Source organism: Halichoerus grypus, chromosome 2 (assembly GCF_964656455.1).
Source record: "Halichoerus grypus chromosome 2, mHalGry1.hap1.1, whole genome shotgun sequence".
NCBI classification, from domain to species: Eukaryota; Metazoa; Chordata; class Mammalia; order Carnivora; family Phocidae; genus Halichoerus; species Halichoerus grypus.
This window is the reverse complement of record NC_135713.1, coordinates 180,771,052-180,843,140: the sequence shown is the minus strand read 5'-3', so window position 1 is coordinate 180,843,140 and position 72,089 is coordinate 180,771,052. Positions and strand designations below refer to the sequence as shown.

Here is a 72,089-nt window from a genome sequence, read left to right as displayed (position 1 = left end):
CAGGGTCCTGGGATCGAGCCCCGTGTCGGGCTCCCTGCTCTGCTGGAAGCCTGCTTCTCCCTCTCCCACTCCCCCTGCTTGTGTTCCCTCTCTTGCTGTGTCTCTCTCTGTCAAAAAAATAAGTAAAATCTTAAAAAAATAAAAGAAGACAGCAACCCTTAGACTGTATGCCAAAAAAAACATAATCACCTTCCATTTAAACCTCTCTTCTGTCCCTATTCCAAAGAAAGTTACTGCATACTGCGAGTTACCAACTCTCCCCTTTTTTCATGTTCCCCTTTCTTCATGCCATGCTTAGCTCTAAGTCTTTGATGGTCCTCCAAGGCCTAATGATTAAGTCCAGGCTGAGTAACTCAGCATTTAGCCTGATCTCAGTCTATTTTTCCAACATTGCTCTCCCACTGACATACTCACCACCTCCCAGGCACCATAAACTCTGGGAACAATGGACTACTCCACGGTTTTCAGGAAGGTCATGCATTTTGATGCTTCTGTGCCACCATCTACAATATTCTCAGCACTTGAAATAACATTCTGAATTATTTTTTTCTTTTGGGAAAATTATATTAATTCTTCTAAGTTAGCAAATTAGTTTTTTTTTTTCTCCCAGTGACATATTGACTTACCCAGTCAAATGTGTTTGATTTATCCAATAAATCTCGGAGACTTAACATGGAAGAAAACCAATCTTCTGACCTTGACATAATTATGACACTTATCAAAAAGGCCAATTACAATGCAGGAGACTAAGTGCTATGATCAGGACAAGCCCTTGGGGTACTAACCCATCTCTGGTGACTTGGGATTGCCTTCCTGAAGGGTAGAATAGCAGAGACATGAAGGATAAGCAGAGTTAACTAGGTACAGAGTTGAGATTCTTATTTCCACGAAAAGATCAAGATTTCCCAGAATAGAGTACTTTGATGATAAAGCTTTTATATATATCTAATTCTTATACCTCTGAATTAAATATTATTATTCCTATTTTGTTGATGAGAAAATTAAGGCAGCCTCAAAAAGGGAAGTTCAAATAGGTTTATATTCCCATTTTGTCCCATGGTGATGTTGGGTCATGGTGTGGAGTCACCATTTTCCTGGTGAATTAGTGAAAGTCCAATCAGGAGAAAGAAATTACACAGTAATTTGAACAGGAAAAGTTTAATATCAAGAATTAGTAACTTGGGGTGCCTGGGTGGCTCAGTTGTTAAGTGTCTAACTTTAGCTCAGGTCATGATGCCAGGGCCCTGGGATGAAGCCCCACACCCTGTGGGGAGTCTGCTTGAAGATTCTCTCCCTCTGCCCCTCTCCCCACTCATGTGCTCTCTTTCTCTCTCATAAATAAAAATTTAAAAATCTTTTAAAAAAAGAATTAGTAACTATAACAAAGGAGTAACTATAAAGATATAGAAATACTCTTAAGAATAGCCTATGGCTATCGAAGAGTACCCCAGAAAAGGACAACTTGGAAGGGGAACCTCCATTCTAAGCCTGGAATTCAAATTTTGTCAAAGATGTGGTTGTAGCCCACTGGGTAGTATGGAAGTTCACCGGCTTCCACGAGTTGTACTTGGTCCACAGTCACCGTACAAGCAGGGAACACCTCTTCCCGGTAAAGACAAGCTGCCATGCCAGGTGGGCATGCAGAGAAAGTCAGGGTGTATGGAGCCTGCTCACAGGAGGGCAACATATGGCCTGGGGTGCATGCCGGCAGGCCACAGGAGCAATCCTCCAAGAGTCAGATGGGCTGAGGGAGAACAGCAGAAAGGGGATCAGGGGGTTAGGAACTCATTTAATGGCAGGGCAGCATATGTTCTGGAGCCTATATTTGGAGTAACCATGTCTTGGAGGCTCCATGGTAAATAGAAATAAGGGAGAATATGTCTGCCTGGTTCCTTCTGACTGTTTCCCATTGATCAAAGTTCTCCCCACACAGAATCTCCTACACTACTGGGTTCTATCATCTGGCCATTTTGGAAGTCGTTTGGGATGTCAGATCCCACATCCTGCAGTGTGTAGCACAAGGTGCCAGAAACTGGACTGAAGGAGACTGCACAGCTATGCATACTCCCTGGACAAGAGGTTGGTCAGTCCCTGATGGTGTCCATGTGGTCCAGGCAGTAGGTAGAGTTAAAGGAACCTGAGTAGGTGTCTACGTATCTAATATATATCTCTCACTCTCCTTTTTCAACATCCATGGCTGATGAATCCCCAACAAACAGGCTGCCACCAAATCTCAATCACAGGAGCCACTTTCTGTCTTTAAATTTACATATTTTTACTTTCATAGATTCTATGTTTGTTTTGCAGCTGAATTTTCAGTACAATCATATTTTCCATATATATGTATGTTCTGGGAACCCAGATCTTCAGGTTCTATTATCTCTGGTGACAAACCTACACAATTTTCTTAAAGGCAGACAGGTTCTTTCCTGTCCCCTTGTTGGGCAGTTTTTAAATCAACCTCTTCATTCTCAATAGATTTACATCTACCTATGCCCTGATTACAGAAGTTATGAGGACTCTGTGAATGGAGGTAGTCACTGCCTTCCAAAAATATCATTATCAGAGCAAGAAGATAATGAATGACCCCCAAGCTTATTTTGAATCTTAAGGATGTAGATGGGTGGTTATTTAAAACTCTGGGAGCAGATGAGTGCTGTATTAAAAGCAATGGGCACCAAGTCAGAGGACATGAATTCAGGTATGTGTTCTTCTGCAGGGTTACTATGTGGCTGAATCATTTAACCTCCCTAAATTTTATCCCCTTATCTGGAAAAGCAGAAAATAATACTTATTTCTGAGGGTTTTCAGGAGAATTAAATCACCCACCTTTGAAACTGCCAGGACCATATCAGACACAAAATATTTTTTCAACTGCTCGATGTTATGCAACATGCAGTCCCCTTTGTCTTTTTTTTTCTGCCCAGGTCTCACTCAACACCAGAAAGTGATATCTTGGATACCAAGACATACTGTAACAGTTTTCATCTAGCCTTTATTTGATTGCATTTGTACTTCCCTGAACATGTGTGCATGACTGTATTTCTCTGGGTCTCTGTATGTCTGTATGAAGTATCATCTCTCGTTGGCTGAAAAGGCATTAATATAATCTAACTGATGTAGGTGAAATATTTAAAGTTAAAAGAAAAACAACTGGAAGGTAACTTCACATCACATCAAGGCAATTCACATCAATGACAAGTTTTTATGAATATTTCGTTTGGCCATATGGCTCCAGATATGGTAAGTTACATCCTGTTAACTTTTTTCTAGAGAGAGGCTGGTTGGATCCTCCTGTCATTTAAACCTAGCAGAGCCCATTAAAGCTCAGATGACAGGCTATTTATTAATGCACGAAATAAACATTCACTCAACCTGAAATGTGTGTGTGACACCACAGATGTGGAAGCTAGTGAATAAGTGAGTCATGGACACATTCTCGGTTCTCATTTTAAGCTCTGAAAACTGCTTTTTCAGAAGATTGTTGACTTATTGGAAATAATGCACTACTTCCTGACAATGGAAAAATTAGACCAGGGGGAGGAGAGGAAAGGGAGCAACATGTATTAAGCACTGTATCGGGGAGGCCAGCCGATGCACACTTGGACATCAGCCTCTAGTGCACAGACAGGGCAGAGGAGGGCAGATCTGGGGCAAAAAGAGGATAATCAACAGAGATTTTAAAAATCAGCTTTTTCATCTTTAATCTACCATCACCTTTAATTCCATGCTTCCTCCCACGCCCAATCATGACAGCATTCTACATTCTCTGTGCAACTAGAGACTTCAGTCAAAGAGAAAGGAGTGTTTGTCACATTTGCTTTCCAAGACTGGTGGTTGGCTTCCTCCATCCCTCCTTCCTTTTTGTTTTTTTTTTCCTTTTACATTCCATTCCATGATTGAAAATATCTTCACCTAAGTTATAATCTTAAACTCATCCAGATTCCTCACTTCCCATCATCATGTTTTCAGTCCTCAAGTTCTCCCACCATCTAGCACATATACATCAAAAATGTGAAGTTATGCAGATTTATATATGATGCAAAAGAAATAGGTACTCTTCATCCTTCCATGTTCTATCAGACCCCTTCTTTGAGATAAACAAAAATATAATATGTGGAGGTAGATATTCTGCATCATAAAGGATATTTAATAGATGCCAGAAGGGGATCATGGTTATTAAGTCTTGAGTTAAATGAACTCTTTATATAAATTCCAATTTAGGATTTAGAAAGAAAGAGACAGGATTGAGATTTTAGAATCTTCTGCATCAATGCTTTTCAACTTAATTCTGTTTGACTCTTAGGCCTCTTTTGAACTATAACCAGTCATCTACATTATTCATATTTATGCCTTAATCAATCCTCACTCATAATATATGAGACCGATCTTATCTTCACGTACATTTGAGGAAACTGAGGTCTGAAGAGATTGGAGCCAGTAAAGCATGTGGCAAACCAATATTCAATTCCTGGTCTGTGTTCCTGCACAGTCCCTGTCCTTTCTTCCTCACATTACCTATGCTGGTAGATGCAGACTTACACAGAGAAAAAGGATTCGTTCTGCTCTTCTTGTATTTACTAAATGAAAATGATGCATAAACATTTCTTGCACCTGATCCAAGAAGAATTGTTTTGTGTTTCTTAAAAATTGAAGGAATAGCACAGAGAACTGGAACCATGAAACCTGAGGGTCTAAACTTTGAGATGCTTGTTAGGATGAGGCAGCTGATTATCTGACACTGAATAGGATATGGAAAAATTTGCCAGTAGCAGTACACTGTGGAATGAAAGACGGGAGTGCTTCAGACAAATATAATTTCCCTGTCATCACTGAGAAAGAGATTCAATGAAGCAGTCTGGAAAACCCACAGTGGCAGATAATTTTTTTTTTTAAAGATTTTTATTTATTTATTTGACAGAGAGAGACACAGCGAGAGAGGGAACACAAGCAGGGGGAGTGGGAGAGGGAAAAGCGGGCTTCCCGCTGAGCAGGGAGCCCAATTCGGGACTCGATTCCAGGACACTGGGATCATGACCTGAGTCGAAGGCAGGCACTTAACGACTGAGCCACCCAGGTGCCCCCACAGTGGCAAATAATTATCCCAGAGCACAGACATCACCTTAGAAGGGATAGAATAAAATGATCAGGGTTAGTGTGATACCAGAAAATAATTAAAGTTTTGACCAATAGGGCATGGTATCTCTGGGTGATTGTAACTCACATCAGATTTGTAACACCTTGACAACAGGTTCAGAAGCAAATAACCCTTAGCCGCCTATCTTTACTCAGATGACTCGAACATGTTGAGAGGTTTAATACTTGCCTAGAAAAAGCATTTCATGGAAGCTTTTATTCATGTTCAAAAATAGAATTGGGATATCCAATCAATAAGTATTCTCTACGTGGCCTTGGATAAAATTGTGAAGCTAAAAATGATCGCCACCAGAAACCTTCAGTCAATATCATCTTTCCACACATATATATTATCCTCGCTTGGGGGATGCTCTGTTCACAATCTAGATACCCAGGGGACTCCTTTCCCCTTTTTTCTCCTTTAAAATTACTAAGTCCAATTTGCAGATTTCAAACTCATTCATGGTAATTTATGCCTGATTGATTGTATTAGTTATCTATTGCTCTGTAACAAATTACCACAAACTCAGTGGCTTAAAACAATACACATTTATTATCTCACAGTTTCTGGGCATCAGACTTAAATGGGTCCTCTAATTAGGGTCTCACAAGGCTGCAAAACAGTATGCTGGGCACAATGCATTTTTATTTGGGGAAAAATCTTCCAAGCTCACTCAGGTTGTTGGTAGATTCATTTCCTTGTAGCTATAAGATTAGGAACTTCCTTTTTTTCTTTTCTTGGCTGGCTGTTAATTAGAGGCTGCCCCAAGCTCCTAAAAGGCACCCACAGTTTCTTGTCATGTAGACTTCTCCAATATGGCTTCAATAAACCAGAAGGGAAAGTCTCTAGATAGCAATTCAGCTAGCAAGACAGAGTCTTATATAAGGTAACATGACATCCCTTCACCCTTGCCATATTCTATTGGTCAGAAGAAAGTCACAGGTCCCACCCATACTCAAGGGAAGGGAATGATACAAAGGTATGAACACCTAGCAGGCAAAGGTCACTGGGGAACACCTCGGAGTCTGTTCACCACATAGAAATAATGTCTTTAAGAGATACCTCTTCTGGGGCGCCTGGATGGCTCAGTTGGTTAAGCAACTGCCTTCGGCTCAGGTCATGATCCCAGGGTCCTGGGATTGAGTCCCACATCTGGCTCCCTGCTTAGCAGGGAGCCTGCTTCTCCCTCTCCCTCCACCTGCCACTCCCCCTGCTTGTGTTCTCTCTCATTGTCAAATAAATAAATAAAATCTTAAAAAAAAAAAAAAAGATACCTCTTCCAAATATATGTGCTTTTAAAATATGAACCAAAGAATTAAAGTAAAAGAGCTATCACTTAGGACAATGGACAAAGGGCAGGAAAAAACATCTCAGGAAGAGAGACTAGCAAATCTGCCTGATTTCCCTGAAATCTAGGGCTTTCTGCTGATGACATAAGCCTGTGCAGAATGCTAGAAGCTTTATGCCATACGCATGTTTTACTGTTATGTAACCACACTAACAAGCAATGGGATTTGGGGCAAATTGTAGAACTTTCTAATCCTTAGTTAACTGATCTGTAAAATTGGTAATAATCACACCTTCCTGGCAGGTTTGCCATCCAGATTCAATAATGTTAGAAATGAAAAGGACCTGGTATATGGAGTTACTCCTTGCTTTTTGTAGTATGCCACTTTTCCTGCAAGTGAAATCAGATAGTACACTAAACTTCATCTTTTTTAAGATGATTTTATTTAAGAGAGAGAGAGCGCGTGCACCTGTGCAGGGGGAGGGGCAGAGGAAGAGGGAGAGATTCTCAAGCAGACTCCCTGCTGAGCATGGAGTCTGACATGGGGCTCAGTTTCATGACCCTGAGATCATGACCTGAGCCAAAACTGAGAGCTGGGAATTATGTGTTTTAAATAATAGGATTTTTTTAATGTGAAAAGCAACTCTTAAAAGATATCTTTTTTAAAAATTTGAAATACATAAATGTTATTTTTGCAAAATTTTCCAACATCACAGATAGAAATTCCCTTTGACCACCACTCTCAGTTCTAGTTTTGATCTGAGTGGTAACTACATTGAACGATTTTTTTTTTTAGTATAATATTCCAGAACTTTTACTACAAAATTTTTTTTTTACCAATTTTATAGTTTCATCTTACATGCTTTTTTAAATACATAGGTAGCATTTTACTCTACATAATTTCCTTTAACTTGCTTTTTCATTCAGCATATTTCCTAGAGTTATATCTAGATAAGTACACATACGGTAATATTATTCTTTTAACTATTCCATAATATTTCTATATCCACCAATGCTCTATTGTGAACATTTAGATTCTTTCTATTTTTAGGTGTGCTTGGATGGACTTCCTTGAACACGTCTCAGTATGCAGGTGTAAAAGTGTTTTTCTAAAGTAAAAACAAAGAAAGGAAGTTGATATAACAAACTAAAGACATTTTTATTTTTAATATATACAGCCAAAATGACCATACCAATTTATACTCCCCTTAGCAGTGAAATATTTCCTGTAGTTAAATAACGTAATGTGGGCAATGTGCCTAATGTAGCCTTTGGCATATATTAAAGTGTTCAATAAATGTTAGATGTTACAATTACAGTGAGCTATTTTTCCAGCAGTTTGACTTGATGGGAGGATAGAATTAGAAAGAACATCTAGGACAGCTAGAGAAGTTTCACTAAATGTATGAGTGCAAATGTGAAATACAAATGAGCAATGTGATGAGTACAAACTCTGTACTTCAGGATTTTGCTTAGGGCCAATTCAGAGTGTCCTTAGAACTCATATATATTGAAATTATTAACATATCTAGCACAGGGATATAACCCCATTTGTACTCAAATTGATGAAGTCAAGTATTCAAGCCCAAAGTACCCATTAGAAACTTTGATGTGAATTAAAATATTTTCATAAATTTTATACATGTTGAATTCTAACAGACCTAAACTTTCATTTAAGTTAATAAATGTGACCGCATAAATTGAACCTGACTTAAAATATAATGACATACCAACCTTAGCACATTGCCCAAGCATAATGAATTACTAAGATAAGATAAACCCTAAGTGATAAAACTAAATGACAAATGACAGGATTTCTCTTTTAAAGAATCAAAGGTATTTGACCCCCTGAGCTAGATTAACAAGTCCTTAACTACTGTTTTTAGGAAATATGGAATGGATAGTGTTAAACACTGAACAAGACTTTGATGTAAAATATGTTCTGGGGTAGGGGTACCTGACTGGCTCACTCGATACAGCATGCAACTCTCAGTCTCAGGGTTGTGAGTTCAAGCCCCATATTGGGCATAGAGCTTACTTAAAAATAAATAAATAAAAATTTAAGGGGTGCCTGGCTGGCTCAGGCAGTAGAGCATGCCAATTATTTAATTCATAGGGAAACTGACTTTATTTTTACCAGCCATTTATTTTTTGTGTACTACCAGTTTGTGTCCTTTGTCCATTTTTCTATTTAGTGATAATATTCTTTTTCTCACTGTTTATAACATTTTTTCATATATTAAAGGAAGTAGAATTTCCTTCGGTTGCAAGTATTTTTTTGTCCTAGTGAAGTAGTTTTGTATGTTTGTTTTATTGGTTGTATTCTCTTTCCAGTTGGTCACTAGTCTTTTGAATTTCTTTATCCTATTTTTCTACTGGTCATAAACAAATAAGGAGACAAATATATCAATACTTTTCCTTTTAGCTTTTTGTTTTAGCTTTTCCTTTTAGCTCTAAGAGGTTTGTTTCTTAAACTAAGAAAGATCCTCCTCACTCCAAAAGTAGGAAATAATTTTTTTTTCTAGAAAATCATCTATTTCATGCAGGTTTTCAATTTATTTGCATATATTTGAGCAGAAAAGCATCTTATAATCTGTAATTAAATTTTCATTCCTATTTCTCATTTTGTGTTTCTGTGTTTTCTCCTTTTCTTGATTAAATGATTATTTATCAACTGTATTTTTCCCAAAAGAATCAGCTTATGAGTTTATTTACTAATTCATTCTTTATCTTTTTTCCTCTTTCACTAGTTTCAGGTGTTATCTCTACTTACTTCTATTTCCTTGGGTACCTTGGTTCTTTTTCCTTTTATTTTTTATTTTATAACTTTCAGTTTTTCTCTTTATTTTTTCTCTTTTCTTAAGTCTTTTGCTGTACTTTTTCCTTCCTGAGTTCCTGGTATAAATGTTTAATTAATTTATTTTCATTCTTAATTCTTCTACTTTTCAAATAATTTTCATTCTTCTACTTTTCAAACAAATTATTTTTTGTTTTAATTTTTAGGTACTTGTTTCTTCTCCGTTTATTTTATTTTTTTAAGATTTTATTTATTTATTTGACAAAGACATAGCGAGAGAGGGAATACAAGCAGGGGGAGTGGGAGAGGGAGAAGCAGGCTTTCCGCCGAGCAGGGAGCCCGACGGGGCTTGATCCCTGGACGCTGGGATCACGACCTGAGCCAAAGGCAGACGCTTAACGACTGAGCCACCCAGGCGCCCCAACAAGGCCCATTTCTTTAGATGTCTGGCCCTTCTCCCTTGGACAGTGAATAAACTCTGTCCTGCTTGTTGCAAAAATAAATAAATAAAGTAAAGCTCTAAGAAAAGGGAGATTCAGGGCCTAGAGTCAGTAAGAAGCCTATGCAAAGCTCAGTGAAGCTGAGGGGAATGTTAACATCATCTTGGTCATCTGGAAATCCAGAAAGTGTTTCATGAAAAGACCAAGATTTACAGAAACTCTGGATAACAAAAGGGGATATGTTGACATTCACCAGAAAACCCAACAAATAGAGCAGTCTGAGAATCTCTATTGGAAAAAGAGAGAGAACCTCCAAAAGGAAGTTTTCCCTGGAAAAGCCATGCCGTAACCTCAAATCAAAGCCAGCAAAGGTTGAAAAATGAAGTGGCGGGGGAGGGGGGTGGGCACGCCTGGGTGACTCAGTCAGTTAATCATCTGACTCTTGGTTTCAGGTCAGGTCATGATCTCAGGGTCCTGGGATCAAGCCCCATGTGCGGCTCTGTGCTCAGCACAGAGTCTGCTTGTCCCTCCCTCTCTGCTCCTCTCCACTCCCCCACTCTCTCATGCTCTATCTCTAAAATAAATAATAAATAAATAAAATCTTAAAAAAAAAGGTGGGGGGGAGAAAAATGCAGTGAGCCATGGGGCAGGTTCTGGTGTAATTACTTAAAGACCATGGAAATAGCTACCTGAGGTTCCTCTCAGAGTACCTGCCCTCAGGTTAAATCCCAAATAGTCTTCTCTGTTTAAAGCAGAAAGACCCAGCATGGGCTTTGGTTCCAGAGAGAAAAAGAGGAGTTTCTCAAATAACTTTTTGACTATGCTCCCAAGACAAATGCTATGTGGACCTACCATACTCAAGTCTTCACTCAGCCTCTCTCTGCATGACCACACAAGCCAGAGTCTTAAAATCAGAATCTGTATTCACTACCAGTAGAATACAGACTTTTTTTCTCATGCCGAGGACATGCAATACTGATCAAACTAATCTTTTAATCATAAATGTGAAAAGCTATGCAATAATCACTAAACAGACTAAACAATCAGAACTAACCACTGAACAAAACAGTTGTTGCAGGAATCAAAAGAGAGGCTCAAATTAATTATAATTAGCATCCTCTAAGAGATTCAGAAGGATTTCACATTTATTAAAAATTAACTGATCACTACTGAAAGAGCAATAACAATATTTAGCTATTAAAATCAGTGTAATGGGTAAGGGGTGTGTGGTGGCAAACTTAAAGGGGGCTCTCAGTGATCCCTACCTTCTGATATTCATGCCCTGGAGTAATTCCTTACCTTTGTATATGGGCTGGACCTAGTGATTCTCTTCTAACAAATAGAATGTGACATAATTTGATGGATAGCACTTCAAAGAACAAGTTGTAAAGAGATCAAGTTATAAAGAGCAAGCTTCCATCTTGCTCTTCTTTTGTTCTCTTGCTTGCTCACTTAGATGGAAGTCAGCTGTCATGTGGTGTGCTGCCCTAAGAAGAAACCCCCAGAGCAAGGAACTGAAGAAGTCCTCCAGATAACAGTTAGTATGGAACTGAGTCAGTTCCTTTGTCCAACAGTCTTGAAAAACTGAATTTTTCCAACAACCACGTGAGTGAGCTTGAAAGTAGACATTCCTTCAATTGGGCCTTAAAATACGACTTCAGCTCTGGATAACATCTTAACTGCAGTTTTATGAGAGACCTTGAAGCAGAACAACCCAGTTAAGCCATGCTTAGATTCCAGACATGCAGAAACTACAAGATAATAAGTGTTTGCTTCTTTAAGTTCCTAGATTTTACAGCAATTACTTATGAAACAAATGATAAGTCACATAGGTGGATGGGGAATGAAGACAGGCAGTTGGGAACTTGATTGAAGGAAAAATAATAGAATGACTTCTGCTGACAATCAGATTAGTGAAACAAAAGTCAAGATAAGCAATTTGCTCAAAATACTAAAGAAAAATAAGAAAATTATATATATATGTATATATATAAAGATATAATAATATATTAAATTAAATATAAGTATATAAAATTATATATATAATTTTAGAAGAGATGTGGTGAATTAGTGTAAGAGGTAAATGGATAGGAAACAGTCAAAGAAATAAGAACACACAATTTTTAAAATCTTCAATCTGAAGAAAGATTTGATTCCTCATACAGGAAGAGTGAAAGGTGCTTAAATTATTATTGAAAAAGACACCCAGTAACATTGTGGTAAAATTCATTAATGCTCAAGAACAAATAGAGAATTTCTAAGCTAGCAGAGGGAAAGACAGTGAGAGAAAAATAAACATTTGCAGTATTTTAGAAAACACTCAAAGATACCTACAAAGTGTTCAAGGAAAATATTTTAAACTCATCCAAATTATACTCAAATATAAAAGCAAAAGAAATACATTTTCAGAAATTCAAGAAATCAGGAAGCTTAAAACTAATTCCTTCTCCTTGATTAATTATTAAAGTATGCTCTCCAGCAAAACAAATACTAAATCCAAAAAAGAAGACAGAAGAACATATTAATAGTAAAACAAATAATTAACTTTAAATGATATGGGTAATTCATTTATGAAATTCATAAAATGAAAGCAACTTCAGTTTAAAATGGCAGATACCTCTCATTTCTCTAGAGAACTCACATTTTTCTAGTTTAAATAAAATAAAAAGAAATACTGATAAACATGTTTACATTTAATACAAAATAAAATGGTCTTATTTGTTCTGCAACATATGCAATGTGACTATTAAAAAAAAACAATATATGTTAAGAAAGAAAAAAAGAAGAAGAAGAATGTAGCGGGAGGGGAAGAATGAAGGGGGGGAAATCGGAGGGGGAGAAGAACCATGAGAGACGATGGACTCTGAAAAACAAACTGAGGGTTCTAGAGGGGAGGGGGGTGGGAGGATGGGTTAGCCTGGTGATGGGTATTGCGGAGGGCATGTTCTGCATGGAGCACTGGGTGTTATGCACAAACAATGAATCATGGAACACTATATCTAAAACAAATGATGTAATGTATGGGGATTAACATAACAATAAAAAAATTAAAAAAATATATATATATATAGGAAAAAAAAAAAAGACAAAACTCAACCATTGTGCTGAAGAAGTTAATAAGCATTCATCAAGGTCCCAGAAATGAAAGAAACTGCCTTGCTCTAGCAGACAGTGGTGTTTAGAACTACAGTGGTGCCCAGTGATGCAGCCTTCTCAGCATTGTAGATTAGCTCTGCTTATGAGGTTTCCTTGGTCAATCTCTTCTATCAATTGTGGTTCAGAAGATGGCAAGGAAACCTTTAGGATCAATTTTTGTTGCTATTGGCTTATCATGTGGTCCAAGTTAAATATGAATTTGACCTGGTTTTCATGCACAAGAATAAAACTAGTTTGTCCTTGTCTTTGAAATCAGAGTTGGAGATATAAATATAGGATGTGTTAGACAGCCTTATCATTCAAATTATTTTCTTATCTTCCACAGTGAGGAACCTATTTCTTGGGGTTAATTATAAATCTCTGTCCTACTGACCTCAGGCTTGGTTATGTCACTTTTTACGGCCAATGAAAAAGGGGTGGAAGTGAAGTAGTGTGTATCATTTCTGAGCAGATGCTCTAAGAGCTAGTGCATAGTCCACCACGTACCCTTATCTCTCTTCTCAAAGACCAGTGATATCCCAGATAGGGCTGCATCTTCATCCTGGATCCCAGTGAGTGGCTGAAACTCAGTCTACCCAAGCTGGTCATGTTGCATGAGTGAGTGATAAACTTTTGTTATTATAAGTCACTGAAATTTTAGGGTTATTTGTTACAATACCATAACACAGGCAAAGTAGTCTGATGCAAGAGTAATCAGCAAGAATGTGCTCATAAATCCACAGGGATGTACAAAGACCCCAGAGAGAGTATAAAGGCACAAGAGAGAGGACCAGCACAGGACCCTGAAAAGCTCCAGTATCTAAGAGGTGGAAAGAACAAAGAGAATTAGGGAAAGTGGCTGAGAAGAAGCAGCCAGAAGTTAAAGAAAGACAAAGAGGGTGTGATATCTCAAAAGCCAAAGTAGCAGAGTTATAAGATGGAATTGGTGAGAAATAGGTTAAACGTTGCTGAGAGGTGTTCTGGGGTGAGAACTAGAGAAGCAATTGCATCAGTGAGCTACAAAGAGATTGTTGATATTGAATGGAGCTCTGGGGGCAGAAGTCAACTGTAGTGACTATGGAGACTGGAGTAGGTGAGGAAGTGGAGACAATGAGAAGAAAGATGGAGAAATGGAGAGAAAGGTATGGATTAAGAATGGGATTTTATAAAAGGGGAAACTGCTGCTGGGAAGGAACTTGGAGAAGGGAAGTTTTGAAAAACAGAGGGAAAGGGAGAGGTAATTTATGGAGGAATGAAATGGGAGTGGGGGTATAGGAATGGGCAGTGGCCAAATTAAGAAAAAGGGAAACTCATCCATCCTGACAGGAGAGCAAGGAGAGAGCTGGGGCAGGAAGGATGGTGCAGATGTTGAAGAATTTCTACCTGATAGTTTCTGTGAAATAGAGAGCAAAGTAATCTTTTTGGAGAGAGAGAGGCTGTGATGGCGTAGTAGAAACGAGACGGAGATTTGAAAGAGTGGTAGTAAAACTTTTAAGAAACAGAGGTTTGAAGAAATGGTGATGTCACAGAGACTGGGGTAGGAAAACAGGCTGGTTCCCCAGATTGCATCCCCAGATTATTCATCTTCCCTCTCTCACCCATAAATACCAACTACAGAGACACTTTACAGCTTCATACCAATGACTGTCTTCGGTAATGGTGGAGGCAAAACAATCCCATATAGCCAGAATTCTTCAACTTTGAGGAAAACTCACTTTTTCATTTCCATATGTATCATTAAGGATGCTTTTGACTGCAAGTAACAGAAAGCCCAAACTCAACTGGCTTAAAAAGTGTGGCAAATTCATTATCTCACACAAAGATAAGTAACAGATGTAAATTTTAAAAATCCTTAATAAATTTTAACACATAGAAGTCAGCAATACATGAAAGAATTAGACTCTATGACCCAATGGGGTTCATTACAAAGATGCACGGCTGATTGAACATTGAAAATTAATCAGTATAACTTACCAAAACAGACTAAAGAAAAAAAAAATCACATGGTCATATCAAGCGATGCGAAAAAAGCATTTGCCAAACTTCAACACCCATTCATGATTTAAAAAAAAAAAACTCTCAGAAAAATATAAATAAAGAACTTTCTCAACTTGATAAAGAGCAGCTACAAAAACACCTACAGCTAACATTACACTTAATGATGAAAGACCAAATGCTTTCTCCTTAAAATTAGAAAGAAGGCAAAGATGCCCTCTCTCATCATTCTTATTCAACATAGAACTCTAGTTCTATCCAGTGCAATAAAGACAGAAAAAGAAATAAAAGGCATATAGATTGGAAAAGAAGAAATAAAATTGATTACAGATGACACAATTGTCTACATAGAACAGTGCTCACAATGGAAATTAAATAACTCTTTGGTGACAACCCTCTCTATGACATTCCTCTCAACATATTTCTACCCTGACAAAAGGATGACAAAAGTCACCCCAGGTTTAGAACCACAGAAGGTTTAGGTGAGTGAACAAATTCAAGTTTGGTACCTATCCTTAGAAATACAGCTACAGACTGTAGGTCCATGATAAAGCCATCGTCCCACTGATCTGATCCAACAACTTTCTCCCTCTGGACATCTTATTACTTGGTCTAGCAACTGCTTGTGATGCGTAAGTCATTTGCAATGAAATCTTCATTATACCTGTAGCTAAAAGCATCCTTAGTGATCCTTTCACTCATCATTCCTGCCTTCTTTCATACTGTCTCCCCACCTCCTCCTGCCGTATACACATACTTGGAGTGCTCCAGTCACATGTGCAGTCATGCAGTCATTTCTACAGTTACATATGACAAGGTCAATGTCACAAAGTGTGTATTTTAAAAAAGGCATCAACACACAAGGAAAAGGGAATGGAAGCAAGGGCATCTATATATTGGAGATTTTAACAAACTTTTTAAAGACTAAAAGCAAATGGAGGAGTAAAAACTGAAGTACAATTGCAGAGAAAGCCATAGACCAGAGTGCTTGCTGTGGAGGACATGCAAAGAGAAGAACTTACTACAGTAGCCTTGCAAAATCTTGTCTTTTAGAATTTAGAAGTTCTATGTAAAAGAAGGCTGAAATCATGAGAACTTATTTAAAAGTCAGTATATAACACAGTCTAACCCTCTCATTCCATCCAGTATTACTCTAGTTCCTTTTAGGTATAAAATCAGAGGTTTCTTTTCAGGAGAAATTGACTAGCAAAGACGCAGGACTCTAAGAAAACCTGAAAATTGGAGATTAAGTAAAAGTCTATTTCATATGCAGTTTGATTTCAACTTCCCTATTATGTACAAACTGGGCATTTATACCCAAGATGTAGATCAATTATTGAGTGTTTTCCCTCCCCATATGAATAACTCCAGGAAAAACAAAAAAACTAATAAGGTAGCAAAATGGCATTTGGAAATTCTCCAGCAAAAGGGACTACTTCCAGTTTCACATCCTAAAGTTGAGCCCACCAATAGAAAAATCCCAGCCATGTGCACAGACCTTCCAATTAATTTCTAAAATGTGTGCTCTTAGATATGAGTTTTTCTGTTAAAAACAAAGTTATCAATCTAGGGAAAGATGGAAAATTTCTTAACTTCATATTCACCAGAATTCTACAAAAAAACATCAAACACTTTGGGGCACATCCCAGCCAAACCACTAAAAAAGAAATAAGGATTTGTAATGTTGAGATGGAAAGGATTTAACTCATATTTGCAAATGATATGATTATTTTTCCTGTAAACTTCCAAATGGTCAGATAAACTGCTATTAAAAATATAGAGGATGTAGGCGCACCTGGGTGGCTCAGTCAGTTAAGCGTTTAACTCTTGGTTTCAGTTCAGGTCATGATATCAGGATCCTGCTGGCTCCGTGCTAGGCATAGGGTCTGCTTTTCCCTCTCCCTCTGCTCCTCCTCCTGCTCACTCTCTCTCTCTTTCTCTCTTGAAAAAAATGAATAAAATCTTAAAAATATATAGAGAAGATGTAGTAAAGTAGTTGGGTTAAAAAATAATAAGCAAAGTAAACTGATTTGTACCTATATACCAGAGGTAATCAAATAGATAATAATTTTTTAAAAAATTACCACCACCTATTGCCACATCAACTATTAAAAATAACATCAATCTAAGAATAAACAAAGAAAAGTGCTATAGAGTATGGCTGATGGAGTTGATATTCGTTTGAGAAGGATGAACAAGGTATGAGTGAAATTCTAAAGGACTGGGAAGTGAATTGACCAGGGATATATTTTATGATTGTGTAGCAGCATCCAGAGCCCACTTGGCATTTGTGGTCATAAATCTAAAATGAGATCCATCAACATGATTTAGTATTTTTAAACAGCCATGTATATTTGCATTGGTACAGGTGCAGAGTTGGCAGAGAGTTGGATTTACTACAGTTGTGATTTTGTCAAGTGAGTTTTAAAATTGAAAGAAAGGGCAATGGAGTAAAGAACATATTCAAGCAAATGAATAAGATGATTGGCCACAGAATTAAAGATGGATGTAGAGAAGAAAGGACATTAAAAAATACATTAGAGGACAGAGAAGAGGTGGCAAGATAGATTTGAGGTTTCCTTTGAGTGCAGGGATTGTTGAAATTGGGGTAACAGAGGGGTGAGTGGAGAGGTGAGGTTGTGCACAAAACTGAAATTATGAGTCAGTTGAAATTTTGAGAAATGACAAGATCTGAGTGTGACTTAAGGTGGAGTAGTAGACAAGATAATCAGAACATAGAAAAATCAATTAACTGAGAAGTATTGGTATTGCAAAGGTCATCCACATATATCCTGAAATTAGTAAAAATTCAGATACGCAAGCTACTGTGTAGAAGTTCTGGGGGACACAGGGTAGGTAAATTATATCAATAATCAGGCATAATGGGTAACATAATCTAAAAGATTTGAGATTTTAAGCAGGAGGTTTTTAAGGAAGAAAGAGGGGAAAGGCTCTGGAAATCCTAAGAATAACTCTGAAGATATCTAGGCTTACTGATAAAAGGGATAGAAATAAAATAGGTGGAAATAGACAACTGTTGGTTAAGAGGGCTGCAGGGAAAGCAATACCCCAGAGGAGATCCGGGATTCAGTTGGAGCAAAAAGGGAAAGGGAACACTCAAGGAAGAGATGGAAGACATAGAGGATTTCACTGGTGATGAACAAGTGAGTTCCATTAGTCTCAATGGGAGATTTGAGGAGCTTGGTGCCCCCACTTAAGCACGATGATGGAACAGATTTCTCCTGGGGGAAACCAGGTGTTACTCCTGATCCTAGTCAATGGAGGACTGAAGTGATGGTGTGCTGAGGTATCAGATTTGGGAGCACACTCTTGAGCAAGCATGGTACAGGGCTCATTAAATGCCCAGGACCCCTGCTTGAGCTCTGTATATGGAATTGAGGATTTCTGGTAGCTGGGAATGCCCTGACTCCAAGAAATCTGATGAGGAGATTTTGGTACCTAGATTTTGGTCAAGTGATCTAAGCACAGCCTTTCAGACATTCTCACCAGGGACTCTGAATAGTGGAGTAGTAACACAAAGGCTCAGGGTCACATGGAATTCATCCACAAAATCTCAAGTATGGCAATCAGTGTTCAGGGCAATCAATTTTGACAGGGCAATATGTGACCATTGGTGACAGTTCCTGTCATAGTTTTACAACAGACTTTGGAATTTCACTGTGTTTGGCCTCCCTTGATTCCCACTTAAGCTGCATTCACCAAACTTCCAATATGAACATTTCCTACCAACTCTTCTTAAAAATTCCTTTTCTGCTTAAATAAATCAAGCCAAGCTTCTGATATTTTGCAGCCAAGAATGCAACTAGTACCCTTGGACATGAATGAGATCTAGCTGGCTTCCAAGCTTGTGTGTTTTCATTAAAGAGCCACACTCTGATCCTTTCCACAAAGAAAGTGTACATTCTTATTTCTTGAACTCTTGAAGCTTTCCCATGGTAGTGCTCCTGACAGAGTTTACTGATTATCTGACATTGTCTTCCACCTCAAGCACCAATTACACCATTCGTGTTCAGCAGCTATTTCTTAAAAGCAGTAATTCCTGGATGGAATTGTGTCTATAAGAAAATAGCATTCAGTGAAAGCTTCACATAATATAAGCGTTTATTCAATGCTTCACATAATGTAAGTGTTTATTCAATGCTGCTAACAGGCAAGCCTACTGGTCCTTACACCTGAAGTCAGCCTCAGAATTTTTCAAAATAAGAACATTACATGGCCCAATATTTTGATGTACACGTGACATTTCTGACTTCAAATTAAATCATCAAACGATTCACCAAACTTGAATCTTGTGGTTTTTCAATTGGTTAGCACAATCTATTATCCCAAATTAAATTTCTAAAGGAGTATGTCTTTGAATATTATATACTTCGTAGCTGACAGGGACACTATCTAATTAGCTATTTATATGCAAAGCAGAAGAAAGGATAATTAGAGATATGGATTATACAAAAGCAATCACACCGACAGAGGGCAAAAGAAACTGTGAACATATTCAATCAAATTTGTGTATGTATTTCTACAGTTTATTATGTTTCATTTGTATTGTATTAGATTTATGCATCATTTAAGTTATAAATGAAGTAATATCCTAATTCACCGATTGATAAACTAAATATAAATCTTATAACATAAACTATCTGTTGGACTACAAATATAATAAGCTTTAGTGGACGTAAAGGAATAAAGTCCTACATTTGGAAAATGCCTTCCTTAGCTCCAACCTCTAGTGCTCTTTTCTCTAGAGAAACGGCAGGGGGTGGGGGGGGCAGATCAACATATTTAGCTTTATATCACTAATAGCCTAGTCAAAGTACCTGTCAAAAAAATTCTGGCTCATAGAATCTGTTCTAGTTTTCTATCATTGCATAGAAAACCACCCAAAATCTTTTTGGAGTAAAAAGACAAATATTTTATTATGCTCACTATTTTGCAGGTCAGGAATTTGAGGACATAGAGAAGATAGCTTGTTTCTCCTCCAAGATAACTGGGACCTCGGCTGGGATGACTTAGGTGGTTGGAGTCTCCTGGGAGAGTTTGACTAGAGCCATATGTCTGAGGCTTCAGTTTTGGCTATCAACTGGTTTCTTCAGCTCTTCATGTTGCATCTGCTGGAGAGAGAATGTCTAAAATGGCTTTTTCACTCACGCATCTTGTACATAGGCTAGGATGGTTTGAAGAGCTGGAATTGGACGGGGATCTCTTTTTTCATGCATCCTCTCCCAGGGCTAGTTTGGCCTTTCTCACAGCATGATAATCTTAGGTTCAGTCTTACAACACTGTGGCTCTCCTCTTTAGGAGCAAACATTACCAAGAGACAGGATGAGGAAGCGGTCAGTCTTTTACTGCCTGACTAGGAAACCAGCGTGGCAACAATTCCACCATATTTTATTGGTCAAAGTATGCCAAGATTCAAGGAAAAGGGACATAGATTCCTCTCAATAAGAAGAGTGACAAAGAATTTATGGCCATCTTTAATCTGCTGAAGAAACTTGAATGCACTGTGATGATTTTCCAGAACCTAGAAACTCTTAGCATGATTTTGTGACATGACTTCACACAGGCTTTCACTTACATGGCAGCTCCCTCTTCCACAACGTGTCAGAAATGCAGTTCCAGGCAATAAAGCGTTTGGACACAGGTTATTTTTAAAAATCTCTTCTACAGTTAGTCTCCAGAATTTCATGTTTGAGTTCCCAGTTTGGCAGTTGAGTTCAACTTGGAGTATATTTATCTCAAATTCTTCGAAAAACCCTACTGAAATGATGGTAAAGAAGTTCAAAGGGGAATACGTTCATAAAAATAGAGATAAGGCAAGAAAAATCATTAGAGGAGCAGATAAATTGAGGCACTTCTGAACTATGGAAAGCGTATGGCATCTTACTGATAGACAAACTGAACAGAAATAGAATTTGCAGGCAGTATACTAAAGGAACAGTGCAGGTGGGGCCTACAGTAGGCCTCAAGGCTCATGGAAAGAAGTTAAGGAAAGTAGGATCAAGAATGGAACCTGAATGGTGATACCCCTTTATTCCTACATGTGTAGGTGTACTGTATGTTCCCAGGATGAACTAAGAACTGCTCTTTAAAGATGAATGATTTGTCTAGCAACATTAAGGCTTTGTGCAGTAAAAGATTAACCTTGTCCAAAGGAAAGTTTGGACCTTTGTCCCCTGCTCCTGGAGGTAACCTCTAAGCCCTTGTTATCCTGCCTGATAAAAAGTACCTTTGTGTATCTGAGGACTTTGGGCCACACCAGATAGTCTTTAGTAATAATATGATTTATGATGGGGGCCTTGGGCCACATAATATCAACTTGAACTCTGGAGGTGCCGGAGGCTAAGGTCTGCTACATCATTGGTATGTGACCGACTCCCTGTAAGAAACCCCAAGGCTCAGATGAGCTTCCTGGCTTCACTCCATGCATATTGTCACACATAGTTACTGGGAGAAATAACTGCTGTCTACATGACTCCCCTGGGAGAGAACAAGTGTAAACTCCATCCTTGGTCTCTCATGGACTCTGCCCTGGATACCCTTTCCCATTGCTGATTTCATTCTGTATTCTTTCACTATAATAAACTGTAACTATGAGTTTAACCACTTTCTGAATTCTGTGGAGTGCTAGCAAATCAATGAATCTAAGGGTGGACTTGGGGAATGTAGAAAATTTTTTATCCTACTATATATATATTTAAAGATTTTATTTATTTATTTGACAGAGAGAGACACAGCGAGAGAGGGAACACAAGCAGGGGGAGTAGGAGAGGGAGAAGCAGGCCTCCCACTGAGCAGGAAGCCCACCGATGTGGGATTCGATCCCAGTACCCTGGGATCATGACCTGAGCCGAAGGCAGATGCTTAATTACTGAGCCATACAGGCGCCCTATCCTACTATATTTTTAAAATATTATTTCCATAGACATAGATTTTCTAATATTTAGTAGAACACATGGCCATCCGAAATAGACAACTTTTCAGTTTCCCTTGGATTGAAATATGGTCAAGTTGCTAGGTTCTGGTCAAGGAGATATGTTCAGAAATGTGTGACAATCTATAGAAACCATTATTAAGAAGCATCTGGTGAGGAGTTGCCTGGGTATCTCAGTGGGTTGAGCATTAGACTCTTGATTTCGTCTCAGGTCATGATCTTGGGGTCTGGGATGGAGCCCCATATAGGGCTCCGTGCTGATCATGGAGCCTGCTTAAGATTCTCTCTCTCTCCCTCTGCCCCTCCCCCCCAATGTACATGCTCTCTAAAATAATTTTTTTAATCGAAAAAAAAGAAGCATCTGGTGAGTATTTTATATCCCTTTTTACTGCATGTTTCCTGCTGCCAGAAACACGGATGCTGCCTTGGAACATAAGAATGAAAGCCACACACTAGAGAAAACAGATGCAGGAAGTGGCCAGGGTCTTTGAGAACTCAATGGAGCAGCGCCTGCTGATGAGATACACTGCATAGCTCCAAACTTTTACATGACAGAGAAATAAACTCTCATCTTTGGCCTAAGTCAAAGTTATTTTGAGGGGCTCCTGGGTGGCTCAATCAGTTAAGCATCTGCCTTCGGCTTAAGCCATGGTCCCGGGGTCCTGGGATCAAGCCCCACGATGGGCTCCCTGCTTAGCAGGGAGTCTGCTTCTCCCACTCCCTCTGCCCCCATCCCTGTTCGTGCTCTCTCTCTCAAATAAATAAAATCTTTTAAAAAAAGTTATTTTGAGTTTTCTGCATATTCATTTAAAATCAATTTTAATACACATTCATTACTTTTATTAAAAACAAATTCATGCACTGCCATTCACTTTACATCCTTTCAATCTTAACTCCATGCTTCCTCTCTTCTTTTTCTTTTAAATAACTCTATATTTTTTACCATCACTATTTTCATAATGAGGTCTTTGATGAAGGACAATGGTTGTTTTGATTAAATAGTTTCATCGTCTGGAAAGAGCTCCTAGGTTATCTTCTTGTGCCTCCTTGGAGTAAAGCAAGGTGAATATACCGCCTCTAGCACATCATCAGTGTACTTAAGCACCAATATTTTGGCTCCTTTGAGAGGAAAAGGGCTGCAAGATGTTACTACTGTCGGTAAATCCCTTAAGTTATTAGTGCAATGAAAATGGAATCTCAGACAACCAGCCAACATCAATAAAGCATTCCTTTTAGTCTTGCAGATGTGCATAAGAACTTCCATTCCTTCCCAGGTTTACATAATTATTATTATTTTTACTTCCTTGATATCATTAGGTAAAGGTATAATGTAAATGCAAAGTGGTTTCACAGACAGAGTCAAATGGGATGCTCAGAGAACCTGACAACACCCTGCAGGAACATGACCAGATGTTTATCATGCACATTTCTAATGCTATGGCCTGGCTTGAGACAAATGTTACAGGGGGGACGAAGGGGGGACCACCAAAAAAACCTACATATTTTTCACATTAACCAAGACACAAAGTGCCTTAATCTCTAGCTACCTTTGCTCCCATGGTGAAATTATTTCATCCAATTTCATTTCTGCAATTCCCAGCACAAATAAAATGCCTGTGCCCCTAAGCCAAGTGGGTAACCACTGACATGCTGATTAAGCATTACTGATTAACTGTACAATAAGTCATTTAAATTGGGCAACATTTATTTAATTGTTTCCTCACCTGCACTCTAAAGGGAACTTGCTAATGCACCTACAATTGAGAAACAATACTGCTGTTTCAGGGAATCATGAACTGTCTTACCTTTTACATACTCGGTCATCATTTGGGTAAACTTGTAAAACCCCATTTTCCCTCTCAGCAGCTGTCACTTAGGCAGTAGAACCCTCTGTCATGCCGAGGCTCAGAAAAAGAACTAACCTGGGCATTACAGGTTTCAAAATGTCCTTCCTGTTATTTTGTTTTGACCCTTTCAAATTTTTGCTTTATATTTGTATTTGTTTGTCCGGGAGCTATTATGTATTATGCATTGGCCAAAAGTACTTTAGGAAATATAAGACACTCTTCACAACCAATTGAAGATGTAGTTATGATAACATGTGTCATCTTTCAGCTCTCAGGCTTCCCTTCAGATTCAACCAGAGTTAACAACTTGAATAAGGACCCTTCACTCTTCCTTTTCCATCTGACAAAAAACAACGATTTAGAACCCAGCTCAACAATCACTGAAATTGAAATTCAACAAATATTTCTTGAGCACCTAACGGCTAGTGCGTTGGCTGCCAAATAGCTGCTCCTTAAAGAAGACAAAAATACAAGTAAATATTACTTGGTGAAGTAAGGAAGTGGCTTTCAGCCAGATTCTGCAGTCAGATTGCTTGGATTCAAATCTTCCCTCTGACGCTGTCTCTGCAATGTTGGCAAGTGCTTTACTCTCCATTTAAATGGGAATAATAATAATAGTAATACCCATGAAGGGGAGCAGAATATACTGCCCCAAAATATGCCTCTTTGGCATGTTAAAGAACAAATATTCAACGGAGTAAATTTGAAGATCTAATTGGCTTTATTCAATGATTCAGGCATCATCCCTTCTAGTAAATAGACAGGTGCTCTGAGTAGTTGAACAAAACGGAAGGTTTTTATAGGCAGAAGGAAGGTGAGGCAAGGGAGTTATTAGCAAAAGAAAAGAAAAGGATCATTTCAAGCCAGGTCATCTCCTTTTGGTGCAAGGTTACAGCAGGGGTCTTATGCAGATTATCTCGCTCGTGTGCATCACAAAATTTCAGATTGACTGTTTAAAGGTCACATTTCTGGGAGAGGCTGAAATTGCAATTAAGTCTTGGTTTGCTGTCATGGGGGCAAGTGACTGCATTTTGGGCCCGTTGTTTCTTTTCTAAAAGGCATAAGGATTATTTTATGTTGATTATTCTTAAGAAACGGCAAACAAGGGAGAAGCTCTGAAAACCAAGAAGTTAACTTTTTGTAACATAGAGAGATATTTACATTTATAAGGGAAATCTCCATTTGTAAGCATGTAGTGTCTCCCCATCTGCACTAGGAAGAGAATAACTAAATCTCTAGAAACTCATATATGGAGAAAGCAACAACTTTAATCTGCATAACAACCTTACCCTTGTTTGGTGTGCTTTTCCTGGTAACCTTTCATAACTAACGTTCTACCACATCCCCAACATCTTCTTTTGTCTTTAGCTAGAGATGTTTTTTGAGGTGATAGCTTGGGCTACTTCAGAGTTACTCAGTTTTCCTGGATCTCTCCCATGTTTAATAACATGTATATTTCTCCTGTTAATCTGTCTTTTACTATAAGGGATGTCTCAGTCAAGAACCTAGAAGGGTAGAGAAAAAAAATATTTTTCCTCCTCAACACCTGTTATGGACTGAATTGTGTTCTTCAAAAAAGATCTGTAGAAGCCCTAGGCCCCAGTACCTCCAAATATGACCTTATTTGGAAATAGGGCCTTTACAAAGATAATCAAGTTAAAATGAGGTTGTTCGTATGGGCTAATCCATGTTACTGTTCTGCAACTTGTAATTTTAATTTATCACCAGCTAGACCCCAAAACCTGACCTTTATTTCTCACCCACTAACCTTTGTCTTACATTTTTTCCTTAAGCTCTTCTTTCTGCTTACCTCTTAAGTCAGGCAAATTAAATCCAAAACCACCCCAGCTGCCCTGACAAGACCTCCAGCCTGCCCAGACCATCCAGACTGAGCTAAATGTGACTCGTGTCTGTGCAGATGGACCATGGAGTGGCCTCTGGAATGACCTACATTATCTTCACCTCATTATAATACTAAAACCACCCAAGGAGGAGCCTCAGCCTCATTTGCATAACATACAATGTATGGATAGGCATGTTTCCTTAAGATGAATGCCCTATTTCATACCCACCTCTACATGCGTACGATGGAAAGGCTTCCTTATCTAAATGTTCATCCTAACCCTAAACAAAGGTACCCATTCACCCTCTCCCGGGGAGTCAAGGCATTGGAAGCTAATTCCTATGATCGCCTTATTTGCTGCAAATAAAGTTTTCTTTGTGTGACAACTCCATCTGGTGTATCTGGGACTCACAAAGGAATGAACTCATGTTGGTTCAGTAAAAATTCACTATGTGTTGGATATCTTTTGGGGATTGAATGAATTTATTTTAATATCTACTTTATAAGGTTACATTTAGGATTATGTGGTAATGCATATAAAAGGTTTAGGATACAGTCTAAGCATTTAGTAAACATTCAAAAAATACATATTAGTTATTTTTATTGTTATAAAATAGAGGGCAAAATTTTAAAGGGATAGTACCAGAAAGTTACTTTGAGATCATGGAATATTTTTATATTTTGACTGTAGTGATTGTGATGGTTAATCATATGTGCTGACTTGGTTAGACCCAGATATTTGATCAAACATTATTCTGTATGTTTATGTGGGGTTGTTTTTGGTTGAGATTAACATTTAACATAGACTTTGAGTAAAGCAGATTCCCCTCCACAATGTGAGTGGGCCTCATGCCTGAATAGAACAAAGAACTGACCTCCCAAAGCAAGAGAGAATTCTCCCATCAGAGAGATGTCTTTGGACTTGAACTGTAACATGAACTTGAACATGTAACTCTTCCCTGGGTCTCCATAATCACATGAGCCAACTCCTTAAAATAAATCTTTCTACACACACACACACATACACACACACACACGCACATACACACTATTGGTTCTGTTTCTCTGGAGAACCCTGACTACTAATCTGTGTATGTGATAATGTTTCAGAGAATTATATACCAAAAAAAGAAAAAATATATATTTGAGTGAATGTAAGAACTGGTGAAATCTGAATAAGGTTCTTAGTTAACAGTTTTGTAGCCACGTGTATTTCTTGGTTTTGATAATGCACTATGGTCATATAAGATGTTATCCTTGGGGAAAGCTGTGGGAAGGATACATGGGAACTTTTTGTACGATTTCTACTATATCTTACAAGTCTATAACTATTTCAAAATAAAAAATTTTAAAAATACATAAATGTGGTCATGCCATGGTCATAGACCTGTTTCAACATCACCTGTCAGTATAGAGACCAGGGGCACACACAACAGAAAACATGAGTAAGTTTGAGGGATCAAGAACAGAGAAAACCTTGCTTCACCTCTCAGGACGAACCTAAAAATATGGAAAGTTGGCCTAATACCCCTACCACTGGTAATTTATGAAATAACATCTATTGTTCACCTGACACTTGCTTTTGGTTGGACCCTACCCTGGATTCCTGAAGGAACATGTACCCTAGACCCTTTTCTAATATAAAGGCCTAGCCCCAAGCAAGGAGACTCATTCTCCTTTCCTTTCTGAGACTCCTAAACATTCAGTCTGCTGTTCTCTACCTGTCACCTACACTATTCAGTAAACTGTCTCTACTTTTTCTGGCTCATGTTTGATTTCTATCCTGCATGAAGCCACGGACCCTCTTGGCTGGTCATGCGGGACCCTCCCCTGGGTTCTCAGACACAGACTGCCTGCCTCAATCAGAAAGTCACATCATCGTATGAATGAACCATAATGCTCCTAGTATTTCTCTGTTTCCTTTGTCTCTAAAAAGCCCAAAGTAATAAATGGGTGTAAGAAGAAATTTGGGAGTTAGGATATTTCAGGTTGAGATTCAAGTATGGGAAATAAGTCTATTTTATTCTATTACCTTTACTTTAAATCCTGGGCAAAACTATAGCTAAAAGCAAGAAATCTACTTCAGTTAGGAACTTAAAAAGAATCTGCTTTCTCCAAACTTTCCAGCCTGAAATTGAGGCTCCAAATATATGTAACAGATACCTGGTAAGTTGGTCTATTTTCAAGGCCTTAGTCTCCTTTTCTAGGTTAAAAAACACAACAAAACAAAACAAAAAACACACCAAAAACAAACAAAACTTTATTACCAGGTAGTTTTTAAAGAAAAAGAGAATGTACATTTCAGAGGAAGAGGGAGAGCTTCATATAGTTGTATGAGGCAGAGTATGACCTGAGAGGAAAGTCTTTTCCTGAGATTTCTTTTTCTTCTTGATTCTGTATAAGGAAAAGTGCCATTATAGTCCCTTTCACATTTTTTCCCCTGAAACATAATGCATATATATTGGGGGAAAATGTTTGCCTAGCTCTGTGATGTCACAACCCAAATGGTCTAATTCTACTGGCATTATTGAGGCTCAAGCTCAGGCAAAATATCCTCTATAATTAAGGGGAAATATTTATTATGAGACACAATGCATATTCCTCACTGAGACTCTGCTTTAGTTGCAAAAAGGCAGCCCCAGTAGGTGTAGTGAAGGAGTCTGTATTAACTGGCTTGCTTGATCCCTTCCAATAAAGAAGTTAGTCTCTAGGGAAGGTGTAGAGGGTTAGAAGCTTTGCTTTCAATCACCATGGCCTAATCCCAGATGGCCTCTATTCAAATCTGCCTTTGTAATTGAAATTGTGGCTTTGAAATAGTAGTGGGGATTTATTCAAAAGTGTTTTCAAAAAGCCAAAATGCCCAGGTGACCTAGTCAGCGTAATATGGTCTAGAACTGTAAGTCTGAGAGTGTAGAAAAGAAAGACTGAAATCAGAGGTGAGTCCTAGATAAGAAGAGTATGGAAGATTTTTTGTTGTTGTTCAGGTGCTAAGAGCAACTAGATTCTTCAATAGCTTCAGTTGAATATACAAAAAATATGAGAATTGAGCTGTGTAGTGATATTATCCAATCATGCACTTGTTATAATCTTTGATTCTTTGCTACAGTTTAATGTTAATGCATGTTATAAGAGTGAAATCATAGCCTCAATGAAAGAAAGCATATCCCGGATGACTGCTGCATTCTAATCATATTTCACATAGAAATCCATGCTGCCAAGTCTTCTCTTCAGCTGCACTACTTTTGTATTTGCTTTATCTGATTCTTTGTTCACTGAAGATAGCTTATGACAACTACCAAAATTAGCTGAATAAGTAAGACTTATTTAATCCGTCCCTGAGTTTCATCCTGGACAGTCAAATAAGTGCTCACTGTGCGGTCTCACTGTAATTGACTCAGAGTGTAACCTAACTAATGTTTGCTCCTTGGTGAGTTTCAGGGAAAGACCATACCCGCTGGAGTTGCCACACAAAGGAAACTTTATTTGCAGCAAATAAGGAGATCCTGGGGAATAACTTCCAAAGCTGTGACTCTCCAAGTGGGAGCGAGTGGGTTTCTTTTATTTAGGGCTGAGATGAATATTCAGAAAGGAGAGTTTTGTCATCATTTGGAGAGGTGGATATAAGGTTGCCCATGCATCTTAAGGAAACATGCCTATATGTACATTGTATGTTATGTTAATGAGATTTGTGTTCCTCCTCGGGTGGAGATTTTAACATTATAATGAAGCAGAGGTAACTGTCAGGCAAGCAGAAGGGGCTGTGGGCCTGCTCAGAGAGCACTGGATGGGGGCTTGGGCTCATTACCTCAGGTAAGGAATGTAGGACCTTGCTTACTTGTGAAGTAGCACTGGGAGTTTTACCACTGATTTACTGTTTCTGATATGGTTGGGCAATTTCCAGGCCTGGTAGAGACTGTTAATTTTTGCAGTCCCCTGTTCCCTTAAAATCCTTTTCCCTTCCTTTGTAATTCTGACACCTCCTAGGAAGTTCTGCAGGAAACGTTCTAGGGCAAGTAGAGCCCATAAGGCATAGATCATGGAAAATAGCAGGGTCCTAAAATGACTTGTCTTTCTTTTCCTGGGGACACCTAACTCTTTCTACTTACAAAAGTAATATATACAGGAGCTATTTTCTTTCGGCCTGCCCTAGCACTGAAGTCAACTTACAGCTATTAAACATTTTATCTTAGAAATGGGAACATGCCAGTGCTATTAAAATAAATTCCTGCTATTAATTAATTGGAGACTCATTTTATCAATACCATGTCTATTGCTTTTCACTCAGCTGGGGACAGGTTTGCATGTAAAATTTCAGCTTCTTTTCTTCATTGCAGTCACCTTTGCCAACAATCAAACTAGGAGGAAAACCAAACTTTTTGACTATTTACATTGTGGCAGCCTCTGATCTTTATATACATTAGCATATTTAACATCCCATCAAATCTGCACTCCATATATAGAGCCTTCTATGTCTGATGCATATTACTCGCCCAACCCCCATGGTCACACCCTGAAAGATACTAATGCCAAAAATTACACTCTCTTGGAAATAATTAACTCAAGCACCCTCTTCCTCAATCACACACACACCTATCCCGACTGCTTATTTATGCAAGGCAGCCCACTAAAATGTTTTTTTGATATCCTTTAGGCAACCAATAAATCATTCCCCCCATTTTCTCTGTAGCCCAGTGGTTCTCAACTGGGGGAAGCTCCCCCCTCCCTCCCCCGCAAAAGCTTTGCTCTCCATGTTGGCAGATGTTTTTGGTTGTAATCCCTGGGGATGTCACATTGTTATCTAGTAGGTAGAGACCAGAGATTCTACTAAATATCCTACACAGGACAGCTCTCACCAAAAATAATTATCTGGTCTCAAATGTCAACAGTGCCAAGGTTGAGAAACCCTGCATTTTATTTATTTTTTTAAGACTTTTAAAAATTAATTTATTTTTAGAGAGAGAGAAAGAGACAGCCTGAGGAGCAGGGAGGAGCAGAGGGATAGGGACAAGCCGACTCTGCACTGAGTGTGGAGCCCGACACGGGGCTCAGTCACGACCAGAGTGGAAACCAAGAGTCAGACACTCAACCAACTGAGCCGCCCAGGTGCCCCAAGAAACCCTGCACTGTAGTCCCCACTGTCTTCAGTTTCTTCTTCGATTTTAGACTCAACTATCTATCACAACAACATCACTGTTTCACAAATATCCTTAATTCTTCTGCACCCATCACTTTCTATCATGACTCTTTGGAAAACTCCCAATCTTGTGTTGACTGGTGACCTTTTAAAAAGACCACTAGAAACACCTGGTGGTTGAGCAAAACTATGTCTATTTAGATTACTAAATCAAGGAAGAATACCACCTTAAGAAGGTATTAGTAGTGTCTCAGAAAAGAGAAGTTAGGAAAAGATATTTATGGGGTTTTATGCTTACACTGGGTGATCTTAAGGCAAGTGTTAAAAGGGAAATGATTGGGAATGGCAGAATTTATGACATACTAGGTTTGGATTGGTGGGCACAATAATATGAAGATCCTGAAGTGAGTATTGATAAGCAAGTGGCTAGTCTTGATAAGTAAGCTATTTTAGTTGTATCATCAAAACTAGTTTTCCAAAAGCAAGTATTTATTGAAACAAAGAGTTAAGTTAGTCGTTTGTTTTTTGGTTTTTGATTTTTGATTTTGATTTTTTGCCCTGGTCCCAGTGTTCCTTAGCACAGAGAGAGGAAAATATTCTTTATACCAGAATTGGTTAACATAGAAAAAGAAAAGTATGTTGGCTTACTGACTTAACCAAATTTAACGCCTGGACTTTTCCTTGCTTCAACTATGAGGAAGAAAGACAACTGGGCAGCTTGGTATCACAATAAATTTATTACTGTCAATCCCAATGGCCACAAAACACCTCCCAGCAATCTTAGTATGTTTGGCTAGTAAGCTATTCTCCCATTGTTACTAATATCATTTCTTTTCCAGGTTTCCTTTCATGTCATTACCAAAAACCTCTCTCAGCTGATGAATTTGCCTTGAATGTCACAGAGCAGGTCATGTGACTCTACAGCTAGTCATGCTTGTCTACCTTTAATTCCTGAAACGTGGCTTCCTCTTTCCTGCCTCAAGATCTGCACACATGTTGTTGCTTCTGTATGGAAAAGTTTTCTCCCCATTTTTTAATCTAATTTAAACATTTTTATCCTTCGAGTCTCCATTTAATCACCCCATTTTCACACAAAAAAATCTTTTCTCATCTCCCAGTCCATCTCAATTCTATTCTTCCATTAATAATTCTGTGTATTATTTTTCTGGCTCTATAATGATCAACATTTATAATCAGAATTTTGTGATTGTTTCATATGAGGAACCATACCTGCTTTGTTTACCACAGTAGACTATCATTTATAGCATCAAATACAGTAGACATTCAGTAAGTGTTTTGAAGAATGACTGGTTGAATAGATTGAATAACGAAACTTGCTCAGAGAGACTGAATAACTTGCCCATGGTAGAACATCCAGCAATGACCAGACCTGGGAATGAACTCACAATTTATTTGACCCCAAACCACGCCATTTCCTTTATATGACATTACCATTACGAAAACAGAATTGAGGTGGGTTTTTTTCCTCTTAATCTCCCATGTTCTCATTTTCTTCTTAATCTATTTCCATCTCTATATCAATATTCATCTAAGTTTCTTTCTTTTTTTTCTTACTGGCTTTTCTGATCCATTTGAGTCTTGAAATATGGGCATTTTTGCTTCTTCAGTCCCATACAGTTCTGAATACAGTTTGAACACATACATCAAAGTTTTCATTTCATTTTTAAAGTTTTATCTCTTAGTTACCAAGTCTTTCTTAGCTTTGAATTCCATGAACTTCTAAAGGTCATAACTGGTCTTTGATCTAATAGAATACTCTGTTACTAGTTGTGGCAGCCTTGAGATGTGCCACTCAGATCTCTCTTCAAGAAAGAACTTATCATTCACCTGCAGGGAATGGAGTTAGCTGGCAGCCTTCAGCTATTAGCACCTTCAAGAACTGCCTCAGCTTTTAAGTCAAGCCTACACTCTTCCCAGGCAGCCTTCAGCCAATAACCAAGCACCATTCCTCCAGAGCCAGAATCCTCTAACAGGCCATCTTTGTTCTAGAACTGTCCAGTGGGTTGGCCGACACTGTCAGATCTGCATTTGAAGCTGAGGCTCTCCCTCAATCTCACTTCTTGTCTGCCTTCTTTTCCCAGGTTTCAGATCTGCTTTATGATTGTAAGTCATTTGCCATTGTGCAAATCATTTTGATTCGACTCACTAAGTGTTTGTGGAGCACCTATATAAAGGGAGTAGTCCCAATTTGCTTTAAGGGTTTACTGTATGCAGAGCATATTATATATGACAGCTTGATGAATCTTAAAATAAGAAATGGGTATTAGTCTCATTTTAGAGATAGGAAACCTGAAACTTAAAGAGGCTAAGTACTGTGCCCAATTTCACCCAGGAACTCAGTAGCAGAGTTACGGATGAAACACAAATCTGTCTGACTCAAAATCCTGGACGCTGGCTATTATACATACAATCCCTCACAGTAAGGTTAGGATCTTAGTTGCTATAAATGATACAAGATCTGCAAGATACTCTTTGCCCTCAAGCATTTGTAAGACTTCTAGTTCTAAAAGTGTATGATTCTGTGAAATACGAATTAAATGCTCTATTATTGTGGATAAGACCCAGAAAGCTGTAAAAACCCCCATGTTAAACAGAATGCCCATTGCTATATCACTCTTACAGTTAGAGTTAGCTATACTATAGCCCAGATTTTAAATTGAATGTCAAATTTAATTTGCCTGAGGAAGACTGAAGCTCAAAGTCTATCACAGATGACAGAGCTAGACCCAACAGCTGTCTGATGAATCAACCGATAAGGAGGATAGGGGAACAGATGATAAATCACCATTTAGGGCATCCTTTCCTCACACTTCCCTCATCCCCTAAACAGCTCACTACCCCTTTTGAAAGGATTTTGTCTTTGCAAAAACATCAAAGAAAATGTACCATTTCAGATAATGGAAAAGGCACAGCCTACAGACTTCTGCTACCATAAATTCCCATTACCATTTCCTCATCTTCCCAAATATTAATTTCCAAGGTTTAACTATAGTCTTACCTTTAAGAGGAAAGCCAACTTCATGACCTAGTCACTGATCTCTTTTTCCTTTTTTTTTTTATTTTTATTTTTTTATTAACATACAGTGTAATATTAGTTTCAGGGATAGAGTTTAGTGATTGATCGGTTGCATAGAACACCCAGTGCTCATTATGTCAAGAGCCCTCCTTAATGCCTATCACCCAGTTCCTCTCCAGCAACCCTCAGTTTGTTTCCTATAGTTAACAATCTCATATGGCTTGTCTCCCTCTCTGATTTTGTCTTATTTTATTTTTCCTTCCCTTCCCCTACACTCATCTGTTTTGTTTCTTAAATTCTATATACGAGTGAAATATATGATATTTGTCTTTCTCTGATGATCTCTTTTTCTGAATCCAGAACTACTCATACTTTGGTAAGAAATTTTGACATTTTATTTTTCCTTCTTTTATTCAACACACATTTATTGACTAACTACCATTGCAAATCTTTAGTAGTCACTGTGGGAGACAAATAGACAATGGTCTCCTCCATCTTTGGAACTTGAATTTGGATTGAGATTGGATTTAGATTCAACCTTGCCAGTTACTAGATGAATAAATTTAGACTGTCTTTCTATCTAATATTTCTTGACCTATAAAAGATAGTGTACAATAAAACAGATAACTACCAGGGTCAAATGAAATAACATATAATAATTTTTCTAAAATGTAAACTTTCATGCAGTTCTTAGTTGTTGATAGTATTATCAATAAATTATTACAAGGCAAAGGAAAATAAGTGACATGGTAGAGATAGAAATAGAGTGTTCTTTGAGTATAGCTGATGGTTTGTGGAAACAGTACTTAAGCTGGTAAGGATAAGTAAAGTGTGGGTTTCAGAGAAGGCAAAGATGGGCAACAAAGATTGAGAGAACATTATGAACAAATGCAAGGCTACATAAATGTGTGGCATATTTAAAGGGAGTAAGTAGTCTTATGGATCCGAATTATTTTATGCAGGGATGGCTATACTAAGAAATAGGTTTTGAAAGGTAGGACAGAGCCCTCTCATGGACAGCCTTGACTGCCATGGTAAAGAATGTCAACTTTCTTTCGTAAGGATGTTCTGATAGTGGACATTTGTTTGTTTAGTCCTGTTTTCATTATCTTCTATTCATATTTTGTCTGTTCAGCATCCTTTCCCCGTGCCCTTCTCTGCTGGTGAGATTTTTATCATGCAACCTGACCTGCTAATGCCAGGAGTGGTCACACAACTCAAGCTAAATCAAAGTGGTGGGCAGGGGTGGGGGCTGGGGGTGGGGGGGTGCTATAAATTTGCATTCTGAGCAAACCTTTACAGGCACTATGATTGGAGCTGAGTAATTCAAAGGCAGCATTCTAGAGAAGTCCTGATTCTTGGGTCTCCACAGCTACCCTTACTCTTGCTCTGAGGTCTGATTTATCAGCTTCTTTTTTGATACAACGTTACTGCTAACATTACCCAGAATCACTTTCTATTGCTGGCCACCACACACTTCTGATACAGCAATGAAGATTTTTGAGGAGATTCATATGATCTAGCTTATAGTTATGTATAGGATAAATGATGACTTCAGATAAAAGTTCAAATTAGGAAATTATTATAATATTAATAGGATCCACAATTACTCCAACACATTCATTCTAGATTAATCTTTCTGAAGCACATGTCTGTCCCTGACTCTTCCTGGCTTAAATCCTTCAGAAAACACACTACCTACAGGAAAATAAAAAATCTTTTGACTTGGTATGCAAGTTCCTCCGATCTGGGCATAAACTTCATTTCCACCAGTACTTCATTACTCCTTTTCGGGTATCCTAATTTCAGGTCTCTGAAAGTACCACTTCTTAAACTTTGATTTTTTTTGTCTCCATACCTTATTGAATTTCCAGAGACCTGGCCCTTAGCAATGAGAATAAAGCCCTGGAAAAAGAGTGAAGGGAGAAAGTCTATTTTGTTCTCCAGCAATAGGATATAAACATTCTACCCTTAGTCTGCCCATTTGTGTCTTTCCGAATGGCATCTGCGTATTTATTAGCAAGCTGGGCACCTTGGAGGAACAGTGACATTATCATGTTAATGTCTTAGAAGGTAAAACAGTTGACTGTTCTGTTCTGAAGGTGTTGCCCTTTTTATTTAATGGCAGGGTTTCTCTACGTGCCAGGCAGATTACCTCTGTAAATCTTATTAACAGTGATGGGAGCTGTGCTGCTAATCTGCTGTGAGGCTCTAGAATGGCTCCCTTAGTACCCTCCTAGGCTTGGAGTGTAAACCAGAGGGATGCCACCTGGTTTGTTGTGTAGCAAGGCTCTGGGAAAACATGGGCAAGCAGCAATTACAGGCCAGTGTTAGCTGATGGAATTTATTGAGTACCCAGTGTATGCAGAGCCTTTAGAGCTTCCAGAAACTGAAGAGAGAATGTGTCCTGTGACTTTGGGGAGTCTGCAAACTAATTGAAGATTTAGAACATGTACATATGAAGAGAAAGTGAATTAGGAACTAAGAGAAAGCAGCTTAGCAGCCAAGACAAGTGACAGGTAAGGCAAACAAAGACCACTGCGGAAATGTCATTCTCTTCACCCATCTTTTTCCCTCCCTGGCCCCATCACTAGGGGAAGTATTTTTCTAGTACACACTGGTATCACCCCATACTTTATCTCTTAGTGCTTGTCACCCTGAAGTCTAATTAATGTTTACTTGCCTGTCTTCTCCACTGGGCTCCGGACTCCAACCTGATTTGTAGCTATAACCCACCCCTTCGTGCATTACTTGGCACCAAGTAAAAATGTGATTGTGAAACATTGAATACGGAAATTGATGTCGTTTGTTGTTAGAATCGTATTTATTGTAAAGGCAGGTCAAGAGGTAAAATTGTGGCATACGGTTTAAGGGTGGATCCTCACAGATCAACATTTTATGTTAAAAAGTTTTTCAGTAGCATTTAGCCCCTGAAATTCCATTTCAAAAGGTAAAGGAAGTTATCTACCCTTCCTTCCCAGCCCATTAGTACGTGTTCATGTAAATCAGTGCAATTATTAAAATTAAACCTCCTACACATTATGCTTTTAACATTTAAAAATCTCCCAAGTGCTAAAACATTGGAGAGATTGTGTATTACTAAAAAGAACATAGGGAGTTACAATACAGCATCTCCACGCCCAGATTTTTTCTAAAGATTTATTTGAGAGAGTGAGGGTGGGGGCGGGGGAAGGGGAGGGGCAGAGAGCGAGAGAGAGCCTCAACCAGATTCCAGATTCCACGCAGAGCCAGATGAGGGGCTCTATCTCATGACCCTGAGATCACCACCTGAGCCAAAACCAAGAATCAGACACTCAACCTGCACCACTGAGGCACCCCTCCATGCCCAGATTTTTTAACAAAATAAATAATATGAAAAATATGCAATAAATATGAAAGTAAATAATATTAAAGCGAATAGCATCTCTAAATGGTCTTGCTAATGATCTTGATTCTCAAATGGATAGTGGTGTGTGTTGCATGTGTGTGTGCACATGTATGCACCCATGCATGGGTGTGTTCTTGATCTCATCACCAGTAGTCTTGGAACAATAAAAGAACTGCAAGATCTGTGAAATTTTCAGCTACTTAAAGCACACGGACCACCCTACATTTCAGTGCAAAAATTTAAGATATATTTATTGGGCACCACCAGCCTACAAAGCACCAAAAATGCAATATGGTTCCTGCATTCTGGAAACTTATAGTATAGTGAGGAAGAGATACACACGCACAAGAAATTTCAGGATCACTTAAAAGACAGCAAATGCAATGTTGGAACTGTGCCTTGGGTGCTGTAGAGACACACTTACTTTGTGCTAGACACAAGTTTAAACACTTTATATGCATTTATTTATTTTTAAAGATTTATTTATTTGAGAGAGAGCACATGCAAGTGGGGGGAGGGGCAGAGGGAGAGAGAGAGAGAATCCTTAAGCAAACTCCCCACTGAGTGCAAAGCTTGATGCAGGGCTTGGTCCCAGGACCCTGAGATCATGATCTGAGCCAAAATTAAGAGTTGGCCGCTTAACTGACTGAGCCACCCGATGCCTTTTAAATGATTTATATGCATTTAATTAAGAAATTGTATTTATGTTTGAGCTGCCAAAACAAAATACCATAGACTGTGTGGCTTTAAACAGAAATTTATTTCTCACAGAAATAAAGGAGATTGGAAAGTCTAAGACCAAGATGCCAACAAGGCAGGTTTGATTCTGAGGCTTCTTGTCTTAGCATATAGGTGGCTGCCATTTTGCTGTGTGCTTACATAATTTCTTCTTTGTGTGTGTGTGTGTGTGTGCACGTGTGTGTGTGTAGACAAAGAAAGCAATTTCTCTCTCTTACTGTCTTATAAGGCCACCAATCCTATCAGATTAGGGCCCTACCCTTATGACCTCATTTAACTGTGATTACCTTCTAATTGCTCTATCTGCAAACAGTCCCATTGGGAATTGGGTCTTCAACAATTGGGTTATATTTTTTGGTGATGTAAATTAGGCAGGAGAGTAAGTAATTAGAGAAGTAAGTTTGGAGGACTGTATCCAATCTATAAGAATATTAGAGAACAGTTCTGTCCATAGCAGAAATTCTCTCTCTCTCTCTCTCTTTCACACACACACACACACATACACACACACACACACACACAAATCAGTGAGGTCAGGACAGATACTACTACTATCCTTATCTATCGGTAAGAGAACTGAGCACAGAAATTAGTGTCACAGCTTGGTTTCCCAAAGAGCAGATGTTGAGACAGAGTTTGGAGTATAAAATATGAAAGGGAGAGGAAAGGAGAAGCAGGTGCAATAACAAAATGCAACGGACAATTAAGGAGATGATTTTGTTCAGGCTCTTTTACCAGGGAGAAGATTCATTAATGAGGAGTGTCTCAAAAAAGAGGGAGAAAACTTGGTTTTACAAAACATCACTGAGGAAGTGAGGAGGTGAGTTTCATCTCAGAATATAGGAGATCAGGGCGCTCCTTTTTGGTTAGCCATTGCTCAGAATACAAAAGAGTGGGAGTATTTTGGAAAACAAAAAAATGGGGGAGATATCTTAACCACTTATGTTTTCTATGAGCATGGGACTCAGATAAAGTTCAACATTGCTGGTCTCCCCTTTTCTTCAAGATGAATGAATATCATTTATCACTGAACAATTCAGAAGTAATTGCAAACTTCTAGATGAGGTGAGACAGCATCTAAGAAATAGTAGCTCTACACTGTTGGTGGGAATGCAAGCTGGTGCAACCACTCTGGAAAACAGTATGGAGGTTCCTCAAGTTGAAAATAGAGCTACCATACGATCCAGCAATTGCACTACTGGGTATTTACCCCAAAGATACAATGTAGGGATCTGAAGGGGTATGTGCACCCCGATGTTTATAGCAGCAATGTCCACAATAGCCAAACTGTGGAAAGAGCCAAGATGTCCATCGACAGATGAATGGATAAAGAAGAGGTGGTATATATAGACAATGGAATATTATGCAGCCATCAAAAGGAATGAGATCTTGCCATTTGCAATGACGTGGATGGAACTGGAGGGTGTTAATGCTGAGCGAAATAAGTCAATCAGAGAAAGACATGTATCATATGACCTCACTGATATGAGGAATTCTTAATCTCAGGAAACAAACTGAGGGTTGCTGGAGTGGGGGGTGGGGTGGGAGGGATGGGGTGGCTGGGAGATGGACACTGGGGAGGGTATGTGCTATGGTGAGTGCTGTGAATTGTGCAAGACTGTTGAATCTCAGATCTGTACCTCTGAAACAAATAATGCAATATATGTTAAGAAAAAAAAAAGAAGAAGATAGTAGGAGGGGAAGAATGAAGGGGGGGAATCGGAGGGGGAGACGAACCATGAGAGACGATGGACTCTGAAAAACAAACTGAGGGTTCTAGAGGGGAGGGGGGTGGGAGGATGGGTTAGCCTGGTGATGGGTATTAAAGAGGGCATGTTCTGCATGGAGCACTGGGTGTTATGCACAAACAATGAATCATGGAACACTACATCAAAAACTAATGATGTAATGTATGGGGATTAACATAACAATAAAAAATTAAGAAAAAAAAGAAATAGTAGCTCTAAGACACTTGGTGGTAGTGTTCATGCAAAACCAGCTGAACCAGCTATGGAGAAGTGGTAACAAAGGTTAAATTGTTTTGGAGTCCTGGAGATTAAGTATTTTTAAAAAGAGATGCTTAAAATAATGAATAAAAATATTAGTATAAAGGTTGTATTAAAATAAAGTTAGCTTAGCTGAAACTCTTGGTTTCAGCTCCGGTCATATTTCATGGGTCCTGAGGTCAAGCCCCAAGTCGGGCTCCCCGCTTGGTGGGGTATCTGCTTGAGGATCTCTCCCCCTGCCACTCCCCCACTCTCTCTCTCATGCACACTCTCTCTCTCTCAAATAAATAAATAAATCTTTAAAAAAAACTACTTTAAAAATAAAAATTAAAAATTAAAGTACCAGGAAGTGAACCCTGAGAATCACCAGATGGTGAATTCCATGAAGTCTGTCCATGAAAACTGGTTATGCAGTACAATTCATGAGTTTCTTAGAGCTCTCAAGCTAGGATGTTGATGTTTTAGGTAATGTCCAGTCTTGGTTACCTCTCCTATAAAGGCAGGCATGACCCAAGCATTTTGCCTGACTTTCGTAGTGGTCCAGTTGACTGTTCAGGGAGAAATCATCCCATTCGTAGTCAGCTGTAAGGGTGACCTTTAGAGTGAGGGAGGTCCTTTAGAGTTTAAATCAAGTCATGGGGCTTTAGGTCACAGGGCTTCTTTGGATTCTGGAGAAAGGGACCACCAGCAAGGCAACCTAGTGTTCTGGTAGGGTTCTAAAAAATTGGGTTATATTTTTTGGTGATGTAAATTAGGCAGGAGAGTAAGTATTAGAGAAGTAAGTTTGGAGGACTGTATCCTGATATTGAAGAAAATTTAAAGAACTGGAAATCTGGAAGGAATTGACAAACTGACCAACATAACAGGATTTACCAGATAGGTACCAAAATATGGGGTTTGGGTTTTGTTGTTGATGTTGTAGTTGTTTAGTGGGGAGAGGAAGTCAATTAAATATTTATCAGACAGTGTTTGCATATCATCAGTTATCCACAATTTATAGAGAATCAAAGTAGCTCAAAGACAATGGACAGGGCTAGAATCTGATAATCTGGAAGACCTGGGGACAGGTGCTGAGGGGGCCACATGTTGCCTGGGGAAGAGGATTCAGCAGCTATATTCCTATGGAACCATAAAGACGGAAGGAAAGGGGTGGGCCACCACTGCAGGCTCAGAAGATTCAGAGGAGTCTAGAGGGTCAGTCTTCTAATACACCCATCAGATATCCCCATTCATTCCCAATGCAAGGATTTCAGGTTTTCCAAACAAGGGATCTGACCTTGGCATTAAGACCTACCTTGGTTAAGTGTTTAACCATCTTTAAACTTCAACTACTCTGACAGTTAAGTTCCAGCTTTACCCTCTGGCTGGTGGAAATGACAAGCTCTTCATAATGAAAAAGACCCTCTGGCTTTCTCTTGTCCCCAGCTATTTATTATCTTTCTATGAACAGAGATTCTTAAGGAGTGTTTGTGAGCCAGGAGGATTAGCATCATTCGGGAACTTTTTGGAAATGTAATTTCTGAGCTCCACTCCTGATCTACTGAATCAGAAATTCTAATGTTGGCATGACACAGTCTGTGTTTTAACAGGCTCTCTCAGTGATTCTGATGCACCCTAAGTTCGAAAACTACTGTAGTAGTGCATCAACAGTGCTTAGCGATAACTCTGACCCTAGTATCCTTATAGCCACTATTTTCTCTATGTATCTCAACTGCCTAATATGTTAGAGCTGTCAGTGTATTTCCATCCACCACATTCCCTCCCTATTCACCACTGCTGAAACTTTTAACAGACCACAGCCTTAAGCCAGAGCCCTTCTGTGCTCCATCTACTACCAGTGGTGGGGTCCTTAGTGTCAGCCAAGTGCTGGGCAGTTCAGCTCCAAAAGCTCATTATCATCTCACTTGCTTTCTCAGACCACTCTCAGTATTGTCACAGCCCAGGTTCTCTAGAAGCAGAGCTTGAGATAGAGCTTAGGGTGCCAGACACTTAGTAAAAGTCAACATCAATGAAGGTAATAGGGAGGAAAAAGGATTGGATGGAGAGAGAAGTTGGCTTAGGATGCAAAACTTGGCAAAACTTTGACCAATTCGACAAGAAGTTCTAAAGCTAATGCTGCCCATCCCAAATTGGTCAAAAAGTGCCAGCCCTTTATTACCCCGCCATGCTTGGTCACCAGGTGTAGGCTGACCCAGGAAAGGCATGACCTCAGGCAAAATGTTCTCTAAAGCCTGAAGTTGATCAGGAAGATGAGAGCTAGAGGTTATCTTTAGACCACACTGTCTGTGGCTGAGCATCAAGTTCTTCCTCTAAAGGGGACGTGGGTGGAAGATCCCCCAGTGTACTAAAGTTAGTAACTTGCCTAAATTCACATTATAAGTAGGTAGTAGAGCCAAGCTTTGAAGCCAGTTAACCTGGCCTTCAAGGTCCATGGCTGTCACCATCTTGCTTCAGCACCTAATGGCTAATGCTATATCACTGAACAACTTTAAACAAGGTGACAGGAATAGACTTGATTTTTAGGTAGATTCTCTATGAAGTATTAGTAGGTATCAATAGTTTGAGATTCCTCTTATTTGCTAGATTTTTATTAGACTCATTTTCCCCATCTGTAAAAAGTCCTTTGCCATCTATGAGGTTAATTCTTACTTTTCTGAGATAAATCCAGAATGTTCACAGGTTTCCCTGTGGGAGGACTACCTCTTTGAGGGGAAATTTCCCCACCCTGTTGCCCTGCATTTCACATCTCCTTGTGATTCTCTCACTTTGATTACTGGTGTTACCAGAACATTTTTCTTTTCAAGTTGTATCTTAGAGATTCTGGGTTTCATTTTAAGATAGAAGTACATATTTTCTTAAGACATCCTCATGAATATGACTATTTGAGGAGAGAGATGAGAAGAAAGACAATCATTGATTTCTTCATAAGAACAGAGCCTCAACTATTTCTCTTTTAAGGATTCCTTTTAAGGGCATTTTTATACTATAGGTAGGAAATAATAAAAATGTTTTCATAAAAAACAGTAATTCAATCACCAAATTTACTGTTAGTCTAAATTCTAATTCTTGCCTAAAGTAAATGCACAAGAAATATTTCTTGAATGAATGAATCAATCATTATCATCCCAGTGCATCTTGTACTTTGAGTTATCTTTCCAGTCATGGAAATGATTGTCCCAGAGAATGTGAATATTCTTACCAGTAAATCATAGAGGCAAGAAATGGAAGCCAAGAAATTCTTACTTCCTTAGGTCTCAAGTCGCCATAAACTTTCTTCCATGCTTCCATATTCATTTAATCTGTGTCTCATTTTCTCAAGTTATACCATGTTTAAGGGGGAAACAGAACAAGCATACAAGCAAACTGTGCAAATGTCTCCCTTCAGTTCTGCCTTGGGTTACGGCTATCAGCAGTTTGTGAGCAGAATCCCAGCAGAAAGCAGATGGCACATCGAAATCAGAATAATTCAAGAAGAATTTAATAAAAAGACTATTTAAAAGGAGTAGAGGAACCACAAAAGATAGTGAAGTGCCTGGTTTAGTAAGAGTTTAGGAACAGTTTAGCTGCCATATAATCTTAGGTCTGAGAAGGTGGTTTCCAGAACAGCATGCAGAGATCTAGCTGCCTTTCAGCACCTAAGAATCTTTGGTTAAGAGACACAGGAACTCATGGCTGCCCTGCTGGGAGGGAGCGGGTGTGATAAAATCTCCAGCCTCACTCTCCTACCTCCCTCCAATCTGCTGCCAGGATTTCCCTGGGCCACAAGCCTTCCCTCCCGGGAAGCCAGAGAGCAAGGGAAGTTGTTGGTGGCTTGCATACAGACCGGCCTGGGAGGGGCAAGGGCAGGAAGAAGTAGGATAGAGAGTGCATCTGCAGGGGCAAATGGAAGTTTTTCAGCATGCTTTTATTTTTTTACAATCAGCAAAATGAATACACGCTGAATTGGGACTACTTATATGACCTGATGTTCATATGAGAGTGATGATAAATAAACCCAAAGTTTTTAATGTGTGAGAGAACACTAACCCATCAGAATCTAAGAAAATAATCTAATTAACAAAATTTCTGGAACTCTAATGCAACCAAAGAATTCTTTGCTGTGTGTGTGTCTGTTGTATGTTTTTTGTTTGTTTGTTTTTTAACTATCTTAATGTCATAAATGAGTCATGAAATTCCTAGCTCTAACAGCTTGGGAATGATACAAAAATCCAGATTTCTGCAAGTAGAAAATTCTCATTGATTATTTGAATCAATTCTCATTGATTTAAGTTTGCTTTCTCTATTCAGAGACTGACGAATTTTAATGTAAAGGGCTGAATGGTAAATATTTTTGGGTTAGCAAGCCATAGAAGTCTCTATCACAGTTAGTTACTTTGCCATTGTAGGCTGAAAATAGCCATAAATAAATGGGAATGACTGTGTGTCAGTAAAACTGCATTTACAAAAACAGGTGAACTGGCTAGCCCATGCATTCATTGATCAAAGGAGAGAAAATGGTTTTAAACAGAGAGATGTGGGTCCCAGGCCTAACTCCTATACTTTTAGCAGACTGGCCCTGGACAAATGGCTTATCCTCTGACCAAACTCTCTACCTCAGAGAGTCCATAAAAAACATAAGTAAAGTGACCTGGTACAGATCAGCTACTCAATAACGGGTAGACACCTTCCTTTCTACATGTTACCAAAGAAAATATGGAAATTGAAAAAATGAATTTGGCTCAAATGTGTTGAGCTACTCTCAAAGTGGGTCAAAAGGTCTCTAGGGAAAATCTGGAGCATCCATCGTCTAAATAAATTCCATGGAGAAAGATACCACATAAAAGTGCCAGAGTTTTAACTTTTAAAATGAGCAACTTAATATCTTGAGCAGAATTTAGTGGATTTAAAAGAATGGGCTGCATTATTATTGGCAGCAGGGGACTATTTAATTGGGAGTCCTTCATCTGCAATAGAAAAAAGCAGCAGGAACACAATCAGCTAGTAGAGAACAAAAAAGGGTATCAAAGAGGGTGGGGAAGAATAAGCCAATGTATGTCTAGAGAGACAGAGATGCAGAAAATAAAAAGGCATGGCCCCAAAGGAACTCTCAGCATTACTCAGAAACATAATCTATAAGTCAGTTTCCCCAAAGCATGTTGTGATTTACTCAAAACCTTCCACCTCTATCTCCTCTCTGCCATTATTCATAAGATTTCAGCAAACTCAAATTCTCATCAGAAAAAAAAAAAAAATGGCAGACACCTTTGATCCCATGTTGGCCAGTCTCTTTCTTCCTAAATGAGGCATTATATCTTCCAGAAACTTCCCCACTGCCCAAGCCTGGATAAATGCTCTCTTCTAGATATTCTCCAGCACACTAGCTATCCTTATGGCAGGACAGCATGGCCTTTCTATTGCTCTGTGTCTCCCACTCATCCCTAAGCTCCTGAAAGGAGTCTCTGTGCTGTCATCAGAGTTATGGTCACAGCTCATAGCTCAGTGGATGGTTCGCCCAAAGTTTGATAAATATTTGTTAAATATAGAATAAAGAGGTGAATGTGAACTAGATGGGATTCCTTTTGTCTTTTGAGATATTTCTGTCTTCATTCATTCCTAATAAACAAATTACCATACTTAATCTCTCGAATTCCTATTTTCTAGATTTGTGACTACTTCACCTTGTTGGAGTCTAAGTTGTATGATATGTGTGAAGCGCCTCTCTCTCTCAGAGTCTGGTGGCTCACTCAGTGCATTTTAGCTCTTCTCCCCCTTTCAGGTCAGTATGCTGCTAACCTCAATAATGTCTTTTTTTTTTTTTTTAAGATTTATATATTTATTTATTTATTTATTTGAGAGAGAGAGAATGAGAGACAGAGCATGAGAGGGAGAAGCAGACTCCCCACTGAGCAGGGAGCCCTGACGCAGGGCTCGATCCCAAGACTCCAGGATCATGACCCGAGCCAAAGGCAGACGCTTAACCGACTGAGCCACCCAGGCGCCCCTAATCTCAATAATTTCTTAATGAAACATTTGCCTACAGTTATATTTGCTTTTGCCATTTTCTTTTTAGTAAACTTGTTGTTGTTGTTTTTTGTTTGCACTGAAGTTGCATGCATTCTAGACCAGGTCACAATTAACTTTGCTTCACCCGAGATTACACTTGAAAGCCATTTATGACTTTGAAATGCATTGCTTTTTAAATCAGCAAATCCAAAACCTTATTGCTCTTAACTGATCTCCAAGTGGTATGTACACCAAGTAGGGAGTCCATATATTATCAATGGGAATCCTTACACTCACTCACATGTAGATTTATGATAGGCAATAGGGCCAAGAGTGCAACTTTCAGCAATAGATTTTTGGTGTCCCTATTCTGATCTATCATGATTAGCCTATAAAGTGGAGAAAATAATAGTATGCAGATCATGGGGTTGTTATAATAATTAAATTAGCTAATATATAGGAATCATTTTCAATAATACCAAACACAAAGTAGACAGCATGTTTGTGTTAATTATTGTTACTATTATTATCATGTGGATCATTATAAAGAAATATTGGAGGTCTCTGAAATGTGGATCTATAATGACAATAGCACATCGGTACAGCACTTTTCAATTCCAGAGTACTATAAACTTTCTCCATGAAGATTTTATTTAATCTGTACCACTCTCCATTTTACATATAGAGAAAGTAGGCTAAGAGCAGTTAAATTGTTTTCCAAAGTCACACAATAAGTAAATGACAAAAACTCCAAATCTGACTCCATGTTCAGCATTTATCTACCATATTCCAGCTAAAGCAGAAAGAGGTATTATAAACTTGTAGACAACAGGTAGAATACAAATTTAAATTACAATCTGATTGTAGTGAGATCATTCACAACATTTTTGGTGTTGGCTCAATATTCTCTTACACTTCTTGTCTACTGTAAGTTAGACCCTGTCTGCACAAGCATTGCACAAACCACTCAACTAACTACTTCATTTAAAAGATCACAATGTCAGCATGTGTACACCATTGGGAAAAATTAATTTTAATATGGATCAAAATGTGGTAGCACACCTGTGAGAGATTTGAGAGATTTGCAGTGCTCTGGGTAGGAAGCAGATATCAAATTGTCTAAGTTTCATTTGATCCCAGATCTTCTGAGCTAAACAGTAGAGTTTACTTCTTCATTTGCTATTTTTTAGTATACTATGTGACTTCTCTAGAAATATTTAAATACTAAATAAAGAAAATTGTTTTTAAGAGTACTACTGTCATTCATAAAGATGTCCTGGTATACAGATTTCCTGTGGACTTTGGAATTCTCTGTCCATTCATGACAATCAATGCATAAATTCATTTCCTATAGCTCTGTTTCCATTTTGTATTAACTGAATAGCACGTGTGATCTTCTCTGATAGGAATTGGTAATTTGCCATGAAATAAGGATGTGTTAATTGTCACAGACTTCAATAACACACTTTCATTCACTGTATATTAACAGATCCCACTGCATCTTTCCATGTACTTTTGAAGTTCTTTTTTCTTTCTATAATACGTATTAAGTGCAGGTGTGACACTCAGGTCAGTTGTTAACTGGCAATCATTTGTATATTAAAATTACCTCTTAAAAATAAGACAGCATCTCAAGGCAGATGGATAACATCAATGCAGGGCTATTAAGCGCCATTATATGGTGATTGGCCGCTGCTAACTGACAAACACATCTACGTCCTGTATTAGGAACAGCCTGATCCAACCTCTCGCAAGTTAACTGATGCATTCTGATAGAATCTACAAACCCCATTTTCTGAATTAACCCACTGGAGATGAAAGAGCCAATGACGAGAATCTTGGTTCAAAGGATCTCTATCATTGCTGTTTGCTATTTATGCACTTCCATTTTTGTCTGCAGTTCAACTTTACCTTTCTTAACCTTTGAGTCCCTAAGTTATTCTTTTGCAATACCGTATTCTAATGTGGTATCAACGACCTCTATGTCGGTGACTCCCAAATCTTTATCTTTAACCTTGATTTCTCTTCCATGATCCCAGCTATATATGCCCACTGACTCTATGTGGGGATCCCACAAGTACCCTGGCATTAAAAAAAGAATTTTCTCCTAAAATATCCAAATCTTTTCTTCTCAATTTTTATCCCCGAATACATTTCAGACCCATCTTTGGTTCTTTCCTCTTTCCTAGACCCCCTCTGAAACTAGAAACTGTCAAGTCTATCTCTGAAATGTCACTCCAATATGTTTGCTTCTCTCTATCTCCATTGCTAATGCTTTCCTTCAACCCCCATTTCTTTTTTCTTGCACGGATCCAGTAGCTGTTTCATTTATCATCCCATATCCTGTCACTTCCTTTTCCAAATCATTCCTGAGACTGTCTAAAACACAGATCTGATCATGTCATTTTTCTCTTAAGTAACCTTTTTCTTCTTTCTTGCCCAGTGAATGTCTTCTCAATCTTTCAAGACCAAAGTCAACTGTTACAATTCCTCTATATCCTTTCTTGACTTCTCCAGGCAGATTTAGTCTCTCTTGTCTGAATTCCAAAAGCCCTTCTAAAAACATGTTACAGCACTGTCACTTCCTCTGTATACTGAAGTGACCAAAGTAATACAGACTAGCACTCAGAATTTTTTTTCAGGATCCCAGGCTTCTGATGGGTACTGAAATTCTTACTGTTAATCACCAGTAGAATGCAAGCTTAAGAGAACCTAGAGTTAGTTTGTGTAAAGGGTTGAGATATTTTCTGCAAGAGTGTACCAGGAATTGCAAGCCCCAACCATAAAGGACAGTGTCTGTATGTGTGTGTGTGCCTATGCTCACTAAACCCAAAACCTCAGAATATATTGCCCTGGATTATATTAAGTGGTCTTTTCTCCTTGTTGAACTAGAACCCACAGAGTGTATTTTCCCAGACTTTCTCACTCAGATCATCTACTTCTGAGAACTATGAACTAAAATCAGCCTTGCCCCACCTCACTTTCCTGTTTCTTGTCCCATTTCCCCCCCTTCATAACTAACCTAAGTGGCCATATCCTCCATAAGTTCCAAAATATAAGAACAGTTTCACTTTTATCCCAACCTTCTGGCTAACAGTGTATAAGGACTTCATTTTTGCTGTTCCACTTGGTTAGAATTTATTTGACAACACTTTGACATCTGTTTAATTCAGGGTCTGGTACCTGTTAGGAGTACGTACTAAATGTGTATTTGTTGAATGAATGAACATATTATTTTTGTAAAAGGTTAGTGTTAGGTCAAGAAGTGAAGATGTAGGTAAATAAGCCCTAGATGTAAGTTTAATATGACCTAGATTCTCGGCCAAAGAGAATCTTAGAGCACACCAAATGGGGTTAAGTCTTACGGAAACATACCAGAAAGACAGCAAACAAGCCTAGAAAGGATTCTAGGATAGCTCTGTGCTTGCACAGTAGTTATTCTATGTGTTGTTTACTGCCCTTCCATTATCTCTGACTATTCAGTAAAGTGTTATTAATGGTTACAATTTGGTCTCAGAGACATAGAAAATTAGAGAAGTTCTGTGCTCATCTGTGGGAAAAGTGATGCAGAAAAGAACAGTTTCCTGGTCCTTGAGTAGTGCTCCCTCTTCTTATAGTACAGAAGAGTGAAGGAGGGTAGTAGATGTCACTAGCAGAGGGCAGCTGCATGAGGAGGAGGAGGAGAGATTGAGCACACCAAAGAAAAGTTATCTTGTACCATCATAATTAGCATATGAAAAAGAACTATGGTCTTATATCTTAGCCACAAGTACATAGAGGCCTGGGATATTGGGGCTCACATATTTTCTTTTCTATTTTCACTATTTTACTACTTATTATTCTACTTTTACTCCAAGGAAAAGATTATGCCATTTTTATCTTGGTACTCCGAAGCATATTTTTATGGAGGCAACATAGATTGGACACTTACCACAAATCATTCATTCATTCACTCACTCAGTCACATATTTGATACATGTTTACTAAACATTTAACATGTGCGGTGCTCATAAAACAGGCAAATATGGTAAAGACAAGGTGTATGAAAAGTGTTCATTCTTTTAAGAATGGGGAATATTGGTGTTCTCTTTGGCAGCACATATACGAATATCAAAACAATATAAAGAAGATTAGCGTGGCCCCTGTCCAAGGATGACACACAAATTCACGAAGTGTTCCATATTTTTGTGGGGGATAGAGGCCCCAAGTTATGGAATGAATACATCACAGGAATAAAAAGCACAGCATAGAGAATAGAGTCAATGGTTTTGTAATAACATTACATGGTGACAGATGGTAGTTAAGGTGTGGTGAGCATAGCATAATATATAAATGTATAGAGATGTTGAATCACTCTGTTGTACACCTAGAAGTAATGTAACATTGTGTGTCAACTATACTCAAAAAACTAAAAAAAAAAAAAAAAGAATGGAGAATAATGGGGAAATGGCTAGTGGAAAGGGATGTTTCTAGGCTTAAGTAAGACATTCCTGGGGCTTCCATACAGCGTCTCCTTTTTCAGAGAACAGGATGCATGCCTAGGGGTGGGCCAGAGAAGGTCTTGTTAGAACATTGCTATGGCCAGCCAAGGTCACACACTGGAACCTAGAAGGCCAGAGTCTAAAAAATGTAGAAAAGTCTTGAGGGATGAGTCTGGGGAATAGTCACTCTTCGGGGTAGAAAGTCAAAACCAGAAAAATCAAAGTGAATGGTAAGTCAGAGGGTAGGGGTGGTACTAAGCATGGATCTAGGGATCCCAGCCCAAAGCATCAGGTGGACCAGAAGAGATGAGTTATGAGCTGGGTTTAAAGGCTGACTACAGTTTAATAAGGCAAATCCTAGCTCTTCCTGGGAAGGGCATTAAGGCTTACCGTAGAGGCTGGAAGCAAAAGGGGACAAAAAAAAAGAATAGAAGGAGTCGATGAAAAGCTGAAATGACCATCAGTAATCTATAAGAATAATTCAGTCTGTTTTCATTTCTGTATTAGGAGTTTCAAGAAAGACCCATATCAATGGGGTTTTAGGGGCATAAGCTGTTTGTAAATTTTAAAATGGAGAAATTTACATGCGTAAGTCAGAGCTAAGAAAATTATAAGAATTTTGCCCAAATAAGAGTAACAGCTAATCTCCAGAAAATAAATCTTAGAGTAAAAATATGGGTAATATCTTCATCCAATCAATATGCATAGCAGAGATTCCCTTCAAATAACCAAAGCCCTATGAGGACAGAGAAACCTTACATGTCCAAGAGAGTGGAAACAGGAGAAATTGGTTCTCCCCTGGAAATATAGGATGGGAAAATGGGTCACTGACTTATGACTGAAGTGTTGGCATGACTGTTGTTGGCATAAGTATTAACATTCACTCCTGCCAACTCTAAATACTGACCTAAAGGCATTTTGTCTTATAATTTCTTGTTGCATAAATTTTTATTTATGCTTTTATCTCACCCACTAGAATAGTGATTTTCAATCCTAGTGTACATTAAATAATTTTTCTTTTGCTTTTTTAAATAGATATTCCAGGGCTCTGCCTACAAAAATTCCAATTTAATTGGTGTGGGTTGGACTCTGGTCACTAATATGTTTTTTAAAGATTTTATTTATTTGACAGAGAGAGAGCATGAGAGCACAAGCAGGGAGAAGGGCAGAGGGAGAGGGAGAAGCAGACACCCCGCTGAGCAGGGAGCCTGACGTGGGACTCGATCCCAGGACCCTGAGATCACAACCTGAGCCAAAGGCAGACCATTAGCCAACTGAGCCACCTGGTCACTAGTATTTTTAAAACTTTCCTAGGTAATTATAATGTGTATTCAGAGTTAAAATTTCCACAGCTCATTAAAATATCATTAACTGCTAAACAGAGTTCCCAATGGATTGTTTTGGGCTGCTAGAAAAATCTAAATCTAAAATTGAGGATCACTGCTTGTTAAAGATTATTTTAGAATGAAAGTAAAGATTTTCTAAAATGTCTTAAAATATCCACAATAAGAGGCTTCTGAGTCAAGATATCTGAGAATAATCATTACCTCCCTTCCTCCTCAAAATCCAAAAGAAATAATCCAGAAGAATAATCCAAACTCCAAAAATTCCAAAAGAAAAAAATTTTAACATTGCAGTACTAGGAAATTGAGGAAATTCCTGTCCACATGCCAAAATTATAAGGAATTTACAGAAAATGAAATGATATGATGAAGAAACTAAGACCCAATGCATGCCTGACATGTGACAGATGAAAAGGCAAGTTTTCCACTCACCAAATCCTGGAATAGCAAAAGATAAGAGGCAGCAGGAAAGAGAAGCAAGAGCCAAAAGTGGGGAATTTAGCAAGAAATTAATTAAAGGACTGGAAAACAGCTCCTCTGACCTTGGCTCTCTGAGCATCTGGGAATATGCGATGCTAAGAGAAAAATAGAGCAGTATGAACAAAGTGCTGGAAATTTAATGAGAATAACTTCTTTAAAATATAAAGAGAATGTATGAAATATACATGAACAGTTTAAGAATAACTATAGGTGAATACTCAGGTAAGCAGCACCCTAATTAAGAACAAACATTGCTAATTCCTTAGAATTCCTCTCCTAAAGGGGAACCCTCCTACACTGTTGGTGGGAATGCAAGCTGGTGCAGCCATTCTGGAAAACAGTATGGAGGTTCCTCAAAAAGTTGAAAATAGAGCTACCATATGATCCAGCAATTGCACTCCTGGGTATTTACCCCAAAGATACAAAAGTAGGGATCCGAAAGGGTACGTGCACCCCGATGTTTATAGCAGCAATGTCCACAATAGCCAAACTGTGGAAAGAGCCAAGATGTCCTTCGACAGATGAATGGATAAAGAAGAGGTGGTATATATAGACAATGGAATATTATGCAGCCATCAAAAGGAATGAGATCTTGCCATTTGCAACGACATGGATGGAACTGGAGGGTATTATGCTGAGCGAAATAAGTCAAACAGAGAAAGACATGTATCATATGACCTCACTGATATGAGGAATTCTTAATCTCAGGAAACAAACTGAGGGTTGCTGGAGTGGGGGGTGGGGTGGGAGGGATGGGGTGGCTCGGTGATAGACACTGAGGAAGGTATGTGCTATGGTGAGTGCTGTGAATTGTGCAAGACTGTTGAATCTCAGATCTGTACCTCTGAAACAAATGATGCAATATATGTTAAGAAAAAAAAAAAAGAAGAAGATAGCAGGAGGGGAAGAATGAAGGGGGGGAAATCGGAGGGGGAGATGAACCATGAGAGATGATGGACTCTGAAAAACAAACTGAGGGTTCTAGAGGGGAGGGGGGTGGGAGGATGGGTTAGCCTGGTGATGGGTATTGAGGAGGGCACGTTCTGCATGGAGCACTGGGTGTTATGCACAAACAATGAATCATGGAACACTACATCTAAAACTAATGATGTAATGTATGGGGATTAACATAACAATAAAAAATTTAAAAAATATAAAAAAAAAAAAAAAAAAAAGAATTCCTCTCCTGCTAACATCTCATTGTCTCCCCACTAAGAGTAACTAATAAATTGATGGATATAATTTATTTCCTTACTTTATAGAAAATATTTTACCACCTATGATTACAACTGCAAGCAATATATTATTGGTTCTGCTTCTTTTTGAACTTGGTATATATGGAATCATATTGTATACGATTCTTCTGTAACTTCTTTCACTCAACAATGTATTTGCAGGTTTCAATTCTGTTGATGTCTGTGTGTCCCTGTGACTTGTTCCTTTTCACTGAGATAATAGTCCACTCTATAGACTTGTCAGTACTTTTTAGCCAATAACTACTGAAGAACATTTGGATTGCTTTCATTTTTAAATTTGTTTTATGAACAGTGCTATTAACATTTTTGTAATAACATCTATGCACATGTGTAACATTTTGTTATATTCCCAAAAGTGACATATTCATATATTAAACTTTCGTAGGCCATGCCAAACTATTTTCAAAGTACTTGGACCAATTTATACTCCCTCCAGAAGTATATGAGGATCTCTGTTGTTATACATTCTTGCCATCATCCAGATTATCAAAGTCTTAAATTTTAATCTGTGTATATGTAAAATTATCTCATTGTGGCTTAAGTTAGAATTTGATCAAAAAAAGAAGCAAAGCATCTTTTTCAGTTTATTAGTCATTTGGATTTCCTTCTTTGTGAATTTCCTGCTCAAACTTTTATCAGTAATTTTTCTATTAGGGTTGTCTATGTTTTTCTCTTATTGATTTATGACATTTCATTAAATAATTCTAAAAATATTTACTGGGCACATTCTGTGTGCCAGGCCCTGTTCTAGAGACTCACAACACACCAGTGGAAAATACACACACACACACACACACACACACACACACACACACACACACCCCAAACAAAATATTCTGTGCCCTCAGAGACCTAAGCATTTTGGTGTTGATAGCAGTGAAAGAGGAAAAACAGGCTAAATAAAAATTTGTATGTATAAAATAACAAATTCTATTAGTAAAAACTTAAAAAAATACCCATTTAAGCAGGGTAAGGAGAAGAGGATTGTGGGTGTTTCGTGACAATGAAACAGATTACAGCTTCGATTATTTTAAGAATAAGCCTTATGGAAATGAGGGACATAGTATTAGTGGAGTTGAAACCTTCGTCATCTTGTGATGAACAGAGATCCCTTCCTGACCTGTACTGGACATGTAACACAAGCAAAACATTTTGTTGTGTAAAGCTCTTGAAATCTATAGATGGTTCTTTACTACAGTATCACTGATCCATTCTGCCTGACACAGATAAATTATGAGAAACAAACAAAAAAGCTATTTAGATAATCTTGGAGAGTGGAATCCTTACACAAAACAAAACCCTGAGAAACTACAAAGAGAACAAATTTCATTACATAAAAATTAAAGTCTCTACAGAAAAGACACTCTGAAAAATACAGAGAGTATACCACACATTGATAACAAAATTGCTGATACATGCAAAGAATAAATATACATAAAATGAAGATTTCCTATAGACCAATAACAAAATAGGACAACTCTAAAAACATGGACAAAGGTTATTCACATAGAAGATCTGTATTTAATTATACAGAATAATGTTCACTACACACACACACACACACACACACACACACAAATACAAAACAATCCCCCAAATTCGTTTTGGTTTTACGTTGTCTTTCCATAATGTAATGTTGGATAAAGTGACGTGCTTCCATATAGTACTGCTCAATAGAGCATACATGTTTGGGAGGTATTGTTTCCAAGTTTTTGAACCATGAAATTGATCTTTGGTCCTCATGGAGGGTTGTACTAAAGACATAATGAGGGGTGCCTGGGTGGCTCAGTAGGTTGGGCCTCTGCCTTTGGCTCAGGTCATGATCCCGGGGTCCTGGGATCAAGCCCCGCATTGGCTTCCCTGCTCAGCAGGGAAGCTTCCTTCTCCCTTCCCTCTGCCTGCTCCCCCCCTTGCTTGTGCTCTCTCTGTCAAATAAATAAATAAAATCTTAAAAAAAAAAAAAAAAGACACAATGAGGAGAAATGAGGAAGACACGTCAAAATAACAAGCTCCAGGTTTGTTGCCTTTTCCCCTCCAGAGGATTTGCCCAGATAATTTATAAAGAATAATAATTTATCTCTTTACCTTTGTTGCCACGTCCTTCTGTCACTTTTGAGATGGCTAACTAATAATAACACTTTTTGAAAGCATAATCACACAACAGAATTGCAGTTATATTCATGCTGGTGAAATGTGTTAATATTTTCTGTTTTAAAACGCAGTGCTATTTTGGCCCTTCGGATAAGCCAGCTGACGTTTCTTTAAAAGCTCAGCTAAATACACACCATCCTGTGAAATATCACTTCTGCTAGAGAGTAGACATTTGGAACCTCAGGGACAGTTAAGCAGCTGGGGTGTGAGAATAGGCTGCTGTTTAAATGATTCTGTGACTGATTCTGAGCTCAATGGAGTTATTATGCCAAGCATTATGCTTGTCTCACTTTGATCTCATAGTGGATAATTCTGAGACTGAATACTGGCAATAAACCTCCTTGACAGCATGAAAGCAACTCAGTATACAGTCTCAAGAGTACCAGTTCTGGAGACAGACTGCTCGAGTTTGAATCCTATGTTCACCAGTTTCGTGCTGGGAGGCCACAGACAAGTTACTCCGTCTGTCTGAGCCCAGTTTCATCATCGGAAAAAATGGTGCATTCCACACAGGCTTATTGTAAAGACTAAACAGAATAGTGCATGGGAAGCACCTGAGAAAAAAGCAGTAGAGCAATGTTGACCATTCACTTGTTTATACTGATTGTGCACAAGAAGCAGCACTGAGAGATGCCGAATCCTAATGGACCTGAGAAGGTGTATAGTGGATTTTATGGGAGTGATTAGATGAGATCCATATAAATTGTTTAGAACAGTACCTGGCACATAATACTTGATTAATAACCTTAGGTCTCATGTTTATTTTTGGCACTATGAAAAGATTGTGCATATTTGGAATGTAGACATGTCTTAATTCCTGTGTAGATTCAGAACAGACATTGATTTATTTTACCTTATTTATTTATTCATTTACGTTTAAGTAGGCTCTATGCCCAGCATGGAGCCCAACTCAGAGCTCAAACGAATGACCCTGAGATCAAGACCTGAGCTGAGATCAAGAGTCCAACGCTTAACCGACTGAGCCACCCAGGTGCCCAACATTGATTTATTTTAAATCTCTTTATTATTCATTGATAACAAAGCATTAGAGTGGGGATTCAGAAATCACTTGTCAAGAGGTGATAAGGAATAAATAGCTCTTTCATTTCATTTATGAGGGTTCTCTTTTAAATCTATGCTCTACACAATCAGACTACATTACTCCCTATTTCCCACATAGCAGAATGGGTGATGATTATAACATTCCCTAGTCCTTCATATTATGCCTTATTCCACATTATTAATTCTTTTCTTTTCTTTTTTTTTCCAATTAGGCATTGAGCTCCTTCAGATGAATTATAAGTTATCCCTCTGGATTCAAAGGAAGTTTCCTTGTTGCCTAAGGCCTGGGTGTTCCAACTTCTCAGATAACTGGTGGTTAATCTTTTCATCATCCCTCTGTAGAGAGTGATAAGTTTTTAGAGTTGCAAATAAATTTAGCATCTTCTCAGCAATTCATTTTGCATTTTTTAAGAAACCACAGTGACTGAATAAAAAATCCTCAAGGACACCACTTCATTTTATGCCTAGTGGCAAATATTACTTGATTATGCTGGCAGTTAGGAATAGTTCAGCTTTAACTTAACTGTGCTGCAAAATGGCTTGTAGGCCACTATTTACAGGACACCAAAAGCCTGGTGACAGGGGAACATCTTAGCTGGCCATCTGGATTATCACTAAATGCCAATCACCCAGGAATGCACAAAGTTGAATGGGTGCATGAATTTTCACTTTTTTTTTTCCCAGTTTTTATATTTTCTCCACATTTTGTCCCTTTCACTGTTCTAACTTTTGGTCTGATTCATCTATGATAACAACCATTGGGTATACTGAATTTTCTTTTTTCCAGAAGGACAGCATCTTTTACTGTTCTCCCAGAGTTTCATCCTCCTTTCTCCATAGGATTTATGTTAGTTGAGGATCTAAGCAATTGATAAACTGTATATACACCTTACCACATATAATTGATGTTGGCATGCATTCAGAGCTCTTTGAGTTTAGGGTGTAAATGTGGCTGCCTGATAAATAAACTGTATTCAAAGCTCTGCACGCTCAGTAAATTTCCCAAATTAATTACATCTCTGGTGCTTTCAATTTTGATTGAAGAGAGAGAGATGATAACATATTTGGTCCTTGTGGCTACCGTGAATTTAGATCCCTTATCATCACATCTAGTTGTGTGACCAAAGGAGATACCAATATCAGAGAAAGTGCCTTGGAAATTATCAAGGTATTTATAATTGTGAAGTACAGGGATGTACAATAGTATTTATTATGTTAACAAGGATAGCATCAGGAGCTGAATGCAAAGAAGAGACTTAAAAGCTTATAAGAACTTCACTGAGGGGTGCCTGGGTGGCTCTGTTGGTTGGGCGTCTGACTCTTGATCTCAGCTCAGGTGTTGATCTCAAGGTCTTGAGTTCAAGGCCCACACTGGCCTCCACCCTGGGCATGGAGCCTACTTAAAAAACAAAAACAAAAACCTCAATGACAGGAACCATGCCATTGTATTATTCTGTGCTCCATATATGGGCTGAAATGAGGTCTGTCTCATGAATATTTGCTATATGAGAGAAAAAATTAAACTATCAAATTAATCTTTAAATTTCAGGGCTTATCAAAATGTCCATCGACAGATGAATGGATAAAGAAGAGGTGGTATATATATACAATGGAATATTATGCAGCCATCAAAAGGAATGAGCTCTTGCCATCTGCAATGACGTGGATGGAATTGGAGGGTGTTATGCTGAGTGAAATAAGTCAGTCAGAGAAAGACATGTATCATATGACCTCACTGATATGAGGAATTCTTAATCTCAGGAAACAAACTGAGGGTTGCTGGAGTGGGGGGTGGGGTGGGAGGGATGGGGTGGCTCGGTGATAGACACTGAGGAAGGTATGTGCTATGGTGAGTGCTGTGAATTGTGCAAGACTGTTGAATCTCAGATCTGTACCTCTGAAACAAATGATGCAATATATGTTAAGAAAAAAAAAAAAGAAGAAGATAGCAGGAGGGGAAGAATGAAGGGGGGGAAATCGGAGGGGGAGATGAACCATGAGAGATGATGGACTCTGAAAAACAAACTGAGGGTTCTAGAGGGGAGGGGGGTGGGAGGATGGGTTAGCCTGGTGATGGGTATTAAAGAGGGCACGTTCTGCATGGAGCACTGGGTGTTATGCACAAACAATGAATCATGGAACACTACATCAAAAACTAATGATGTAACGTATGGTGATTAACATAACAAAAAATTAAAATAAAAAAATAAAAAGTAAATTTCAGGGCTTATCGCAATATTCTAATGGCTTCACTCTCTTGTACGAAGTGATTGTTCTCAACCTGCTAAAAATCCATCAATACTTATTTCCTTAAGGGCTTACTATGCACCATGCAGTTGGCTGGGACCATGAGAAACACGAAGTAATCATTCAAAATAAAGGAGAGGGCGCTCTGATTCAGAGCAGTGTAATTCAGCCTCTCTTGTCCCCTTCACCCATAGCCCATTCTAGTGAGTAAATTTTATCAGCACAAGGAAGCAGAAAATGTTAGAAAATTGCAAAAATTTAGTGGAAATAAAACAGAAATTGAAAGGAAGGTTTCCCAACCTCCAAGTCCTTGGATACAGAGAATTGACCTAGTGAGTGTGTGAAAAAGGGAACCCAGGAGAAAGCCAGAAGCATAACCAAAGTCAGAGTGACACCATATATCTGTATCTATCTATATACACAAACATATACATGCATATCTGAAGGATAAAACAAAGAACAGTGGATGAGGTTTAGGAAAAAAAAAGTCATAATAAAATTAAAAACTAAGAAATAGTTAAAAACAAGAATTTACATCATTAGGAGTAAGAGAAGGAATGTAGCATATGAAGAAAATGTTTAGTTATAATCATAATACTGTAACATTATATACATATTAAAATAATGTACATATATAGAAACTTATGGTCATGTTAAAATCTTACTGAAAAGCTCTATTTTCAAGCAAAACACTATATTACCAATATTGGCTTACATAAAGAAATACAAGTAGATCAATAATATATAAATTAAGAAATATGTTAAACAACACCACCTATGATAATGATCATACTCAGATGAGGTATGAAGTATGTCCATCAAAGTTAAAAACAAAAAACACCAAAAAATGCATTTAAATGCATTTCCTATGATATTGAAACTGTTTCAGGGCACTGGGAAAAAAAAAAAATCCAAATATCCTCATTTATTCAATGAGGAAAGCAAAATCAAAATCCTAAAAAGAAAACTCAGAAAACTACAGACCAATATGAGGGACAGGCTCAAAAATAATAAATATGACATTTGTATATTAAACTCAAAAGAAATCAGTTAAAAGAATGAACTGTTGTGACTATTTTTTTAATGAACTTCTGTGTCATTTTTTTACATTAAAAGAAATACATGGATTTTGATTGACATTTTATTAAAATGATAGATTGACCTTTGAAAAACAAATTCATTTACCCAAAGTACTTTTTAATTTTCCAAATGTGAAAATATTATCCTCTACAAACTAGTACTGGTCATCTTTTTTCTAACCCAGATAACTTACTTTAAAGTAAGGTTTAAGCTTAAAAGCCAAAATAAATTCAGCACTGTGACAAAAATATCAAAGTAAGGGTGATTTTAGAATAAAAATGAATATATATATTATTCCCCAAAAAAAGCATTTTTACCTTAATCATTTGATGTTAAAATGATCACTGAGTTTGTTTGCTTCCAACAGACATTTTCACACCGGGAAAGATGGAGAGTTGAACACTTAAAGGTGTCACTTTCAATATCAGACCTGTATGTACCTGGGGATGCTATGGTGATAAACATCCCTGAAATCTCAATGACCTGCTGTCGCAGGTTTGTTTCTCATTTATGCTATAGGTCCATTATAGGTTGGCTTAGGCTCTGCTCCATGCTATCTTCACCCTGGATCCTGGGTTGATGGAGCATCAAGTATCTGGACCTTCGCTGGTACAGTTAGTTGAATAGTGTCCTCCAAAAATCCATGTCCACCTGGAACCTCAGACTGTGACCATATTTGGAAATAGGATCTTGGAAGATATAATTAGTTAAGGACATCAAGATAAAAATCATCCTGGATTTATGGTGGGTCATAAACCCAATGACTGCTGTTCTTATAAGAAGAGAAGTGGAAGGGCACCTAGGTGGCTCATTCAGTTAAAGGTCTGCCTTCAGCTCAGGTCAGGATTTCAGAGTCCTGGGATTGAGCCTTGCATCAGGCTTTCTGCTCAATGGGGAGTCTGCTTCTCCCTCTGCCTCTGTGATCTCTCTTGCCTTCGCTCTCTCTCAAATATATAAAATCTTTAAAAAAGAGAGCGGGACGCCTGGGTGGCTCAGTCTGTTAAGCGGCTGCCTTCGGCCCGGGTCATGGTCCCAGGACCCTGGGATCAAGTCCCGCATTGGGCTCCTCACTCAGCAGGGAGCCTGCTTCTCCCTCTCTCTCCCTCTGCTTCTGCTCTCTCTGTCAAATAAATAAAATCTTTACCAAAAAAATAAAAAATAAAAATAAAAAAATAAAAAAGAGAGAGAGAAGAGAAGTGGACACACAAACACAGAGAAGGTGATATGAGGATGAAGGCAGAAATTGGAGTACTGTGTCTACAAGGCCAGGAATGCCAAGGACTGACCACAATCACCAGAAGCTAAGAGAGATGAATGGGATGGTTTCTCCCTTAGAGCTTCCAGAAAGAACCAACCCTGCAGACACCTTGATTTTGTACTTCTGGCCTCCTGAACTGTGAGGGAATAAATTCCTGTTGTTCCCTAACTTATGGCAATTTGTTATGGTAGCCCTAGGAAATGAATACAGCTGGGGGCCAAAGCAGTTGGAAAGAGAGTTCTGGGGTGTCTCACTTTGGTGTTAAATGTTCAGCCTGCAAGTGTCATGCGTCTTTTCCCTTCATAACTAGCCAAAACTATTCACACACCCCACATGCAAGCAAAAGGGAGGCAGGAAGTGTTAATCCTATCATATGCTGAAAAACAAAGAACCAGAATATCTAGCCATGGCACTAACGACTACCACCGAGCCTACTGTGCTACTTCACTTTCAGAGGCAAAGGTACAGGAAAAAAAATACAACTTTGTAAATATGTGCTGATGAAAATAGATGACACTCAAATCCTCTTCTCTTGTGACAGAGAGATATTTTGCCCCCAAAATATCCAAAGTGACATTCCATATATTCTTTTTGACAGCTACATCAAATTTAAATTCTAAAATCCCTCTTAAAATCTGGAAATGACTCAACATTAGTAAGAAAAGCCTTCGTCATAACCTTCTAAATGGCATTTTCAGGAGCGACATCAGGAAAATATTGCCTGAATTCATCCTGCAGAGATTGGATTTGGATATTTTCTTTGAAATAATTTTTAAGAGCCTTGACTTTATAAGCTTCATTAAGACAAGAAAATGATGAGGCATTTTAAGAGACAATTTGCTGAATCCATAGCTGGATTCTGGCTCTGTATGTTCAAAGTAAATCATAAAAAGAAATAATGCTGGTGTTTCAGATTCAATGTATTCAAAACTTCAATACATCAGACAACTATACCAAGCTTTGCTGAAAGTTATACTTTTTTGAGAGCAAAAGCAGTTAGTCTTATGCCTGGCTTTAAGACAGGAAGAAAATGTGTTCCAACTTTAAATCCAGCCAGGTTCTCTCCTGTTGACAACTGAGGAACTTCAGTATGAGACAAAATAACTTCATGACAGCATTAAAATTTTCATAAAGCAAGGCAAATATCTGGTGTGTAGTGAACATTTCTCCACCTAATTGACTCCCTTATTACATGGTTAATGCGTTCTTATAGATTACTGGGCTGTTCTGGAAGACAGTGCTTAGAGGTGAACGATGTACAACTTCCTGCTTCTCGCTGCCCAATGAACTTTTTTCTTTGCCAAAAATGACACCCGTGGGCCTAGTATTGCTACATTATTGTGAATGCCTATTACAGTAATAGTTATCTCAGTTCAACTCAGTGTTTAAGAAGTTTGATTCAGGAGCGCTTGGCTGGCTCAATCGGTTAAGCCTCTGACTCTTGGTTTCAGCTCAGGTCCCAGTTGTGGGATCCAGCCCCATGTTGGGCCCTGTGCTCAGTGTGGAGTTTGCTTCAGATTCTCTCTCCCTCTCCCTCTCACCCACGCTCTCGCTCTCTGTCTCTCAAATAAATAAAATCTTTAAAAAAAAAAAAAGTTTGATTCAACTTCAGTCGAAGCGGCAGTTTTAAAAAAATTTGGGTAGACAAGTTTAGTGAGGCATGATTTACATATGTACAAATTCACCCTCTTCAGTGTAGACTTCATTGAGCTCTGACAAACACATACAGGTATGAAACTACCACCAAAACCAAATGTAAAACAATTTCCTCATCCCCCTACATTTTCTGTCTCCTTCGCAGTCAGTCCACCTCTTGTACCTGTAAATCACTGAACTGTTTTGTGTTCCTATTGCTTCTCCTTTGAAGATGTCATATAATAGAATCCTATGTAGTAAGTGGTCTTTTTAGTCAGCATAATGTATTTAATATTCAACCATGTTGTTACTTAGATAAGCACTTTGCTCACTTTTATTACTGAGAAATATTCTTTGTAAGGATGTATCAGCCCTTGTTTATCTGTTCAGTTGTTGGAGGACATCCGAGTTGTTTCCAGTTTTTGGTAATTGTGAATGAAGATGCTATAAATATTTGTGTAAAGGTTTTGGTGTGAACATATGTTTTCATTTCTCTTTGGTAAATACTTATGAATGAGTCATATGATGAGTGCATTTTTAACTTTACAAGAAAGCGGGAAACTATCTTCCAAAGTAGTTGGCAGTATTTTACGTTCTCACCTTCAATGTACGAGTATCCCAGCTGCTCTACATCCTTGCTAGCACTTAGTATTGCCAGTTCTTATCCTCATGGCTTGAAGTTTGTTTTCCCATTGACCAATGATATTGATCATCTTTCCATGTGCTTATTCAATATCCACATATCTTCACTGTTGAAGTGTCTGTTCAAATCTCTTGCCCATTTTTAAATCAGGTTGTTTGTTTTCTTGAGTTTTGAGTGTCATTTATATACTCTGGAAACAAGCCCTTTGTCAGACATGTGTTTTGCAAATATTTTCTCCTGGTTGTAGCTTGTCTCCTTATTCTCAAAGCACTGTCTTTCAGAGAGCCTATATTTCTAATTTTGATGAGGACAAATTTTTCCATTTTTATTTTATAGATTTGCTTTTGATCTCATATCTAAGACTTCTCTACCTAACCCAAGGTCCCAAAGATTTTCTCCTATGTTTTCTTCTAGCAGTTTCACAGATCAAGGTTTTACATTCAGGTGTAAGATCCATTTTATTTTTATTTCCACATATGTTGTGAAGTCTGTTTGTAGATTCATTTTTCCCCCTCTATCTAGATGTCCAATTGTCCCAGGATCATTTGTTGAATGACAATCCTTTTGTTGAATGACTTAGTTTTACCCTTTTGTCAACAATCAATTAACCATGCTTGTGTGGGTCTATATCTGAAATCTTTACTCTGACACCATTCTTTTGCCAATACGACACTGTCTTAAGGCAGTTTTACAGTAATTCTTGGGTCCAGGGAATGTGACCCTCAAACTTTTTTTCATTGTTTTCAATATTACTTTGGTTATTCTAGTTCACTTTCTTTTCCATATGTATATGAAGATCAGCTTGAAGGTAAGGGCCAATGACAGCTGACTCAGATGTGCATGTTAGGGGCTCTGAGGGAGCCAAGCCCACTTTGGCCTATACCCTGCAGGGTCCCACTGTACCCTAGGGGATGGAGAGCCTCCTTGGAAGCCCCAGCATGGACTTCAATCCCATGCTGACTGGCCCTTGACAGCTATTCCAATTTTGAGTTTTATCTACACGTAGGCCTTGTCTCCCGCATCAGTGGTGTTGTGGTTCAAAATGGACAACAAGGAGCAATGTGACCCATTCTGTTGGGTGGGTCTTTCTGCACTGAAGCCTGGCTGACATTTGCAAAGAGGCATATACAGCAGAATAAGCTTCTCAGAGATTAAGAAAACTAGAATCAGTAGAAGTCCTAGGCTTAAAGGAGACTCTGAGCCACTATATTGACGAAAACCAGAGCCTTCAGTTAGGTGGTTATGTGCGTTATTAGACCCAGGTTTGTCATCTTCCTGTAGTTTCCTTTACAAATCAATGAAGAATTGATCCTCCCTCTACCTCTTTAAATGGTTATAGGTCACTTTTTTTTTATTTTATTTTTTTTTTTAAAGATTTTATTTATTTATTTGACAGAGAGAGACACAGTGAGAGAGGGAACACAAGCAGGGGGAGTGGGAGAGGGAGAAGCAGGCTTCCCGCGGAGCAGAGAGCCCGATATGGGACTCGATCCCAGGACCCTGGGACCATGACCTGAGCCGAAGGCAGTTGCTTAACAACTGAGCCACCCAGGCGCCCTAGGTCACTTTTTTTTTAAAGATTTTTTTATTTTTTTATTTGACAGAGAGAGAGAGAGTACAAGCAGGGGGAGCAGCAGGCAGAGGGAGAGGGAGAAGCAGGCTCCCCGCTCAGCAGGGAGCCCAATGTGGGGCTCGATTCCAGGACCCCAGGATCATGACCTGAGCCGAAGGCAGACGCTTAACGACTGAGCCACCCAGGTGCCCCAGGCCACTTTTTTTTTTTTTTTTTGGTAACTTTGGAAACTAAAAGTGCTACTGTTTGCATCAAGGCAGGTGGGAGGCTGGTGGGATGACCTCTCTAGACCCTGGGGGTCTATGGTCTTGGTAGATCTGAGAGCTGCACCACTGGCCAGACTTCTATTCAGTAGCAAAGCCAGCCTGGGGCTTGCATATTGAGCCTGAGCAAGCTTAAGAAGAGAAGCTGGGACTCTGTGACTGGGGTGCATGCTTACACCAGCACTTTTTCTGCACGTGTATCTTCAATCCAATGAGGTTGCTATTTACACTGAGTAACAGAAACCACAAAGTGGCTACTGCATTCTGCCCTCTCAGTCACTGGCTCTAGTCTCTTCTGTGCCATTTTCTACACTAGAACTGCTTGGTGCCACAGAGAGCTCTTTATCCCTGCACAATGAATAACATTCCAACCACCAGCAGTCAGAAGTTGCAGCCAATCTAGATGTCACAAGTAGGACCTTGGGTCCATTGGCACTATCAATGATAGTGAACTACTTCCTGGGAAGAAGAGGAAACTCCTCTCCAAAAAATCTGCTTGGGTTTGTACAAATGGAATTTCAAAGGAGACCCCAGGCATTTAGGGTCCATGAGCAAGGGGGACATGCAAAGGTGCATAAATATTTCAGGGTGGCTTTCTCTGTTCATATCTGACTCAGGTACTTGGGAGCAGGAACCCATGCTGATGCCTACGGGCAAATGCTGCTGGCATCAATTTCTCTAAATTTTCCTCCATCTAGGATGTCTTTATTTCACTTTCATTAATGAAGGATATTTTTACTGAACACAGAATTCTGGATTGACGTGTCTCCCCCACCTCCCCAAGGCACTTTAATTATGTTGTGGCACTTCCTTCTTGTCTCCATGGTTTCTCCTTTGGAAACTGAAGTCATTTGCATTATTGGTTCCCTATATGTAATATCATTGCTTTCTAGATTTTATTCTTTTTCTTAGTTTTTAGCAGTTTGATTTTCTGAGCTTGAATTTCTATCTTTTCTCCCCCTGCCCCCAGTTGAGTTTCACTAAGCTTCTTGAATTTGAGGTCTTTTGTCAAATTTGGAAAGTTCTCAGCCATGTGTCTTCAAATATTTTTCAGCACTACACTTTTTTTCCTCCTCTTCTGTCATTCTAATAACCCAAACCTTAGGATTTTTTATATTATCCCACAATGTCTTAGGATTTGCCCATATTTTAAAATTATTTATCTAGTATACACATAGTATAATTTCTATAGATAATCTTCAAGTTCAGTGATTCTATCTTCTCTCATCTCCATTCTGCTGTAGAGTAACCCAGTGATTTTTTTTTTTTTTTTGGTAATTACATTTTTCATTTCTGAAATTTCCATTTGGTTCTTTTCTTCTATTTCTTTACTGAAACTTACTTTCTTCCCATTATCTTAATGAGTTTTTGGCCTTACTTGTTGGAGCATTGCTATAATAAGTGTGTGAAGTCTTTGTCTCATAATTTTAACATCTCTATCATCTTGGCTTTAGAGTCTATTAATTGTCTTTTCCTATGCAAATGAGATTTTCATGGTTCTTCATATATCAAGCATATAAATCATATCCTGGACATTTTATTATGAGATTCTGGGCCTTGTATAAACCTATGAAAAATAATGAAATTTTTATTTTTGCAAGTAATTGTTGTGATTAATTTAAGTTCAGGTTTCAAATTCTAACTCACTTTCTACGAGTTGTGATTCTCTTCAAGTTCAGTTTTCAAAGTTTTCAAAGTCTTTGTACTGTTATTTGGATCCATCCCATGAATGTTCCCAGTGGTTCAGTCTGGGACCTGGAAAGTGGTCTGTTATTTCAGTTCTCAATGTCTTTGGTATGCTTGTTAGAAACAGATCTAGGCATGGCAGCTTCAGATGAGTCCAAGAGTTTATAAGCAATTTTATAGAATCACTTTCCCAAATCTCCTCCTCTGATTTCCCAGTACTTCCCATTCACCTATGGAACTTTTTCAGTCCTCCAGCCAATTCAGTTACCCTACCCTGCCATGCACATGTGCAAATGCAACCATGCCTGTGAAAAAAGCAGTGGGAGATCTGAAGGATGAAAAGTGTTAGATGTACCTCCAGTTTGGTGGTACTCTGAATTCTGGTATCTGTTTATCCATCTGCTACTGTTTATTTTCAAAGTCAACAACAGCTGCCCCATGCCTTCTGTCTTAGTTTTATATCTATATTCATTGGTAGAGACAGAGTGGACAGTCCTTACTCAATCTTACTCATAGCCAATACTTGAGAGTTTAATTTTTAAGTAAAATAAATGTATAATTTCAGAAGGAACGTATTTATATATGCAACAGAAATGACAGTATAAATTATACTGAACACAGTGGAAAGCATTTTAGGTAACCAACGTGCATCTTACACTGCTTGCTCTGGGTTCTTTCTCACTCTATCTTCTAAGTATGCCTACCAGCTATGGTTACTTGGGTAGAGATGTGCTCCTTGTAATTTGCATTACAAAAGCAAGAGAATTCTTTTCCATTTTTCAAACAGAAAATTATGTTATAATATTGAATATTCTCTTTCAAGCCACATGCACCCCTTATTATCCCTAATACTGTCCTATGCCCTTTTGACTTTACCTCCCAATCCAGAATTACTTTCCTAACATATACTATGTGCTGGTTACCGACAGCCTCAGAGCATTTGTTGGTTAAATGTTTAGTATTTTGGGCCAGGTACTAGACAAGTAAAGGCAACTTGAAAATTCAAATGTGCTTCATAGAATCTACTGCATGGGTAATCTACACAAGAATAATTGAGAATCTTCGGTAAGTAAAATCTGAAGAAATAGTGAAGGCCTCGAGTAAACAAAGCTGTCTTTATAAAGTAAAATATTACCCCAAATGGTTACTCTTTCATGTTACACATGGTAGTACTTACTAACCCACCAGTGGAAAACAAGACTGTTCATAAGAGTTTATCTATTCTAAGAATCCACTCTCCTATTCCTATTTATCTTTGCCTGGTGACTCACTTAGCATCCTTTAAGTTCAAATTGAATGCTACCTTTGCATTGAAGCCTTCAGTGATACCCCAATCAAAATCACTTGTTCTCTCTTCTGTGTTCCTATAGCAGCAACATTTTTCATGCTGCCTAAGAGCTTACTGTATATAGCTTCCTTCCCAGATTGGGTTGTTAGCTTCTTGATGGCAGGGACCTAGGACCATTTCATTATTTTATTCCCAATGCCTAACTCAGTTGCTTGTGAAATCAAGGTACATATCTTTTTTAGTAAAGCTCCACAGTTGACTCCAATGCACAACTCTTTCAGAGTTTATATGAGATTAATATTTACTTAATGAAAACTACTTTTTTAAGAAATTTGAAAACTTGGACCAATAAACCATATGTAGATTCAGTAAAAGAGAGTGCTCAAGGTGTGGAAGTTATCACTATCATTCATTCTTATCTTTTTCTTTCATTATCCTTTTGTTATTATTTACCAAATAGTTTTAACCACCAGCAAGATATCCCACTTAGTAGCTGCAGTCTCCTGGGGCTCTCTAGGTAACATAAAATGAGCAAGCACCAGTCATATTAACACAAACATAAAGAGAATTTATTAGTCTCATGATGCTTGCCAGCTTCATGGGAACAATCAATGTAATATCTCAAAATCAGAGGTATTTCTAATCTGAAGGTAAAAGCTCTAAAATGTATTCACTTGATAGTCTGAAATGATTTTTTTTTAAATAAAGAACTCTAAATAAAGAAGTATTAATGATTTCTCAGTAGAAAGGAAAGAAATTAATATTTATTGTCCACTAAGTGCCAGTCAATGTGTTTTCAGAACTGGTGTCTTCTGCAACAAATGCTCTTTTGTAATCAAATCTACTTTTCTCACCTTAAGGTCAAAAGTCTTTCAGTGTAAGGGCACCTGGGTGGTTCAGTAGGTTGAGTGTCCAACTCTTGATTTTGGCTTAGGTCATGATCTCAGGGTCATGAGATCAAGCCCATGTGGGGCTCTGTGCTAGGCATGGAGTCTACTTGGGATTCTCTCTCTCCCTCTGTCCCTACCCCTAACCCCCACTTATGTGTGCTCTCTCTCTCTCAAAAAAAAAAAAAAAAAAAGTCTGTCAGTGTATCCTCTTTATAGCTTTAGTTCATTTGAAGTTTCAAAGGCACCAAAGCCCCACATTTTTATTTTCTTCCATGGATGTCAGAAAAAAAGGCTTTAGCTTTGGATTTTGACAGTATAACATATCTCAGTATAGATCTCTCTTTGAGTTTATCCTGCTTCTTAGATGTAGATTCATGTTTTTCATCAAATTTGGGGAAGTTTTTTTTTAAAGACATTTTTTTTATTTTGAGAGAGAGAAGAGAGTATGAGGGGGGGAGGGGGAGGCGGGGGGGATCCTCAACCAGACTCCCCACTGAGTGTGGAGCCTGACATAGGGCTTAATCCCAGAACCCTGAGATCATGACCTGAGCAGAAATCAAGAGTCAGCTGCTTCACCAACTGAGCCACACTAAGTGCCCCCAAAATTTGGGAAGGTTTTAGCAATCATTTCTTCAAATATTCCTCCTACTTCTTTCTGTCTCTTTCTAAGACTCCCATTATGGGTATGTTGTTCTGTTTGATAGTGTCTGATAGGTCCCTTTAGTTCTGTTACCTTTTCTTCATTCTTTTTGCTTCTCAGTCTGAGTAATTTTAAGTGCTTTATCTTTAACTTTGCTGATTCTTTCTTGAGACAGTTTGATTCTGCTACTGCATCCCCTCATGAATTTTTATTTCAGATATTGTACTTTCAGCTCCAGAAATACTATTTGGTTCCTTTTTGTTATTTTTTATCTCCTTCTCAATATTCCTTATTTACTCATACACCAGTCTCCTGGTTTCCTTTAGTTCTTTGTTTATGGTTCCCTTCAGCTCTTTGAGCATATTTAAGACAGTTTAAGTCTTTGTCTAGTAAGTCCAATGTCTGAGCTCCTTCATTGATGATTTTGTCAATTTGTTTTGTTTTGTTTTTCTGCAAATGGGCCATACTTTCCTGTTTCTTTGTATAATTTTTTGTTGAGAACTGGGCATTTTAAATATTATAATCTGAAAAATCTTGAAATCAAATTCTTCTCCCTCTCCAGAAATTGCTATTGTTGCTTAATAAAGACCCAGTCTTCCACTTGTTTACTGATTTTTTCCAAACTATGTGTACAAAGACTATACTCCTTGTCTTATGTGGCCACTGAAGTCTCTGTTCTATTATCTACATAGTCAGCAAGTGAGCTGACAGAGATTTCCTTAAATGCCTGGATGCATTTACAAGAAAAAAAAAAGGATATTCTATCTCTTTACATCTTCCCAACTGATATTATCAGAAAGCTGCTTCTGTGTATGAGAACGAAACAACAGTCAGCTCCTGTGCTAGCCTCTCAGCAATCTGCCAGGCTGACCAAAATCCCAATTTTTGGAGGACAAGATCTCTTTCACCCACCCTAGCCCAGCAAGCAACACCAGAAATATGGGCCACCATCCTCACAGCTACCTTCTATCTCTATTGAGATAGGGAATTGTAGTCACTACATCAAATATCAAAATTTCCCAACCTCTTTCTTCATCAGGCACCACCCTGATACTGCAAATATTCAACTAGACTTCAAAGTTCTGAAATCATTGATTCTGATAGTTCTTGCCAACTCAATAGTTATTTTTAGTAGAGAGACCAATTCCCGGAGCTTACTACTCCACCATTTTCCATGACTTCACCATGTCTTGAATTTTTAAGCATTTATATGTTTCACCTATTTCAAAGAAAGAAAGAAGACAGAAGGAAGGACAAAAAAAAGGAAGACAGGGATTTTTCATTGCTCACTATTGCTTTCAATGTAAGTGAGTTCCTTGGCATAATTTAACCAAGTACTTAATTCAGCATCCAAGTCATTACAGGGTAAACACACAAGCTTTGCGCAGTGGCAGTATCGTAGCCAATGAGGTTTATCCGAGGCACGATTATTGCTAATTACAGGGTAAACACAGAGTTCTCTGAGTGGAACCTCACAAAAATGAGAAGACGTTAGTACCTAAGCTACAAAATAAAAGACAATTGATTAGGGTTCTTGGGTTACTTTGTTGGAGTTCCTGCCACATGAATGTTTGTTCCCCTGTGTCAGTGTCATGTGGGAAAAGGTCATGTGATTGCTGGAACATTTGTATTGTTGTAATTAAATATTTGTTCATATTTCTCTCAAATTATTTTGCTCTCCCACTGTAGTTGGTCAGCATAATATAATTTATAGCAGTGATTTTTCTATCAGTATCACTATGTATTCTGGTCCTTTTGCTTTAAGGACATTTTTTCTTAGGCTGTACGACCACACAGTCCTAAAAGACTGATGTTGCAATTGCATTCTCCTTTCCACACCTTCTGCCTTTGTAGTTGACTTTTTTAAGTCCAAAGAAAAATATCCAACTCCCAAGCCCTAAACAATTAATACAGAGAACTAATTACTTGATACCTTAAAATATATATCATATTTGGGGAAAAAAAGGGGAAAATTTTTTCGAAAACTGTTCTAAGGAAAACAAATCCAAATTGCATTTTTAAGCAATACACTAAGTCCCAGCAGGAGATTTCCTCCTACAGAGCTGCAGAAATATTTGAGAGATATGGTTAAGCATACTGCAGAATGCATGGGTCTTCAAAGGAAGCTCTGACCTACTTTGTTTCTGCCTAGTCCCGCACTGGTTCTTGCTGCTGTGGCTTTCTGAGTCAGGTGGAATCAGTTATTGCAGCATTTTTGGTGGCCAGTTTGCTCACGGAGGCACTGGGCAGATTTATAATACACAAGCTCTGATCTCCTGCCAACAATTAGGAGCATTATTACAAGCATTTTGCTAGGAGTTTGAGATTTGTTTTTTGTTTTTGTTTTTGTAATTTCAGTGTCTGCCTCCACTAGATAAATGACTTTATGTAAGA

At 38.4% G+C, this 72,089-nt stretch overlaps 1 non-coding gene and 1 pseudogene across 1 annotated transcript; both read left to right on the top strand.

Annotated features, from left to right (window-relative positions):
* Positions 1-49,799: 49,799 nt before the first annotated feature.
* Positions 49,800-49,906, top strand: LOC118518010 (U6 spliceosomal RNA). Its single transcript, XR_004908411.1, has one exon. It is a non-coding gene; the product is annotated as a U6 spliceosomal RNA (small nuclear RNA).
* A 21,165-nt stretch (positions 49,907-71,071) lies between these two features.
* Positions 71,072-71,137, top strand: LOC118555957 (U4 spliceosomal RNA; annotated as a pseudogene).
* Positions 71,138-72,089: the final 952 nt, after the last annotated feature.